Source organism: Helianthus annuus, chromosome 3 (assembly GCF_002127325.2).
Source record: "Helianthus annuus cultivar XRQ/B chromosome 3, HanXRQr2.0-SUNRISE, whole genome shotgun sequence".
Lineage (NCBI taxonomy): Eukaryota > Viridiplantae > Streptophyta > Magnoliopsida > Asterales > Asteraceae > Helianthus > Helianthus annuus.
This window is the reverse complement of record NC_035435.2, coordinates 157014233-157081904: the sequence shown is the minus strand read 5'-3', so window position 1 is coordinate 157081904 and position 67672 is coordinate 157014233. Positions and strand designations below refer to the sequence as shown.

General features: G+C 40.9%; 1 protein-coding gene and 1 pseudogene across 1 annotated transcript; one reads left to right on the top strand and one right to left on the bottom strand.

The window, feature by feature from the left end:
• Positions 1–26301: 26301 nt before the first annotated feature.
• LOC118490541 lies at positions 26302–53028 on the bottom strand (annotated as a pseudogene).
• Positions 53029–55097: 2069 nt separating this feature from the next.
• Positions 55098–55844, top strand: LOC110932349. The gene is made up of 2 exons (XM_022175691.1): positions 55098–55524; positions 55597–55844. Exons 1-2 carry the CDS (start codon positions 55098–55100, stop codon positions 55842–55844), a joined length of 675 nt encoding a protein of 224 aa, XP_022031383.1.
• Positions 55845–67672: the final 11828 nt, after the last annotated feature.

Below are 67672 nucleotides of genomic sequence, written 5' to 3'. Positions count from 1 at the left end.
GAACGACTAGGACTCACTTCCTTAGTCAACCGATCGAACAGACACTCGATCGGCTAGCATGTGCTAACCGATCGGCTAGCATTTAACTCGATCGGACAGCTTCCTTGGTTTGAATCGATCAGCTTATTGTGCCAACCGATCGGCTAGCAAAGTCTCACTCAATCAGCACATTGACTTACTCGATCGAACAGGAAGTCATTTGATTCGAGTAGCTACTCGATCGAATAGCAGGCCTTTGTGAGAAGATAGCATTTTATAACAACCACTAACCGATCGGCTAGCAATTGCTAACCGATCGGCCAGCAAATCTCATACCAACGAACAGTATCCTTTCCTAGTCGATCGAACAGAGACTTTTCCTACTCGATCGGTTAACATAATTTCCTACTCGATCGACTAGCATTCCCTTCTACCCGAACGACTAGCATTCCCTTCTACCCGAACGACTAGCATTCCTTTTCTACCCGAACGACTAGCATTTCATTCTACTCGATCGGTTAGCATACCTCCCACCCGATCGGCTAGTGTTCCTTCCCATTCGATCGGATAGCATTACTTACCAACCGATCGACTGGCAATACTCTACCACTCGATCGAACAATATTATCTTCCCACCAGATCGGTTAGAAAACCCCATCCGATCGGCTGACATTAATCAATTGAATAAATTTTTGAAAATTGATTTGGATCATATTTTTTAAATCATATCAAATCAATTAGTTTTCAAAATCAAGTTTGTTATAAGTCTTTGAACTAATCGGTTGTTTACATAATTCATTAAGGTGATTCAAGGTAATTGAAGAATTTCAAATCATGGCAGAGGAATTCTACAACACATTTTACAACGCATTTACTTCCGAATCGTCAGAAAGAAGAACTGAGATGAGAGAAGTTTCAAAAGAGATATCAGAAAATTTGAAGTTTGAAAATATGTATGGTAGTCAACAAAAACCACCGAAATTGATGAAAGTCGAAGATTACAATTGGTGGAAGAATAGGTTTGAAGGATGGGTGAAAGCTTTCGCTCCTGAAAGCTGGTTGAAGTTAGTAACTGAATATCAAGCACCAGAAAAAGCAGGAGGAGAGTTAATCGAGGAGAAAGATTATACAGAAAAAGATGTAAAGAATGTTGTTGCTGAATACAGAATGATAACTTTGATTAAACAGTCAGTAAGAGAGGATATTATTTCATTGCTTGAACAAGAAAAAACGTCAAAGAAATTATGGGAAGCATTGGAGAGAAAGTGTGTTGGAAGTAACGAGATTGTAAAAAATAAGAAAAAGTTGTTGCGCAAAGAGTTTGAAGTGTTCAATTGCATGAAAAATGAATCTGTTTGTAAGATGTTAGAAAGATTTGGACATCTGAAAATGGAGTTGGTTAGATACAACATAGACTATTCTGAAGAATTGATGGTGGATAAACTGTTTGATGCATTGCCCAATGATCAAGATTGGAAATATTTTGCTCTTATGCTGAAGAATACAATCAAGCCAGATGAGTTAAAGATTGATTTGCTGATTGAAAGGCTTGAAAGTCATGAATTGGAGTTGAAGAGATCTAAAGTCAACAGTCCAGGGTATCAGCAGAATGTGGAACTTTATTACAGAGGAAGTGTACCAAATGCTGGTTCTCCAAAAACAGCATTCTCTGCAGAAAGTTCGAACTCAGTCAACAATGAAAATCTTCACAGTGGTTTTCACAGTGGTGCTTCTTCAAACACTTCAGATCAAACTGCTTCAAAGAATGTATTTCAGTGTAATATTGCAATCGATTTGAAGAATGGGCAGAACTTCAGTGAAGAATCAGCGAAACAACAGATGGTTTTCTTAGCGTCTGTACTGGAAGCATATGAAGGCCTCGTCGCAGGGAAGATTGGAAATACCAATTTGACAAAAGAAGAGTATGATCAAATAGATCCAGAGGAGATGGAACTGATGGATATCAGATGGTGCATGGCCAGTGCAGTTCGTAGAGCACAACGGTTCATGGAAATTACGGGGAGGAAGTCAATTGGAGGACCATCTACTAAACTGGGTTTTGACAAATCCAAAGTGACATGTTTTAAATGCAAACAAAAAGGTCACTTCAAGCGCGAGTGCAGAAATTCATATGTTGCTGAAGCTTCTGAAAATCCGTTCAACGAAGACTATTACAAGAAAGCGATTTATCATCAAAATAAGTCTGAACCACCAAGGTTGAAACAGCAGGAAGAAAAATCAAGGGCTCTAGCAGTCATTTATGATGATGAAGGCTATGACTGGAGCAAAGAAGTTCTTCCAGAACAGGATGCGGTTGGTTATGCATTCGTGGCAAAAGATGATCATGATACATGGTGGAGAAAAGATAGTGCAAGATGGGAAATTGGCAAGCTGTATGAACCATTTCATGAAGCACAGAGAGCCAAGAGATGGAATGAAGAGTTAGAGTGTTACTTGGATCCACAGGGGAATCCGGTGGTAGATCCGTCAAAAGTTGATTTTGATGCAGTGACTAATGTGTTTCCAAGTGAGCGTGTTTTCAACACAAAAAGGCTTTCTGATAGCAGCTATTTGCCAGAGTTGATGAACAAGTTGAGAGAAGTCTTTGAAACAAGTCTACCGAAGGTGGTAGAGATGAAGAAGAGAAAAGAAGAAGAGTTGAAGAAGATGATTGAAGAAGTAAAGACTGTTGCAAAGCTTGCTGGTGAAGAGAATCAGAAAGATATGGAAGAAAATGTTGAGAAGATACAGGAGACACAGGCAGCTGATCATGTCAAGGTGCCAATTACTGAGGTAACAGAATCTTCTGAACTACCAGATGTTGATTTAGTTGAAGAAAAGGAAAACAAGTGCAGGAATTGCATTGAAAAGTGCAAAGCCTGTATTGAAAAAGAAGAAATAATCAAAACAAAAGATAATGAGATGAACAAACTTGAACATGTGTTAAAACTGAAATATAGAGAAAGGATTGACACAGAGCAAAGTCTAAAATTAAAAGTTGAGAAACTAACACAAAAGTGTCATGATTTTGAAAAAGAAAATACAGTTTTGAAAGAAAAATGTGATACAAAATGTGTTGATTGTATTGAGAAAGAATCTAATATTCTAGAGTTACAAAAACAGTATGATTCTTTAAAATGGTCAAGTCAGAAAGTACAAGAAGCTTATGATACTTTGAAGAGCCAAGTCAAAAGTTTTGATCAAAGATTGTCTGAAACTTTAACAACTAAAGAAATATATGAAAGACAATTTAAAGAAAAGCAAATTGAATTAAACAAACGTGTTGATGAAATTGCAAATCTTAAACAAGTCTTGGCTGAAAAAGAAAAGATTGTTACAAAACTTCAAAGTTATCATGACTCTTCGTACATTCTCGAACGTATTTTCAATATCACACCTGATAACAAAGTTACTAATGTTTGTAAAAAGGGTATTGGTTCAGAATATCATCAGGTACCACCACCATTGAGAGACAATTATACTTTTTATGATGAGGAAAAGGTGGCAAAGGGTTTGAACATAGCTGATCAATTACCTGACAGTATCGATGTTACTTACACCAAATCTGATGATGCTGATGATTCAGAGGTGGTGAGTAAGGTGGTTGATAGTGTTTTGAAAGATGAGTCTACAAAAGGTAAGTCTGAATCACAAGATGAAGATGAAGGAAATCTTTATGATGGATATCTGAAAGATACAAAATCTGAGAAAAATTTGAATGATGATTCAAAAGGATTGGTCTATACCATGATTGGATCGGACAAACTATTCTTGGATGTGGTTTTCCCGATTCAGAATGTGATTTCAGAGAAAATTGACAAAGTTTTCAAGATGGTTGAAATTGAGAAGTCTGAAATGTCGAAGTTTGCTGGTAAAGGTTTCAAAGGGTCTTATAACAAACCTGGTTTTAAGAAGAAAAACATGAAGTCTGGTTTGGGGTATAGGAAGAAACATAATCGAAACAGAACTGAAAGGTCAAATTTTCAGACAAAAATGAATTTTGTTCAAGGAAAAAGTTTCACTGAAGAAGAAAAACTCAAACTTGGAACACAATCTAATGCAGAGTTTGAGGCCATGAAAAAGAAACAACAACAGCCAAAAGATGTGTCAAAGAAAGTTTGTTTTAAATGTGATCAAATTGGACACGTTGCACGGAAATGTCAAATTCCAAAGTCTGTTGATGTTCAAAAACAGAAATCTGGTAATGAGAAACCAAGGTCAACCAGATTTGATTCGAGACAAACTTGGAGGTACACTACAAACAAGTTTGCATCAAATCAAATTTGGAAACCAAAATCGGACAGGTTCGATTCAAGACAGACCTGGAATTCTCATACATCCGGATCGACTACAACACAGATTTGGAGACCGATAGTTGTTGTGACAGAACCTCGAAAAATCTGGAAACCTAAAAATGTTGTTCAAAAGCAACAGGTTCAGAAAGAAACAAATTTTTATAAAAGAGGTGCTTCAGAAGGTCAAAAATGGTCGGTTAAGAAACGTGTCGATGAGATAAAAACTGAGAATGTTGAAAAGAAATCTGAAAAACAAACACAAATTTGGAAACCAAAAGCTGAAACGAAAGATTCAACTTCTGAGGTGAAAACGTCTGAGGATTCAGTTTTGGTTGCCTATGATGCAAATTTTCCTCCGCTCAAGGCTGAAAATTTTAAAATTCAGATTGCTAGAATCAAGGTTACACCTAAGGCTCCTGAGGCCTGGGTGGACACCATGTTTGATTAAGTGGTTGAAATGCCGGAGCTTCCTGGATTGCGAAGCATGAATCGGCATCTATCTTTATTGTTTGAAATTTTTATGACAAATTGTTTGTGTATTTGATAAAGTTTGAATGTGCAGGTACTAAATGCAGATGAAGATTGTGAGTGTGTTGCACGGGAAAGAGGTTGAAGATCCCTGGTTTTGGTCAGACAGGGAGTTTGTTGTTTGTTTTGTATGAATTTGTGTTGTGTTTGTTGATTGGTGTATGTTTGTTGGTTGTGTTGGTTTGGATTGATGTTTGGGATGTTTGATGTTAGTTTACTTAGAATAAGTGGTGATGGACTATGCCGAAACCCTCACGGCGGAACAAACATGATTACTCACAGGTTGAAGAATGGTTTTCTAATGGTCAAAATCCATGGGTTGTAAATCATGGGGGTACGTTATGTTTTCTGCGTAACAGAGCATGAGAAGCAGAAAATGGATGGCGAGACAAAGCTATCTGTATCGGTTTGTCAAATTTCTTTAATGGTTTTGCATTTTAGGGGGAGAAAAATTGTTAGAAAATCCAAAAACATTAGAAAATTAGAAAAAGCCAAAAACATGATAAAATCAAAAATTTGAGTTTTGCGTAAAAAGAGGAAATGATAGTACATCAGTAGACAGTTGCAGTATGCTAAAGAAATGTAATGATTAAATAGCATTAAACAGTCTCACTGATGATATGTCGATAGGTTTTTATACATTTAGTAAGCTTTTTCGGGATATAAACCTAAATTCAAAACTTGCTTATTTTGTGGGGAACACTACTTGGATATATAGGTAACCCCTGAAATCTCGTTTGACAGGTCTCGTATTCTGATATACTAGGTGTTTATACTCTATGATGTCTGGGGTATTATTCCGGGACTTCTGCTGAACGGTAGTTCTGACCTAGTCCTTGGCTAATACTTTATTCCAAAATGCTTGAAATATAGCATAAAGCCCTCAGCTGATTAGACAATAAAATTGATACTCAGTTGTTGTAGCTAAAAAGATTCTCTAAAGGGAACACACTGCAAAGTCGAAGCTGATATCTCTCTGCTGAACGGAAGTTCTGACCTGAGATCCCTCAGTTCTCGCATACCCTAATTTATGTACAGACATCATTGTAGTATTCTTACATGTAAGACTGAATATTGGGATTCTGGATACGGGAGTATATTCAAGAGGTGGGACACATGAATGAGTTTAAGTCTTAAAATATCTAAATCGTATCCTGAATTAGTTGAAATTTGTATGAAAATTTAAGTGGATCAGTATATTGACAATCTAAGTGAATTGTTTAATTCTGAGTATGATTTAAAGCTTAACGGTACTTGTGACTGTTCAAAGACTGATATGATCCTCTGATGCATACTCAAAACAAAAATATTGTTTGTAAATATTGTTTGTATATATTTCTTTGCAGCTTTATTCTTTTTAGAAAAACACAAAAAGATTTTGATTTCTGCATTATTTTCGATAAACCGATGTCTGAGTTGCTGAGTTTCAAAATCGAAGTATGCTGATTGTGTTTCTGAAAACAAAACAAGTTCATTAATTTGAAACTTGAAATTTCTTGAAAATCTTCAAAAACATGTATGATATCTTCAAGGTCATTAACTTGAACTTGAATGATAATGTGTGAGAAAATTGGATTCTTTATATTGCCATATCTGTTAAGTTTGTTGACAGGGGGAGTGTATTAGAGAACATGTTTAATGAATTTGAAAATATTGTTACTTATCATTTGTATGAGTTATTACAGGAAAAATCCAGACTACGATCCCAAAAGCCGAGTCTGAGGGGGAGTCTGAAGACAAGCTCAATTCTAAACGGAAGCGTGCAAGGAGCCAGATATCGTTCCTAAAAGAGCTTGTAACCGGAAAGCCAGGTGTCGATCCCAAAGCACGGAAGCTTGACGAAAGGGGGAGCCTGAAGAGTTTACCGAAAGGGGGAGCTGAAGCTGAAGACAGATCCACCGGGATTATATTCAAGCTAAAGAGAGAGAAAGAAAAGAAAAGAAGCTACGAGTCTGAATGTTTGAGATTGACTGCGGCAATATCCAAGGGGGAGTCTGTTAGTACATTTATGTCTATCGCCTCCGTCATCTCAGTTCGTAGCAGAAACAGAAGATCTTTAGTGATTATATTGTTATATCTTGTTACTAAAAGGCAAGGTGGCATGATTGTAAATAAGGAGAACTCTCCTTATACCTTGGCCTATAAATAGAAGCCTTAGGCTTTTAGTTAGAGACTTTTGCCATTTTACATCTTGGAGCTTAGAGGTTAGAGAGAGAAAGTAGAGAGAGAAAGGCAAAAGGTGATTCGTGTTGCTTGTATACTTTCATACATTTCTATAGAATCACAGATTGAGTACGTCTCGTGTGTTTCGGTCGTTCACGTTCACGGATTCCGCACGTCGAACGTGTCATACGCAATCGTTTCGGAGTCAAACCGGTCCTAACAGTATCAGTATTTCAAGTAGCAGTTATCCACAATTTCAAGTAAGCACAGTAATTAAGCAGTAATTAATTATTAATTAAGTCGTACGGATACTTGGTTTAGTGAGGGTTGTCACATTCTCCCCCCGTTAGAAAAATTTCGTCCCGAAATTTTAAGTTCTGCTTCTAGTTGCAGGGTTCTTGGGAAATAAGTGGGGGTATTTCTCTTTCATCCAGTCCTCACGCTCCCAGGTGTATTCAGGACCATGTCTGGCATTCCAACGAACCTTGACGAGCTTGACACTGCTCCGGCGGGTTTTGTTTACTTTCCAATCCGTAACCTCAACCGGTTCTTCCACAAAATGGAGCGTGTCGTCAACATGAATCTCGTCGGTGGGAATGACAACGGTATCTTGCGTTGGACTTTTCTTCAAATTTGATACATGAAATGTATCGTGAACACCATTCAGTTCAGCAGGTAAGTCCAACTTGTATGCTACTAACCCGATTCTTTCCAAGATTCTGAACGGACCAATATAACGCAGGTTCAACTTTCCACGCTTTCCGAAGCGTGCCACACCCTTCCAGGGTGATACCTTCAACAAAACCATATCACCTACCTCAAACTCCAGAGGTTTCCTTCTTCGGTCCGCATAACATTTCTGACGATCACGAGCCGCCTTGATGCGATCTCGGATCTGTGCAATCTTATCTGTGGTTTCCTGGACCATATCAGGACCAACCAATTGCCTGTCACCTGCATCAGACCAACAAAGCGGTGATCTGCACTTGCGACCATATAGAGCTTCAAATGGCGCGGCACCAATACTGGTGTGATAGCTGTTGTTGTATGAAAATTCGACCAATGGCAAATGCTTATCCCAACTACCGCCCAAATCCATAACACATGCTCTCAGCATATCTTCCAAAGTCTGAATAGTCCGTTCGCTTTGACCATCGGTCTGTGGGTGAAAAGCAGTGCTCAAATTCAATTGCGAGCCAAAAGCTTCTTGGAAGGATTGCCAAATCCTTGATACGAACCTTCCGTCTCTATCCGAGATGATTGAGAGAGGTACTCCATGGCGCGTAACGATTTCTCTCATGTAAATTTCAGCCAACTTGCTCGTATTATCCTTCTCCCTGATAGGTAAGAAGTGCGCTGACTTCGTTAATCGATCCACTATTACCCAAATAGTGTCATGGCCTCTTGGCGTTCTTGGTAACTTTGTAATAAAATCCATGGAGATTTGTTCCCATTTCCACTTGGGAATTTCTGGTTGTTGCAGAAGTCCTGAAGGCTTCTGGTATTCCACTTTCACTTTAGCGCACGTTGAACACTTGCTTACATAAACAGCAACATCGCCTTTCATCCTAGGCCACCAGTAGTAATCTTTAAGATCTTGGTACATCTTATCCGCTCCTGGATGGATAGAGTACCGTGATTCGTGTGCCTCATCAAAAATAACTTTCCTCAAGCCACCAAACAGAGGAACCCAATTCCTTTTCTCATAACATAATGTTCCTTCCTCGTTTGGCACCAATTGCTTCTCCATCCCATGGAGATATTCTTCTTCAAGGTTTCTTTCCTTAAGAGCTTCTTTCTGCGCGGCACAAATGCGCAAGGAAAGATCGGTTTGGATAATCATCTCTAAAGCCGTAACCCTTATGGGCTTGATCCTTTCTTTTCGACTTAGGGCGTCGGCGACCACATTCGCCTTCCCTGGATGATACTTAATCTCGCCGTCGTAGTCGTTCAACAACTCAACCCAACGTCTTTGTCTCATGTTCAACTCCTTTTAGTTGAATATGTTGTAGGCTCTTATGATCTGTAAAAATTGTACATTTCGTACCATATAGGTAGTGTCTCCAGATCTTTAATGCAAATACCACTGCGCCAAGTTCCAAGTCATGTGTGGTATAGTTCTTTTCGTGCACTTTCAGCTGACGTGATGCGTAAGCAATAACCTTTTGGCGTTGCATCAACACGCAACCCAATCCTCGACGCGAGGCGTCACAGTATACCACAAAATCGTCTGTACCTTCCGGTAGTGCTAAGATTGGCGCATTGCAGAGCTTATCCTTCAATATCTGGAACGCTTCTTCCTGTTTGATTCCCCAATCAAACTTCTTATCCTTCTGCGTGAGGAGTGTCAATGGTTGAGCGATTTTCGAAAAGTCCTCAATAAACCTTCGATAGTAGCCAGCCAAACCCAAGAATTGTCGAATTTCGGTTGGCGTCTTTGGCGTTTCCCAATTCTTGATCGCTTCGATCTTGGTTGGATCCACATGAATCCCATCTCCATTCACCACGTGTCCAAGGAATTGGACTTCGCGTATCCAAAACTCGCACTTAGAGAACTTGGCGTTCAACTGTTCTTTCTTCAGCAGCTCCAAAATAGCTCTTAGATGCTGTTCGTGCTCAGCCTTTGTCTTTGAATAAATCAAAATGTCGTCGATGAACACAATCACGAACTTATCCAAGTACGGCTTGCAAACTCTATTCATCAAATCCATAAAGACTGCAGGTGCGTTTGTCAACCCAAACGGCATAACTAGGAACTCGTAGTGTCCATAACGAGTTCTGAAAGCTGTCTTAGGGATACTCTCCTCTTGTATCCTTAGCTGATGGTACCCAGATCGTAAATCGATCTTCGAGTAAAAGCTTGAACCTTGCAGTTGGTCGAATAGATCATCGATCCTTGGCAGAGGGTATCTATTCTTGATTGTCAGCTTATTCAACTCCCGGTAGTCGATACACATTCGAAACTACCGTCCTTCTTTTTGACAAACAGGACCGGAGCTCCCTAAGGCGAGAAGCTTGGTCGGATAAATCCTTTGTCTAACAACTCTTGAAGTTGTGTCGACAGTTCTTGCATCCCAGACGGTGCAAGTCTATAAGGTGCCCTAGCTACAGGCGCGGTGCCTGGAACTAAGTCTATACGGAAATCCACTTGCCTCTGGGGTGGCAATCCTGGCAAGTCCTCAGGGAAGACTTCAGGATACTTCCTTACGACAGGAATGTCTTCGATTCTCGGCTCAGCAGCTCTCTTATCCACGATGTGTGCCAGGAAGGCAGCACATCCCTTTTGTAAACACTTTCGCGCTTTCAGGCAGCTGATGATTCTTAAAGGCGTATCACGCTTTTCACCATGAACCACAATTGTTTCACCATCTTCGGTTGGAATACGAACGACCTTTTCGTGACAAACTATTTCTGCCTTGTTGCCTGATAACCAATCCATTCCTACTACCACATTGAAGCTTCCCAGCTGGACTGGTAGTAAATATAGCGCAAACTCGTGCCCTCCTAATTCACTCACACATCCTTGGACAACTTCACTGGTCTCAACTAGTTTCCCATTTGCTAATTCGATCGAATATGGAACGTCTAACTTACTAGGCGTCAAACCAAGAATATTCTTAAATTCTAATGACACGAAGTTATAATCGGCACCAGTATCAAACAAAATAGATGCAAAAGTCTTGGTTGTTAGAGAACGTACCAGTAATCACGCCTGGATCCTGGCATGCTTCACAAACTCCGATGCTGGATGTTCTTTCACGGTCTTGTTTCAACTTCGGGCATTCCCTCTTAAGATGTCCAACGTCCCCACAATGGAAGCATCCTGGCACTCGGCCATTTCCTTTCCCATTTCAACCTTGAGCGTTGTTACTGTTTTCTCCTTGTCTGGGACTCTTCATCCCACAACCATCCTTGTTGTGTCCTTTCCTCCCGCACCTAGGCTTCCGACATCCACATTTGTCACAGCCCCCAATCCCTAGTTCCCGGGAACGGGCGGCCGTGAGCCAGTTTCGGTGGTATCACATTTATTTATCCAATTTGGCAGCGGAAATTTTCATCAGGACCGTAGTTAGGAAATATTTTAATCAGAGTAAACCACCATGTTTTATAACATTAAACATATGGGTAAAACCCAAGTTTTCAATACACACGTTTCATAGGAATAAATCCTATTTATTTAAATAAAAACATCCATTTTATTATTAGGTAACTTTATTGCCACTTTTCCAAGCCTCCAGTGCTGTCCAGCTGGCTTCTATTTGGCTTTCACATTTTGTTACCTGAAACGCGTTTTAAAAACATTTTGTCAGTGGGAAATACTGGTGAGTGGTTCCCAGTTTAATCAAGTTTAAGTAAAAACCAATTTGCAATATTGAGGGCACATCCGCAATTACATTTGTATCCAAGACATCACAATTAACATCAGTGGTACGGTCATACTCAACATATGGGATGTTACCACGCCAGTAACCAATTTTGTATACAAAACCCCAACATACCCACTATAATTGTATTCTTTACAAATACTCAATAACTGCTTTGTATATATTTAATTAAGTGAGGTTTTGTAAAAACAGTAAACAAAAAGGTTTACAAAAAGTGAATCAACTCACATTGCTGTTTTAGGTTTTTCGTAAGGGTTTCCTGGAGATAATCTATAAATTACACAAATGCACGTGTGTTAGTATAATAACCCATTTTAACATTAGTAATACCCTCCCCGAGACGGCATTCCAACGACTACGTCGGGCAGAACCACGACAGCCGTTACGGAACCCTAGATCAATCGGGCAGCGTATCTAATACGTCTCCAGGGGTTATAATACTTACATCGTAGCAGAATCTCGCTATTTTAGGTGGTATAATGCCCGGGTATAGTGTATACTATTCAGAAAATTAAGAAAGAAAGAAAGAAGTTGAGCGAACGGACTGAAGGCCCGTTGCCTTCTATTTATAGTGCTGAAATCGGACATCCTCGCGGCCCGCGTGAAGTTAAGGCCAGGCCTTACGCGGCCCGCATGGCATAGGGGTCTAGGCTAGCTGATCCGGGTCACCACCTAGGTTCAACGCGTGTTATGACACGTGGCCTCTCAGGGTCGTGCCACACTCCAGATCGCTCGCGGCCCGCATGGACTTAAGCAATCTTGCACGCGGCCCGCTTTATCTTTAAAACCCAAACAAATCCGGATCACATCCCCGCGCGGCCCGCGTTAAATGTTGGGGTGGGTCTATGCGGCCCGCCTCAACTTAATAGTTATTGTTTTTAATTTATTTTATATGTTATTTTGTATTTTGGGCTCGGTTTTCACATACGGGGCACATATAAAGACATATTGAGATATTTAAAGATATATTAGGGTGTTAAGAAATATTATGAGGGTGTCGGTTTTATCGAGGGTTGTTATATCCTCCCCACCTTGTTTTTGAGCTCGTCCTCGAGATCTACTGGAACAAGTGTGGATATTTCTTTTGCATTTCTGATTCCAGTTCCCACGTGTATTCAGGTCCTCTTTTGGAGTCCCATTTCACTTTGACCAGAACTAATCTCTTATGCTTGAGATTTTTAATTTTTCTATCTTCAATCTGTAGAGGCTTCTCTACAAATTTGAGTTGTTCATTAACCTCTATATCCTTGAGAGGTACTACGAGTGATTCATCAGCTAAACACTTTTTGAGATTAGATACATGAAATACATCATGTATTCCTGCCATTTCCTCTGGCAGTTGTAGCTGATAGGCTACAGGTCCTATTCTTTTAAGAATTTTGAAAGGTCCAATATACCTAGGACTTAGCTTTCCTCTCTTGATGAATCTTACCACTCCTTTCCAGGGAGAGACTTTCAATAATACTTTATCTCCTACTTGAAATTCTAATGGTTTGCGTCTGTTATCGGCATAACTCTTTTGTCGATCACGTGCTGCTTTCAGTCGTTCCTTGACTTGAATGATTTTGCCAGTTGTTTCTTGTACTACTTCAGGTCCAGATAATTGTTTTTCCCCAATTTCTGCCCAACAGACTGGGGTTCTGCACTTTTGTCCATAAAGTGCTTCGAATGGTGCAGCATTGATACTTGTGTGATAACTGTTATTATAAGAAAATTCTATTAAAGGTAAGTGTTCGTCCCAATTACCTCCAAAATCAATTACACAAGCTCTAAGCATGTCCTCCATTGTCTGAATTGTCCTTTCACTTTGTCCGTCGGTTTGAGGATGATAAGTTGTGCTTAGATTTAACCTGGTTCCCATTGCTTTTTGGAAACTTGACCAAAAATGAGAGGTAAAACGGCTATCCCTATCAGAAACAATTGATAAAGGAATGCCATGTAATGAAACAATTTCATTTACATACAATTTGGCTAATTGTTCCATACTAAAGGTTTCCTTCATTGGTAAGAAATGAGCTGACTTGGTTAATCTATCTACAATCACCCAGATTGTATCATTACCTTTCCTTGTTTTAGGCAATTTGGTAACAAAATCCATTGTTATCAATTCCCATTTCCAAACTGGTATTTCTAATTGTTGTAACAATCCTGAGGGTTTCTGATGTTGAGCTTTAACTTGTGAGCAAGTTAAACATTTAGAAACATAAGCTGCTACATCCTTTTTCATTCCTATCCACCAGAAATTTTTCCTTAAATCCTGGTACATTTTATCACTTCCTGGATGCATCGTATATTTAGACTTATGGGCTTCTTCTAATATACGGTGACGTAAATTTCCTAATTTAGGTATCCACATTCTCTTTTTATGGAACCTCCAAATTCCATCTGTTCCTTGTTCTAATTCCTTAATCATTCCTTTTAATTTTTCAGTATCCTCCTTGATTACTGATTTTTGTGCTTTTCTAATTTGATTGTTTAAATCTACTTGTAGATTTAATTTAAGAGAACGTACCCTTTTTGGCTTATCGTGATATTTTCGACTTAAGGCATCAGCCACCACATTGGCTTTTCCTGCATGATACTGGATATCACAATCATAATCACTAAGTAATTCCATCCAGCGTCTCTGTCTCATATTCAATTCTTTTTGCCCGAAGACATATCTTAAACTCTTATTATCCGTGAATATGGTAAACTTACTACCATAAAGATAATGTCTCCAAATCTTAAGGGCAAAAATTATGGCTCCTAATTCCAAATCATGGGTCGAATAATTTCATTCATGACTCTTAAGCTGTCTAGATGCATAAGCTATAACCTTTTGACGTTGCATCAATACGCACCCATAACCTAACTTAGAAGCATCACAAAAGACTACAAAGTCTTCAGTTCCTTCTGGTAACGCTAGTATGGGTGTATGGGTTAATCTTTGTTTAAGGATTCTAAAGGCTTCTTCTTGTTTTGGTCCCCATTCAAACTTAACAGATTTACAGGTTAACTTAGTCAAAGGAATGGCTATTCTAGAAAAATTTTGAATAAATCTTCTATAATAACCGGCTAATCCTAAGAAACTTCTAACTTCAGTTGGTGACTCTGGGGTTTTCCATTTGGTAATTGCCTCGATCTTTGTTGGATCTACATGAATTCCTTCATGGTTAACTAAATGTCCGAGGAATTGTACTTGTTCTAACCAAAACTCACACTTTGAAAATTTAGCATAAAGCTTTTCCTTTCTCAATAGACTTAAAAGTAAATGCAAGTGCTTTGCATGCTCTTCTTTACTTTTAGAGTAAATTAGAATATCATCTATGAAAACAATTATGAATTTATCCAAATATGACTTACATATTCGGTTCATCATGTCCATAAATGCGGCTGGGGCATTGGTTAAACCAAATGGCATGACAGTAAATTCATAATGACCATACCTTGTTCTGAATGCGGTTTTAGGAATATCCTCTTCCTGTACCTTTAATTGATGATATCCTGATCTTAAATCGATTTTAGAGAAAAATCGAGCTCCTTGAAGTTGATCAAACAAATCATCGATCCTCGGTAATGGATACCGATTCTTAATTGTGACTTTGTTCAATTCACGGTAGTCAATGAACATACGCATTGATCCGTCCTTCTTTTTAACAAATAAAATCGGTGCTCCCCATGGCGATGAACTTGGCTGTGTAAATCCTTTCTCCAACAATTCGTCTAATTGTTTCTTTAGTTCTTGCATTTCAGCGGGTGCCAAACGGTAAGGTGCTTTGGCAATCGGTGCTGTTCCTGGTAACAGGTGAATTCTGAATTCAACTTCCCTGTCTGGCGGTAGTCCTGGCAATTCTTCTGGAAAGACATCTGAAAATTGGGACACTACTGGAATGTCTTTTAATTCTTTTCCTTTAGTGTTAGTGATTATAGAAATCAAATACACTATAGATCCTTTCCTTATACAACTTGCAGTTTTCATTACAGAGATGAATTTAGTGGATCTAGATGGTTTATCTCCTTTAATTGTGATCTTTTCACCTCTTGGTGATTTTATATGTATTGACTTTTGATCACATAAGATATTGGCTTTATTGGCTATTAACCAATCCATTCCTAATACGACATCAAATCCTACCAGATTCATTGGGTAAAGGTTTGCAATAAATTTTTGATTAAAAATTTGTATTCTCGCTCCTTGCAAGATTTCAGAAATCTTAATGGTTTCTCCATTTGCTGTTTCTACTAGACATTCTTGTGGTAGTTTAGTTAATGATTGATTTAGGAGTTTGCAAAATGAAGGATTAATAAAACTTTGGTTGGCACCAGAGTCAAATAATACTTTAGCAAAAATATCATTAACTAAAAATGTACCAGCAATGACGTCCGGAATTAGTCTAGCTTCGTCTGTAGTTAGCACGAATGCTCTAGTATTTTTAGGATTTTTGTTGGTTGCGGCTGGAGCCAATTTCGGACAGTTTGTCCTAATGTGACCTTTTTCTCCACAATTGAAACACATTCCATTACTGGATTTCTTCTTGCAATTCTCTTCCTTGTGTCCTGGGGCCTTGCAAAAATTACAGTAAGTAGAGCATCTTCCAGAATGCTTCTTTCTGCAGGCTTTGCAGTAGGGTGCAGAGGTAGAACCTACATTCCTACGATTGGAATTCCCAGAACGGAATTCTTGGGTAAGCCTTTGGGTTAGGTTTCTCCTCTGGTCTTCTTCTCTAGTACGGATTAACTCATATGTCAAGGTATTGGCTAGTTCTACAGCTTCCTCTATGGTTTGGGGTCTAGCTGCCTTGACTACATGTCTAATCTCTCCAATTAATCCCCAGATATAACGGGAGATTAATACCGGTTCAGGTGATGCAAGGGTAGGTACTATCCTAGCATATTCAAAGAATGTGGTAGTGTAACCCTTACTGTCTACTCCGGTCATTCTTAGATTCAGAAACTTATTTGCTATTTGTTCCTTTTCATTGGGAGGGCAGAATTTCCTTTCTACCATATTCTTAAATTCCTCCCATTCCATGTTATAAATCCTATCACTTCCTCTTGACTGAAGGATAGTGTTCCACCATTCTAAGGCTGCGTTTTTAAACAGATTTGAAGCAAACATTATCTTATCTTCTTCAGCACATTTGCTTATTTTTAAAACGGCCTCAGTTTTCTCCATCCAGCGTAGAGCTGCAATGGGTCCTTCATTGCCCGAGAATTCTATTGGTTTACAAGACCAGAATTCCTTGTAAGAACAACCATATGACATGGTTCTTCTTCTTTTGGGAATGGGCGCTTGAAGTACGGGTCCGTTGTTCACGCTGTGTTCCGGTTCACTTGGTCGTTTACTGCTATGCTTACTTTTATTATTCGCTTCTTGAACCGTTTGAATAATAAATGGCATTGCATCTATAATTCCTTGTGCCACTATATGTTGAACGGCACTATTATCCATTTGGTTTCCATTGTTATTGTTGTCCGGATTCTCATTAACCACGTTAATGTTACTCTGGTTATCGTTATTCAGATTATCTTGATTTCCTTCGTCGGCCATCTGAATTTTAAACAATTTACCAAATATTAATATCACAATTAATATTTGAATATAGCCAATTACATGACACGCACGTTTAACCAAAAATGTCGAGCATTGCGACTTTTACTCTATTTATATAGTATGCATCATTACACACTAGTACTGAAATTTAAATTACAATACCGGCTGAAATGTAAAGCTACAATACTAATAATAAGCATCCGTAGTTTTTTTTTTCTAACACATACACACATATATTATTTTATTATTATTATTATTACTACTACCGTTTCTGCCATCACCTTCACTGATATGGATTCATCCAAAAATCCATATTACGCTCATCGTATTTCCATACGAGGCGTTCTCCCACCTGTCGCATACGATCACTGCTTTCTAAAATTTCTTCTCCAAAAGTCCTAAGTTCCTGGACATTTTCTGCACTCATTGGGGGTGCAGGTTCTAGGACTGGGTTTGGAAACTGAGGTACGGGTTCCTGATACGGAGGCATAGGGGCCTGGTACGGGTATGGATTCTCTAAAATTTCCCTAACGTATGCATCACTAATGTTGTAGGGATCTTGAGGATCTAACCCTGGATAAGCTCCTAAGTTGGGCATTGGCACATTTTCCTGTATTGGGTTTTGTTGCACGTAGTCCCTAACATCGTCCCACCAGGGGTCGTAATTGTTTGGGTCTAGAGGATCAGGTGCAGGTACCCTAGGTATCTCCTCCGGGTTGTAATCAGGCATTTCTATCTGGTCTTCTACCTCCATGGGTTGGTCAGGATTTTGTGGTTGTGGTGCTAGCATTTGTTCCAGGTTTGGGTCAGCAGCAGTGGTTGCTAAAATATGGATATTAGCGATACCTCTATTGAGCATATCCTGATTATAAGCATCAGTTTCTCTTTTTGCTGCGGCTAACACTCGCTGTTCCTGCAACTTTTTCATTCTTTTCCTACGCTCGTGCGCTCCCCTACTGAACCATCCCCTCTTTTTCTGAGGAAATGGCACTTCAGACTGAGCCTTAAACACAAAGATCCGTTCTTCTGTGTCAGCAGAATACCCTGAGAGGGCAGGCTGAGAAGAGGAGGTGCCTTCGCTCCTAGGCGAACCAGACAGTTGACGATAGGCGTCAGAAGGTCCTTGGTCACTCATACTGTAAACTAACAAATAGTCAGATAACACATAGCAAGAAATACAATCATACACGTATTTCCATAATTTATTTCCTAACACTTTGAATTTTGATGTCAGCAGAACACTTCTGTGGCTGAATCAGTGGCATAGCTCTGATACCACCTTCTGTCACAGCCCCCAATCCCTAGTTCCCGGGAACGGGCGGCCGTGAGCCAGTTTCGGTGGTATCACATTTATTTATCCAATTTGGCAGCGGAAATTTTCATCAGGACCGTAGTTAGGAAATATTTTAATCAGAGTAAACCACCATGTTTTATAACATTAAACATATGGGTAAAACCCAAGTTTTCAATACACACGTTTCATAGGAATAAATCCTATTTATTTAAATAAAAACATCCATTTTATTATTAGGTAACTTTATTGCCACTTTTCCAAGCCTCCAGTGCTGTCCAGCTGGCTTCTATTTGGCTTTCACATTTTGTTACCTGAAACGCGTTTTAAAAACATTTTGTCAGTGGGAAATACTGGTGAGTGGTTCCCAGTTTAATCAAGTTTAAGTAAAAACCAATTTGCAATATTGAGGGCACATCCGCAATTACATTTGTATCCAAGACATCACAATTAACATCAGTGGTACGGTCATACTCAACATATGGGATGTTACCACGCCAGTAACCAATTTTGTATACAAAACCCCAACATACCCACTATAATTGTATTCTTTACAAATACTCAATAACTGCTTTGTATATATTTAATTAAGTGAGGTTTTGTAAAAACAGTAAACAAAAAGGTTTACAAAAAGTGAATCAACTCACATTGCTGTTTTAGGTTTTTCGTAAGGGTTTCCTGGAGATAATCTATAAATTACACAAATGCACGTGTGTTAGTATAATAACCCATTTTAACATTAGTAATACCCTCCCCGAGACGGCATTCCAACGACTACGTCGGGCAGAACCACGACAGCCGTTACGGAACCCTAGATCAATCGGGCAGCGTATCTAATACGTCTCCAGGGGTTATAATACTTACATCGTAGCAGAATCTCGCTATTTTAGGTGGTATAATGACCGGGTATAGTGTATACTATTCAGAAAATTAAGAAAGAAAGAAAGAAGTTGAGCGAACGGACTGAAGGCCCGTTGCCTTCTATTTATAGTGCTGAAATCGGACATCCTCGCGGCCCGCGTGAAGTTAAGGCCAGGCCTTACGCGGCCCGCATGGCATAGGGGTCTAGGCTAGCTGATCCGGGTCACCACCTAGGTTCAACGCGTGTTATGACACGTGGCCTCTCAGGGTCGTGCCACACTCCAGATCGCTCGCGGCCCGCATGGACTTAAGCAATCTTGCACGCGGCCCGCTTTATCTTTAAAACCCAAACAAATCCGGATCACATCCCCGCGCGGCCCGCGTTAAATGTTGGGGTGGGTCTATGCGGCCCGCCTCAACTTAATAGTTATTGTTTTTAATTTATTTTATATGTTATTTTGTATTTTGGGCTCGGTTTTCACATACGGGGCACATATAAAGACATATTGAGATATTTAAAGATATATTAGGGTGTTTAGAAATATTATGAGGGTGTCGGTTTTATCGAGGGTTGTTATAACATTCATGGTGATACTTGCACCCAGCACGTCTTGGTTTAGTTTCTAAGTAAATCTTATCATTGGCCTGTTTGTTGTTAGGGCAATCTTTCTTGAAATGCCCTTTGTCTCCGCAGTCAAAACAACCTCGAATAGATCTTTGTTCATCATTATTCGTTCGGGTATCTTCGGTGAGCTTCCTTTTGTTCTTTCCGGATGACTCTACCTGAGTCTCCTTGTCAGGGTTTGCAAGTTTTCTAGTCTAATGGCTTCCGTAACGAGTGCCAAGCCCATCTTACTTGCAGCCATAGTTATTGGTGGCGTAGATGCTGTCATTAAGCTCAGGACTTGAGGTGCCAGTTCCCAAATGAAATGTCCTAATTTCCTCAATTCTAGTTCCACCAAGTACGGAACGACTCGTGCCAAATCATGAAGTCTTTGCATGTATTCCAATATTTTCGGACCTTCCATTATCAGGCTCTGGAATTCACCTTCTAACCTCTGGGTTTCTGTTTGGGTGCAATACTTCTTACGCATTATTCCTTTCAACTCATCCCAAGTTAACGCGTATGCTGTAGTTAGGCCCATTATTCGAACCTGAAGATTCCACCATAATCGAGCTCCATCTTGAAACAACTCAGAGACGTATGGGACTTGTTGTTCTGGCGTACAACCACTCAGTTGAAAGATGGATTCCATACTTTCAATCCATTTCACAAAAGCTATGGCACCCCCAGTGCCGTCGAACTTCGGAGGCTTGTAGTTGAGGAAGTGCCAGTAGGGACAACCGTTCTTTTCTGAGGTGCCTCTGCTAGGTTCGGAGCGTAGGGCCTCGTGCTGTGCTATAGCTGCAGCAATTATCTCTTGAAGTTCTACCTCCGAGGTGGGCATGCGCATTTCGCGTCTTGGTGGCATCTTCTAAAAGATGTTTCACGTAGGTTAGGTCATAGCAAGTCAAGTGCACGTATGTATTCATCAATATCAACAAATAACATCTCATGCTAAAAATAAATCAACCACATAACATCTCATGTCATAGAACATAAACAGTAGATCAAGCATCATAAGTGATGAGAATACTGCGATTGCATTGCCATAAATCGAGACCACAATGTAAAGTTTTCAAGTACACAATTGTATCATACAACCTCAATGACTTAGTAGGGGACGACCCTAGACAAGCCGTGAGATCGCTGGATGTATTCAGGAATCCTTGGTTCGTCCATTTTCAAATTCCAGAACTCCACCTCAAGCTTCTGGATTCCAGTCCTAGAACAACATTTCTTCTCAATCATTTCCTTGAGCTCGTCCCAACTCAGTGCATAAGCAGCATCTGTGCCAAGGGCCTGAACCTGATGGTCCCACCATGAGAGTGTGTGCCATCTAGAAATGACCCCGAGGTAAAGGTAATACTCTGTTGGGGCGAACAGTTAGTCATTCTTAGAATGGAGTCAATCTTTTCGGACCAACGAACAAATGCATCGGCGCCTCCTGTTCCGTCGAAGTTCAAAGGCTTGCAGTTCAGGAACTGCTTATAGGTGCAGTCAATTGGAGGGTTATTTCCAGTAGTGCCATCGCTGTGCTTAAAGCGGAGGGCTTCATGTCGTGCAATTGCCTGTGAGATGCGTTTTTGCAGCTCGTCTTCTATCCTTGGCAACGTACTGGTGTTTGTGTCACGCCTGGGTGGCATTCTCCTCTGCCGAAGTGGCATGAAGCGGGTTAGACAACATTTCAATTGTCTATGAGATACATAGCACCATAAGCCACCATGTAATCACCCAATTTCACACGTAAATATACTCAATGTATGAGTGAGGAAATAAATTCTGAGCCTTCACATAGGTTTGCCAATTTGGCTCGTTGCTTGAAATAGAATGAACTCGAGGCTACATCGCCTTGGTCATTCGTGTTTGAGTTATTTCCTGCTACATTGGTTTTCATTAGCTTGACCCGCAGAGTCCACCAGGATCTCCGTGCACTACAAGTCGTTATTACGTGGGCCCCCGTAATAATGAATTGTCTTGCACAGTTACCCCAAATTTTCTCTCGTCCAAGCAGATGATCAATCAAGCAGCAACAGCAGGTGCATCGGCATGAACAGGGTCATACTCCAATGCGGGGTCAAGAGCAACGCCTGGCTCAGGGGCCACGGCTGGCTCCGGATCAACAAACTCCATCTCAAAATCAGCTGGATCAACAAACACAGGGGTTATAGGATCCTCCAAGGGCTGGTCTAAGTGTATGAGCTCAATGTCATGGTCTGGATCAAAACCAGGTGAAAAAACAGGATCATCCTCAATATCGTGATCAAACTCAAAGCTGTGTGCGGGGACTGGTGCAGTTGATGACGCCATATCAGGGTCGGCGTTGTGTGAATGGTGTTGCACTCCCTGTATATGCGAAGATGCGGACGTCAGAAACTCAAATGAGTCTGGGACAGGGGAATGGGCTTGAGCTTCCTCTGCAGGAGCGTCCGCAAGCAGTAGGCTATTACCAGCAGCAATAGGGCCTCGCCCTCAAGTGGGTCCTCCTCTAATAGTTCGGCATCGTCGTTGGAGACAACGTCAGGGGGCATATCAACAATGGGATAAGTGGCAAGGGGCACAGGAGCAGGGATCACCTCGAGTGGCAATCCCCAACAAGATGTCCATCAGCAGGCTCTGCTACGATATCGGGCAGCGCAAAGGGATGAAAGTCGTCATCGTCTGTGCTGGTAGTATCGGAAACGTACACCTCGTGCTTTGATGAAACTATGTCGCTTGATACTATGGCCATGGAATCTGTAGTGTCCGATTCTCTAGTATCTGATGAAGGCATGACGTATTGTAATACAAACACACATATGCACAAATAATCAATCATATAGTCAAATAAACATATTAGTCACCAATAAGCAATCATATAGTTCTCCTAGTTCCACTAGCCTCCCAGTCTTCCAGACTGAATCTCCTAGTCTCTCAAACTACCATCCCAGCCTTTCGGATTGTTCTTCCTAGTCCCACTAGCCTACTTCCTCAGCCTTCCAGACCGAGCCTCAGCCTCTCAGACTGAGTCTAAGCCTCCCAGACTGAGCCTATAAATAATAAATAAAATGTGCTCAACACTTGTTTGTAAAAACGTTTTGGATCTGGACTTAAGTGGTATGCAGTGTAAAAATGTTTTCGTGAGAGCCCTAGTAATCATAGTCTAGACTCGAGAAGGAATCCTAGTTCGCTATGATCAGAGCTCTGATACTAAGCTGTCACACCCTGGCTTTGCGGAAGCGTGGTTAATTCTGGTGTGACTTCTTAATACCATAGCTTAACCATAACAAGCTATATGAAATAAAACCATGCAAGATCATCCATTAAATTAAGTTTTAAAAACCAAATACAACAACATTGTTTTAGGACGTTGACTCAAGCAACTGAAACTACAACCTGATAACATATATCATTGTTTAGAAAACACAAACATCGACATAAAACAAACACAGTTTAAGGACTGTGACTCGTCCAGGAAAAAGTCACATCCCCTAAACCCGGATGACCTAGTAACTCCTATGCAGCGGGAAAACATAACATACCGCGCCAGATCTTTAGTTCCCTGAAATACATGTAAGTTGGAAAAATCAACAATAATGTTGAGCGAGTTCATGTGTAAGTGAGTAATAAAACCTTTGTATGTATAAAATCCTGGTATGTAGCAAATAAGGAAAAAGAGATCACCAATGGTTTGCAAGGCCATTGATATGTGTGAAGTGCAAGTAGGAAGACTCAAACCTAGCGGATTTATGCGTTGGGCACAAAGTCACCCCGAGGTCCGTACTGTTGGGCCTTGGGCTGGGCTCGCTACACCCAGATAGATCTACCGCTCCTGTCCCTCGGTCCTACCCTGAGGATTAATGGCCTCAAGTTTCCACCTACCCACTCACATGATCTAAGTAGTAAACCTCCTTACGCTAACCATACCATGTATAAAGTTCTCATAAATATAGTAACATGTATTTCACCCCCGCAGTTTAGAAAACTGAAAACAGTTAAGAGAAAAGGGGGACATGAACTCACAGTGGTGCGTCTCTAATAAGAAGATCTCCTGATCAAACCGCTGAGCGACGACCTACACGTACTAAATCTATTAGATGGACGGCCGTGCCTTAAGGTTTAAGTTTTTGGGAAATAGTTAGACAACTATTTCGTAATTACACTTGTCAATTATTTGGTAGATATTTTCCTTCCCAAGGATGGGGGATTCAATACATGTGCGTTCGTAAAATTCGAAATATATTATTAAGTCTCACTTAAAATATATTTTATTTCTAACTCCAAAATATAAATATTTTTCCCAAAAATATTATATTTTAATACATATGATTTTCTCAAAATAATACCTTGACCAAATACGCGTTCATAAATATTTTCTTAAAATGCGTAAGTTACGTTTTAAAGGTCGGGTGGTATTAACTATACCATTGTAACTTAAATATTTATCGTAAAGGCGTTCGTATTATTTTGGAATCGTTAACATTTGGTAATATTATTTTTACCCTAAAAATAATATTTGCATAGTTCACAAAATAATCATAAACATTTATACAAGTGATGTTACGGAAAATACATATACTAAATATATATTTTAGCAAGTTTTATTTTGTGAAAATCCCACCTCCGACACTTAGTAATTTTGTAATAAAGATCGTGGCGAAATTTATATTTTTGAAAACAAGTTAGAAATATTTTATAATACTTGTAGTGAAAATATTTCTAAGTGTTAGGTTTTTGGAAAAATTTCGCCAGAGTTTCCCCCTGGAGGTGGCCACGCTTTCAAGCGTATCATTTTCCTTTAAAATTCAAATCAACAATTTTCTTATTCAACCAAAACAATATCCAAAGCATCAAACTAGCCATAATATATATAAATCGCAAAAATTACATGAACTTGTGGTTTATCCAAAAATATGTAGTAAATCCCATTACTTTTAGTGGATCTTTGTATAAATCAACTTGGTTTCTTGAAAGTCTCGTTTTTAAAGGAATTTCATCTTTACAACTTCTTGTAAAATTTTACAAAAATAGTTCTTTGTCGAAACTTAGTGTCACACAAGTGTTTACACACTTGTGTACTTTCAAAAATCACTTTTGTTTATGTAAGATCCAGTTTTAACATATGTTTTCTTTTGACACTTGTTTCTTTGAAAATACCACTTGTAGATCCGTAGATCTACTAGTTTTGAACACTATTTCATAAGTAAAATCGTTTTTACACAAGTTCATGCTTCGTGTGTAGTAGTGTTTCATCATTTAACCCTTTTTACACTTAAACATACTCTATGTCATGATTCATGAACGTGACTAATACGGGTTAGATGATGATCCGAGCTACCACAACATAGATCGGCACTAAATAATCACCACAAGACAAGTTTTACAAGATTTACACAACATCATAGCTTTTATCCAACATTTTTAACATTTTAGTAGACTTTTAACATATCATCTTGTAAGTTCATGAGTTTTAACCGTCATATTTCATTTTAACCACTTTAAAATAGATCGAGAGGGCGTTTATAGCAACTTACTACTAGCTCGAGGCTAGGGAATAAACTAGTCGAAAAACGCGTGGATAAAAGCAATGGGGTGAGGTTCTTCACGATCCGAATGCACCAAGCTTCTTTGTATGAGATCCTTAACACTTGTATGCCCTTGGAAATGCAAGATCAAAATCGAAAAATGGATGGGTGGATGTGGGGGTGTTCGGCCGTGAGTTTAGCAAGGAGAGGGAGAGAGAGTTTTGGTGAGATGAACATGATGGTCTAAGCTTCATTCTTATAGGCAAATCTCACTTAATTACCCAATGGTCCTAATGTCAACTAGATATTAAGCACATGAGATTATTTTAATCACATAAAGGACATGGGTGTCCCCCTAGGGGACGAGTTCGGTTAGGGGGGGGGGGGTTATCCGGTTAGTTTCCAACTAATAGTTAGGCATTAGATAAGTTAAGTTGAAGGTTAACTCGGTTACTAGTGTGTTATGCATTATAGCGGGTGTTAGGGTATTCGGAGATCCTAACTGGCTCAGAAAAAAAAAAGAAACAATGTAAATGGCAATATTTTTATGTTCCGGGTAAAGTCCGGTTGTTCGGTTGGATAGTGATCCGTTAAAGTGCTTAACAAAGCTTTAAAGTGCCGTTATTACTATTTTTAGTGACACAACTTATTCCCGACACTTTGGAAAGTGTCTAGTAATATTTTTCTCATGTTTTGGCACTTTATTAGTTAGCTAGATGCTGAATTTTTAATTAAAGTGCTGAATTTTGTACTTAAAGTACGTTTTAGGCACATCCGGTCACTGTAACTTATACCTAGTGACGCAGTTCTACAACCTTCTTGTCCCTACACTCTCTACTAGTGTAGCAAACTATCTCTGGCTCAAACAGGCCTTAGAGGCAGTGTCTGCCTGATGCTGGCTATATCAGCATGTTTAATAGGTTATCCGTTCATAGTGCTAGTGTGCTTTCGTGCATCAAGGTTGTCACTAGAGTTCAGTATGTAAATAATAGAGTGACAGCAAATAGAGTATGATGCAAGCATGTACATGTATCAGTATTTCAAGTAGCAGTTATCCACAATTTCAAGTAAGCACAGTAATTAAGCATTAATTAATTATTAATTAAGTCGTACGGATACCTGGTTTAGAGAGGGTTGTCACAGGGGGCATGCAGGAGATTACGGTGGAGGTGCAGGAGGTGGTAGCGGTGGTGGATATGGAGCAGGGGGTGAGAATGGTGGTGGGTATGGAGGTGGAGGTGGTGGAGGGAGTGGAGGTGGTAGTGGTGGAAACTATGGCGGTGGTGGGGAGCATGGGGGAGCTTATGGTGGAGGTGCAGGAGGTGGTAGCGGTGGTGGTAGCGGTGGATACAATGGAGGTGGTGGGGAGCATGCAGGAGGTTATGGTGGAGGAGGTGGCAGCGGTGGTGGTAGTGGTGGATACTATGGAGGTGGTGGGGAGCATGTAGGAGGTTACGGTGGAGGTGCAGGAGGTGGTAGCGGTGGTGGATATGGAGCAGGGGGTGAGAATGGTGGTGGGTATGGTGGCGGGAGTGGGGGTGGACATGGTGGTGGAGGCGGTGGAGGAAATGGAGGAGAAGGTGGATATGGAAGTGGTGGTGGAGAAGGCGGTGGTGCAGGTGGGGCATATGGCGGTGGTGCTTATGGTGGAGGAGGTGGTGGTGGGTCGGGAGGCGGTGGCGGTGGTGAACATGGAGGCGGTGGATATGGTAATGGTGGCGCAAATGGGGCCGGTGGCGGTCATGGTGGCTATATTCCATGAGATTCGAGTTCTATCTTATGCATCTTGTATTTTCATCATCCTAAAAATAATTGGTATTGTGGAATCTTGTATGCTTTTGAATTGATTCAAACTAGTAAATGATAAAAATATTTTCATCATTAATTCCTGTTTTACGTGTTAATTAATTGGGTAAATTACTTTTTGAGTCTCTGCGTTTTATGAGTTTTAACCACTTGAGTCCAAAAGCAAAAAGTTTAACGCCCTGAGTCCCTGTAAACATTTTCTTTTACAATTTGAGTCAAAATTTCTAACACTGTTAGATGTTTTTGGTTAAGTATTGTTAAATGACCAACATACCCTTATAATTAAAAAAATAAATTTTTATTAAATTTCTCTCTGTCTCTTCTATCTTGTATCTCCCCTTATCTCTTTCTCACCCTTCATCTCTCTCATCTTTCTTTCTTTTTTAAGTTTCTGATAGTCTAAAGCTCCATTAGGAAGGCTTGCATCTCATTTGTCAGCTGTGGCTCCATTTTTACTTGTCCTCAGCATAATAACAACCAACAACAACAAACCTTCTTACCACAAGAACCAGCAAACGCAACCAACAACAAATGAAGGAACCAATCGAAATGACGAAACAAACAACGGTCGCAATTTGGGCAAAACCTCCTTCATAGCCACCATAGCCGTGCCCTAAAAGAAAAACGGCGAAACCAGTAGCGTCCATTCCCCGGTTGATTTCGGATGATTCTCGTGGAGAATTGGTGTCTGATTTGGAAACCCTCTAATCATTTATATCCGAAAATAATGGCCCCACAAGTGGTATCAAGGTCAGATCTAATTGATCTAAACAATCGAATTAGATCACTGAGCTTGTAATTTTTTTTTTATTTAGGGAAACTTGATGAAATTGTGATAACCGTGGCTTTTGTTCATCACGAGCTGGTTTTTGGTATCAATATGGGTCAAAATGCTTTATAATGTTAGAAATGATTAGTTAGGGTTATTAGATTTGTAATTTATAGTCGCTTGTTCCAATCTGTGTCAAATTCTATCCGGTTTTAAGTGTTTTAGCGACTTTCCGGCGGGTGTCTGTCTGGAAAAAGGATAATTGTCACCGGAATGATTATAGGGTCTCAATTGCTACAACTCCTTAGCGAATGAACTCAATTAGATCTGACTGTGGTAGTAGTTGTTTAGGGAAGTGATGGTGACGGTGACGGTGACGGAGGTAGGTGGCGCGTGTGAAAGGGAGATAAGAGGAAAGAGCGGAGGGAGAGGTAGTGGTGGGGATGGTGGTGCGGTGGTAAGGATGATGGTGGTGTGGTGGTGGATGATGGTGGTGTGGTGGTGGAGATGGAGGAAAATACAACAGCTTTACATACTTCTTTGAATTCTATACTAGCATTGGGTAAGGGTTTTGATGTTAAATTTGATACTTCTTTGAATTTTGTATAAGATGATAGTGAGGTTGTTATGGAAATTGAAATTTGAGTTGAATATGGTTGAAAAGATATTGGGTTTGTTGATCCATTTGGTGAAGATGATGATATGATTTTTAAATAATAATAATAATAATAACAATAATAATAATAATAATAATAATAATAATAATAATAATAATAATAATAATAATAATTCTTTTTCTTTTTAAGTCCCTGTGTTTTATTACTTTATATGTTTTCTAGGGGTAATTTGGTTATTTAACAAAAGTTAACAACAAAATTCTAACTGGGTTAGAAATTTCGACTTAGATGGTTAAAGAAAATGCTTATGGGGACTCAGGTCGTTAAACTTTTTGCTTTAGAGGGAGTGGAGGTGGTAGTGGTGGAGGGAGTGGAGGTGGTAGTGGTGGATACTATGGCGGTGGTGGGGAGCATGGGGGAGGTTATGGTGGAGGTGCAGGAGGTGGTAGCGGTGGTGGTAGTGGTGGATACAATGGAGGTGGTGGGGAGCATGCAGGAGGTTATGGTGGAGGAGGTGGAAGCGGTGGTGGTAGTGGTGGATACTATGGAGGTGGTGGGGAGCATGCAGGAGGTGGTAGCGGTGGTGGATATGGAGCAGGGGGTGAGAATGGTGGTGGGTATGGTGGTGGGGGTGGGGGTTGACACGGTGGGTGGAGGCGGTGGAGGAGCTGGAGGAGAAGGTGGATATGGAAGTGGTGGTGGAGAAGGCGGTGGTGCAGGTGGGGTATATGGCGGTGGTGCTTATGGTGGAGGAGGTGGTGGTGGGTCGGGAGGCGGTGGCGGTGGCGGTGGTGAACATGGAAGCGGTGGATATGGTGGAGGTGGCGGAAATGGGGCCGGTGGCGGTCATGGTGGCTATATTCCATGAGATTCGAATTCTATCCTATGCATCTTGTGTTTTGAAATAATCATGTGTTAAGATACTTGAGGGTCTCATATCTCGCTAGTGTTGGGTAGTAATACGTCAAGGAATTGGTTATGCTAAATTAAGTTTACGAATCCGAAAATATCGGGTCAAACAATAGGAATAAGTTGTAAGTGTCACTTGAAGAGGAAATACTTAAATTTTTGAGAAACAAGCATTAGGTCCTAATGGGAGGGTAAAGCCATGGAATGGCGTAAATACGCCAAGATTTATAAGCCCGGGGAATTGGGTAATTACATCTAAAAGGTTTTATAATGTCAGATCTAATTGATCTAAACAATCGAATTAGATCACTGAGCTTGTGATTTTTTTTTATTTGGGAAAACTTGATGAAATTGTGGTAACCGTGGCTTTTGTTCATCACGAGCTGGTTTTTGGTATCAATATGGGTCAAAATGCTTTATAATGTCAGAAATGATTAGTTAGGGTTATTCGACTTGTAATTTAGAGTCGCCTGTTCCAATCTGTGTCAAATTCTATCCGGTTTTAAGTGTTTTAGCGACTTTCCAGCGGGTGTCTGTCCGGAAAAAGGATAATTGTCACCGGAATGATTATCAGGTCTCAATTGCTACAACTCCTTAGCGAATGAACTCAATTAGATCTGACTGTGGTAGTAGTTGTTTAGGGAAGTGATGGTGACGGTGACAGAGGTAGGTGGCGCGTGTGAAAGGGAGATAAGAGGAAAGAGCGGAGGGAGAGGGAGAGGTAGTGGTGGGGATGGTGGTGCGGTGGTAAGGATGATGGTGGTGTGGTGGTGGATGATGGTGGTGTGGTGGTGGAGATGGAGGAAAATACAACAGCTTTACATACTTCTTTGAATTCTATACTAGCATTGGGTAAGGGTTTTGATGTTAAATTTGATACTTATTTGAATTTTGTACAAGATGATAGTGAGGTTGTTATGGAAATTGAAATTTGAGTTGAATATGGTTGAAAAGATGTTGGGTTCGTTGATCCATTTGGTGAAGATGATGATATGATTTTTAAATAATAATAATAATAACAATAATAATAATAATAATAATAATAATAATAATTCTTTTTCTTTTTAAGTCCCTGTGTTTTATTTCTTTATATGTTTTATAGGGGTAATTTGGTTATTTAACAAAAGTTAACAACAAAATTCTAACTGGGTTAGAAATTTGGACTTAGATGGTTAAAGAAAATGCTTATGGGGACTCAGGTCGTTAAACTTTTTGCTTTAGAGGGAGTGGAGGTGGTAGTGGTGGAGGGAGTGGAGGTGGTAGTGGTGGATACTATGGCGGTGGTGGGGAGCATGGGGGAGGTTATGGTGGAGGTGCAGGAGGTGGTAGCGGTGGTGGTAGTGGTGGATACAATGGAGGTGGTGGGGAGCATGCAAGAGGTTATGGTGGAGGAGGTGGCAGCGGTGGTGGTAGGGGTGGATACTATGGAGGTGGTGGGGAGCATGCAGGAGGTTACGGTGGAGGTGCAGGAGGTGGTAGCGGTGGTGGATATGGAGCAGGGGGTGAGAATGGTGGTGGGTATGGTGGCGGGAGTAGGGGTGGACACGGTGGTGGAGGAGCTGGAGGAGAAGGTGGATATGGAAGTGGTGGTGGAGAAGGCGGTGGTGCAGGTGGGGCATATGGCGGTCGTGCTTATGGTGGAGGAGGAGGTGGTGGGTCGGGAGGCGGTGGCGGTGGTGAACATGGAAGCGGTGGATATGGTGGAGGTGGCGGAAATGGGGCCGGTGGCGGTCATGGTGGCTATATTCCATGAGATTCGAGTTCTATCCTATGCATCTTGTGTTTTCATCAATTGGTATTGTGGAATCTTGTATTTTTAAGCTTAATTTGTGCTTTTGAATTGATTCAAATTATGATGCAAAACAGTCTTGGTAGTTATTGGTATTTCATAAGGCAAAGCCTTTAAAACACGTAGGTTGGGAAGGAGAAGTTATTGGGTTCAAGTCCCACAGACGACCGAGGATTAAAGAAATTAGCCGTTCAAAAAAAAAGTTATTGGTATTTCATCAAATTTAAAACACGTGAATCATGATCAAATTAACCGTGTAAACATGTTTGAAAAGAAAAAAAATGGGTAATTTACTCTAAATGAAATCAACAAGCCTTGTAAACGTATGTAAAAAAATAACATGAGAAAGATGGAACATGATGTAATGTTATCAAAGGCTTCATAAATCCTTTTTTACTATTGTGCAAATAAAGCATACAATGAGTTAATAAGGAACAGGGTCTAAATCCAAACATAAAGGAGGCTGGAAAACATGATCGATGATCGAGTCAGGCTTCTTGGTCATACTGCTGACATAATAATATAAGCCCGTTACTCTTAATTTCTTGTGTTTTAGGCGGCTTCTTCTTGGGGACAGTAGTTAAGTGATAATATGTTGGCTTCCTCTTCTTATGAAGCTCATGTGGTGATCTTTGGAAAACGTATGGCTGCTGCATTGAATCATCCACAGTTACATGCGCATGCTGCCTGCAGCTGCGTCGTGATCTTTGGAAAATGTCAAGCTGCTGTTTGTCTTCTTCTTCAAGCGGTAACGGCTGCAAGGCTTCAAGCATTGAATCCACACGTAGATGCGCACGCCTTGACTTCATGGACTTGAGTTCATCGAGCGCAGAAAGGATCTCCGTTTGTCTTTTCGAGGTCTCCATGGCATCTCCCACTTCATCTTGTGCTGCTGCTGCTGCATGAGGCTCGAAATTTCTTCGAGCTCCAGCCTCAACAACATAATCAGACTGTTGAGGATCCGTCTTGATAGCAATTTCAGCGCAACAGTGGGGGCACTTAATATAAAATCTAAATATGGGGATGATTCCAAGATATGTGGTCTCATCCCCAATCAGTTTTTCTTGGCGTGAATTGAATTTAGTACCCTTGTAGATATAGCTGCCGCATGTGCCACATCTGATGCTCATAGGGAGCATATATCGAACTTTAATCTGCTGCTGTTGTTGGCTTCTTCGAGGAATTTTAGCGGGATCGAAATCGGGTGGATAGTACTTATTCACCACCTTTCTCTCAGACATCTTGTTGTATCAATCGCACGCACGAAATTTTTTATATATGGTGATCTGAAAAACGCAATACACACCCTTCTTGTTGTGGAATAAGGCAATGAATAGTAGTAATCCTCGTACCTGTACTACGTGTTTATGTCCCTTCTTCAATCGACGATCAGTGATCCAGAACCCTAATCATAGTTAGTTATATATATGGGAACCCCCAACTTGTTCATCACGAAAACTTTAAATATCCCAAACCCACTATTTTTACATTATAGGCCCGGCACTTTCTTCTTCTAAATTCTAATAAGGTTAAATCCTAAAGGTTTGTTTATATTAGTGGAAAAGTTTTTTTATATAATTATTTAAAGTTTGTTTATATTAGTGTAAAAGTTTATTTATATAACTATATTTGAGTTCATACTGAATTTAAATAATAAGTGTCGAGGAGGGCCCCTGATTGGGCTCCTCGTCTGAGCTTCCAACGTAAAGGACTACAAAGCCCATTAAGCTTTACACAAAGTCTGGGCCTCGAGAGATCAAGTATTATAAGATGATCAGAGAAATCATCACCTCAAGACACTGTTCCGGTCATGGAAACCACTAATAGAACCTGTCAATGGTATTTAATGCATGAGGAGGAGAGAGAGTTTTTTCGGTGATAGTACGAGGAAAGGACAACCCCCATTGAATGCGAGGATTCTCTCATATCTCAGCAGTGGGCAGAAAGCTTAAAGGGGGAGAGATCTCCTCTGACTAATGGAAGACCGTTAGATCTCTGTAGAAAGCAAGCCATCCGATAAACACAAGACTTTATATAAGTCAAGGAAACAATCAAGGGAAGGTAAGCAATCTCATATCTCATAACTACAACATACACACACTTAAGAAGCATTTACTGAGAGACATTCTCTAATAAACTCATTGAATACTCACAATTCAGAATCCACACCATTTACTCCGGCCAGAACACTGTGCCGGAATCTTGTTCATTCTCCGGCAAGCTTTCTTGCTCTCACGCCGGAGCTTGGTCACGGATTCCCCTCCGGGGTCCTCCGTGGCGAGGCTAACAGTATTCTTTTTGTAGATCACTTCGAAGATCCTCTTCGGACGCAGACGAATCTCTGCAACCAGACTCTGAACTTTGGGGATTCGACAATAAGGTTAAATCCAAAAGATTTAAAGTTTGATCATATTAGTGTTAAAGTTTATTTACATAATTATATTTGAGTTTAAATTCAAATTTAAAAATTTTAAAAATTCTAATTTGAATTTTCCTAGAGATTGATAAGTTTATTTATATTAGTGTTAAAGTTTATTTATATAATTATACTAGATTTTTGCCCTAGGCCACACGTTGTGGCGGCGACACCTTAGTTGTTTGTGGTTGCCGACATGTTATGTGATCATTAGTTATATGAAAATGTGTGTTTCGATGTATCCAATCTAACTCAATGTAACCTACATAAGCATTGCGGTTACAAAAAGAAACGGAATCGAACCCAGGGTGGTTCATTTAGTGAGGGTTCCACTTAACCACTACATCACCCTTATATTTGTATCAAGACCTAGCGCCTTCAAAATGTACACTAACTCAAATTTATACCGTCGAATGAAAATGTATTTTATTTGACCTCGCTCGTTTCCGAGAACAATTTAAGTAAAAAAAGTAGACCAAACGAAAGGTACACAAAAATAAGTACGAAAAACGTATTATATTTGACCATACTCGTTTCAAAAAAATTATGTCGAAACTTGAATTTATGCCGTTTGCGTTGAAACGTGTATTTACACCTACACATAATAATAAACATGAGAACACATTATATTTGATTCGACTTGTTTGCGTAAAAAAATAATGGCGAAACGTGAAATTTTAACGACATGTACGTAATAATAACCATATCATAAAATAGGTTTACGGCGTATACAAGAAATAAAAGAAACCAAAAAGGGAAAAAACACGAAAAAAAGGAAAGGAAAAATCAAATAAGAGAAAACAAAAAGGGGCGAAAGACGAAAAAAATAGAAAAAGAAAAAACAAATTACCAATATATTACCTATATATTAAAATTACAAGTTAATGAATAGTAAAATAACCTACGCATGAACAAATGGTACCGGGTACCGGGTACTGAATTTACTAAACCTGATATATTTTCGGTAAAATTACAAGTTAATGAATAGTAAAATCACCTACGATTGAGCAAATGGTACCGATACTGAATTTACCAAACCGGGTATATTTTCAGTACTACCTATATATTAAAATTACAAGTTAATGAATAGTAAAATAACCTACGCATGAGCAAATGGTACCGGGTACTGGTACTGAATTTACCAAACCGGATATATTTTCGGTAAAATTACAAGTTAATGAATAGTAAAATCACCTACGATTGAGCAAATGGTACCGGGTACCGGTACTGAATTTACCAAACCGGGTATATTTTCAGTACCAATTTGGTACTGACTTTTGACATTATCGGTACCGGTTCAATAGCTGTATTTACCGGTTTTTCCCTCGAATACAGGTACCGTATCGTACCGGGTATATTCGGTACCGGTACCCAATTTTGGGGTTTTCGGTACCGGTTTTCGGCAGCAGTTGGTACCGATCTCATCCCTAACATCACTTTTGAGCTTATACCACGTACCAACGCATTAAAAATAGAACTTAATAAATAGTAACATCACCTAGGGATGAGCAAATGGTACCGGGTACCGGTAATTACCAAAACGGGTACATTTTTGGTACTGATTCGGTACTGACTTTTGACATTGTCGGTACCGGTTTGGTACATGTATTTACCGGTTTTTATCCTCAAATACAGGTACCGTATCGTACCGGGTATATTCGGTACCGATACCCACTTTTGGGGATTTTCGGTAGCGGTTGGTACCGAGCTAATCCCTAACATCACCTTTGAGCTTATGTCACGTACCGACGCAAATAATTGCACCGTTTAGATTTCTTTTCATACACGTGGTAAGTAAAATAGAACTTATTAATAGTAACATCACCTAGGGATGAGCAAATAGTACTGGGTACCGATATCGATATCGGTACCGAATTTACAAAACCGGGTATATTTTCGGTACCGACTTTTGACATTTTCGATACCTGTTCCGTACTGGTATTTACCGGTTTTTACTCTAAAATACAGGTACCGTACCGAGTATATCCGGTGTCGGTACCCACTTTTGGGGATTTTCGGTAGCGGCTGTTATCAAGCTCATCCCAAACATCACCTTTGAGCTTATGTCACATACCAACGCAAGTAATTGCACTGTTTAGATTGCTTTTCATACACGTGGTAAGTAAATTGTATTTCGTTTGAATGAGGTTTTATATACGCAACAACTTCTTTTGCTTTCTTTTTTGTCTTTTTCTTTTAATGAATGAATTGTATCATTTAAAATTAACTTGGATATTTAGATTATTGATGACCAAATGATATCAAATCCTGTAATCAAACCAATATTGTATCGGTACCAAATTTACTATACCATATCATTTCCCGTACCAATTTGGTACCCACCTTTTGGCGTTTTCAGAATCGTTACTTTCGGTCGACACAGGTCTGGCACCATACCGGTATTTACTGATTTTTACCTTCAAATACCATACCGTATTGAATCGAACATTTTTGGTGCCGGTACCTAATTTCGATGATTTTCGGGATCGCTACTTTCGATGCCGTTACCGGTACCGAGCTCATCCATATTTTAACGTGTTAGTACCGTAATAACTGAACTAAAAAGAATCGAATTTCCAACGTGTAGGATGTGTGGGTCCTACTATTATATATTAGGTTGTTTAAAATCGCTGTTTTTAGAACACCATGATGACATCATCCAAGAACACTTAGATCTTGGTGATTTCACGGTTAGAAATCAAGATTTGAAAGATAGAAGGGTGTAGAATCATGCATTGATCAAAAACGTACAAGATCTAGAGTGAATACTTACCGGAGTTGAGAGAAATCTGAGAAAGGTGAAGAACAGGAGCCGGTTGGTCAGAGCTTTCCAAAAGTGGTAAAGATGACAATGACAACCCTATTTATAGACTCCAAAAGAGGAAAGTGTTAACCGATCGGACAGACATCCTGATCGGCTGGCCTGCTCGATCAAACAGCTGGTTCGATCGGCTGGCCTGTTTGATCAGTGTCTCCTGTTCGATCAGTGACCCCCTTTTGAGTGTTTTGCGACGGTTTTTGATATTTCGATTTCGATTGAAGACGATACGAGTACGATAGAGTTTCCTATTCAAATTACTTTCAGTCCCAACTACTATATCTAACATACAATCATCTATAGTTCATGTTTCGATGTCATTTTCGATTGAGTTTGATTGCTTTTCGAGTTTCGATTCGATTCGATGGATCACCACATATCACAACATAAAGTAAACACGCACAAGTAACACATAAGGCACACACACACGTATAACCACACCAAATTCGCATAATTCGAGTTTCGAGTTCGATGATTGATTCGATTAGCTTGATTATTGATTGATTAACTTTATCGCATTGTTACTTCCTACTATTCACAGTCGAAAATCGGTTCGCGTTGATTAAACATTTGATTACTTCGATTCATTCTGATTAACAACACTTACTCCACATAATACAAATCCGACAACCTAGCTTTTAGGTGAGTTTCTAGACTTCCTAGCTTGATTTGATGTAGACTTCGACTAAACCTGCAACATACGTTAAAATATTATCAATACAAAAGTATCGGCGAGTATACAGGTTTGATATGTAATAGTATAGTAGATTAAAAGTGTTGCGAATTTCCACATGCATAAACGTAATACACGACACATATACTCACAAAACTGATACTACCAGCTAAGTCCTCGATGCTCGATTTCGCGATGGCATAACTAGACCCCGTCGGGCGCAATAGTACTATACTACTCGTGGTGGGACGTCACGAGTATAAGTCCTAGCATACATGCAACTAGCATCACGTATATCTATGAAAACAGTTATTCGCAAGTGAAAAGTTTACTAATTAAATCATTCGTTTGATAGGTTCGATTTATAAGGAACGTATGTTACACCCAAAATTCGATAAAAAGGGGTCAAGTATACTCACAGTGCGTATTTGGTTGGATTGACGGGATAATGCCTGAGAATGCCCTGATTTCAAACCGATTACACGAGTATTGGATTACACGTTAAATGGTATCAGAATACATGAAATTGGACGAAAATCAGATCGAAGGTTAGCCCGTTCGGATGGGCTGTCCGATCGAATAGGCTGTTCGATCAGATGGGCAGCCCGATCGGTTGGGCTGTCCGATCGGCCAGCCTGTCAGATCGGCTAGCCTATCCGATCGGTTGGGCCGCCCGATCGGCCAGATTGTCCGATTGGTTAGCGTGTCCGATCGGTTGGGCTATTCGATCGGCTGGCCCGTCCAGCTGTTTTCGACAATCCTGCACGTTTTTCGGTGGTTTTGGTCGAGACGTTGTTGTAACGCGTTGAACAACGGAATTCCCATCCATTCCGACTTGTTCTAACGGCCGAGAATCACCCCGTTCCATCAGAACCGGCCGTTCGGCTGGCCCGTCCGATCGACCGGCCCAGCCGATTGGCTGGCCCGTCCGTACGGAGGCCTTTCGATCCTCGTTTTTGGTGCGTTGCGGTAGTTTGGGCCATATTTTCATATATTTATATTATTATTTATTTAATTATTATAAATTTATAATTAATCACAAAAGGGTCGTATATATGTATCTATATATCCAATATTTGGTGCGATGGTCGAGTTACGCGTGCCTTCGAGTGCATTCTTCGACGTGATGTACCACAATGATTATCGGGGTACTACTTGCTCGTATTTCCGTCATCGTCACGATGGCTGGAGACATGGTACTCTCCCGATAGTCTTTGTTAGCCTTGTTTGTTTACGTTTTGACTCCTCACGGTTATCGAGGAGGGTAGATTGAGCCCTCACTCAACACAATCGTGAGTGTTATAATTTATGAAAATAGATTTGTAATAGCGATAGAATATGCATAGTTATTCGATTATACTTCGATTTAGCGATATATCTGATATAGTTACATTATGATCCGAATCTCTGGTGCTAGGCGTAATGAGTGTATCGAGTAGTAACAACGCACGAAGGTGCGGGTTGTTACAGTTGCCGGCAAGCGTTTTGCAGACATTGGATCCCCGTCGCAACTCGCGGGCGGAAAATCAACTAGTAAGTATTAAAATGGAAAAAAACTTTGAAGGGGTGCATCTGACGGGATTCGAACCAGAGCAATGAAGTGAAATCACCAAAGCCTTATCCATTCCGTCAAACCTTTGTTTAGATAATTACTTTGTAGCCAGTATAATATATATCAAAGAACAGGTCGGTGGCTTTTAATGTCACAGCCACCGACATTTATCTTTAATATTATATAAATTGGAGTTTATATAAAATTTAAATTTGATTTTTCTTAGGAGATTGATTTCTAAATTTCATGTGGGTCATTTTCATACATTTTATACTATTAACGTAGATCACAATTGTTTGGATTTATACATATTGATTGATCCAAAACATACTATTTATAGGTACCCGACTGTTATACTTTTTACTCTAAAATACAGGTACCGTACCGGGTATATCCGGTGTCGGTACCCACTTTTGGGGATTTTCGGTAGCGGCTGTTATCAAGCTCATCCCAAACATCACCTTTGAGCTTATGTCACATACCAACGCAAGTAATTGCACTGTTTAGATTGCTTTTCATACACGTGGTAAGTAAATTGTATTTCGTTTGAATGAGGTTTTATATACGCAACAACTTCTTTTGCTTTCTTTTTTGTCTTTTTCTTTTAATGAATGAATTGTATCATTTAAAATTAACTTGGATATTTAGATTATTGATGACCAAATGGTATCAAATCCTGTAATCAAACCAATATTGTATCGGTACCAAATTTACTATACCATATCATTTCCCGTACCAATTTGGTACCCACCTTTTGGCGTTTTCAGAATCGTTACTTTCGGTCGACACAGGTCTGGCACCATACCGGTATTTACTGATTTTTACCTTCAAATACCATACCGTATTGAATCGAGCATTTTTGGTGCCGGTACCTAATTTCGATTATTTTCGGGATCGCTACTTTCGATGCCGTTACCGATACCGAGCTCATCCATATTTTAACGTGTTAGTACCGTAATAACTGAACTAAAAAGAATCGAATTTCCAACGTGTAGGATGTGTGGGTCCTACTATTATATATCAGGTTGTTTAAAATCGCTGTTTTTAGAACACCATGATGACATCATCCAAGAACACTTAGATCTTGGTGATTTCACGGTTAGAAATCAAGATTTGAAAGATAGAAGGGTGTAGAATCATGCATTGATCAAAAACGTACAAGATCTAGAGTGAATACTTACCGGAGTTGAGAGAAATCTGAGAAAGGTGAAGAACAGGAGCCGGTCGGTCAGAGCTTTCCAAAAGTGGTAAAGATGACAATGACAACCCTATTTATAGACTCTAAAAGAGGAAAGTGTTAACCGATCGGACAGACATCCTGATCGGCTGGCCTGCTCGATCGAACAGCTGGTTCGATCGGCTGGCCTGTTTGATCAGTGTCTCCTGTTCGATCAGTGACCCCCTTTTGAGTGTTTTGCGACGGTTTTTGATATTTCGATTTCGATTGAAGACGATACGAGTACGATAGAGTTTCCTATTCAAATTACTTTCAGTCCCAACTACTATATCTAACATACAATCATCTATAGTTCATGTTTCGATGTCGGTTTCGATTGAGTTTGATTGCTTTTCTAGTTTCGATTCGATTCGATGGATTACCACATATCACAACATAAAGTAAACACGCACAAGTAACACATAAGGCACACACACACGTATAACCACACCAAATTCGCATAATTCGAGTTTCGAGTTCGATGATTGATTCGATTAGCTTGATTATTAATTGATTAACTTTATCGCATTGTTACTTCCTACTATTCACAGTCGAAAATCGGTTCGCGTTGATTAAACATTTGATTACTTCGATTCATTCTGATTAACAACACTTACTCCACATAATACAAATCCGACAACCTAGCTTTTAGGTGAGTTTCTAGACTTCCTAGCTTGATTTGATGTAGACTTCAACTAAACCTGCAATATACGTTAAAATATTGTCAATACAAAAGTATTGGCGAGTATACAGGTTTGATATGTAATAGTATAGTAGATTAAAAGTGTTGCGAATTTCCACATGCATAAACGTAATACACGACACATATACTCACAAAACTGATACTACCAGCTAAGTCCTCGATGCTCGATTCTTCGATGGCATAACTAGACACCGTCAGGCGCAATAGTACTATACTAGTCGTGGTGGGACGTCACGAGTATAAGTCCTAGCATACATGCAACTAGCATCGCGTATATCTATGAAAACAGTTATTCGCAAGTGAAAAGTTTACTAATTAAATCATTCGTTTGATAGGTTCGATTTATAAGGAACGTATGTTACACCCAAAATTCGATAAAAAGGGGTCAAGTATACTCACAGTGCGTATTTGGTTGGATTGACGGGATAATGCCTGAGAATGCCCTGATTTCAAACTGATTACACGAGTATTGGATTACGCGTTAAATGGTATCAGAATACACGAAATTGGACGAAAATCAGATCGAAGGTTAGCCCGTTCGGATGGGCTGTCCGATCGAATAGGCTGTTCGATCAGATGGGCAGCCCGATCGGTTGGGCTATCCGATCGGCCAGCCTGTCAGATCGGCTAGCCTATCCGATCGGTTGGGCCGCCCGATCGGACAGATTGTCCGATCGGTTAGCGTGTCCGATCGGTTGGGCTGTTCGATCGGCTGGCCCGTCCAGCTGTTTTCGACAATCCTGCACGTTTTTCGGTGGTTTTGGTCGAGACGTTGTTGTAACGCGTTGAACAACGGAATTCCCATCCATTCCGACTTGTTCTAACGGCTGAGAATCACCCCGTTCCATCAGAACCGGCCATTTGGCTGGCCCGTCCGATCGACCGGCCCAGCCGATTGGCTGGCCCGTCCGTACGGAGGCCTTTCGATCCTCGTTTTTGGTGCGTTGCGGTAGTTTGGGCCATATTTTCATATATTTATATTATTATTTATTTATTTATTATAATTAATCACAAAAGGGTCGTATATATGTATCTATATATCCAATATTTGGTGCGATGGTCGAGTTACGCGTGCCTTCGAGTGCGTTCTTCGACGTGATGTACCACAATGATTATCGGGGTACTACTTGCTCGTATTGCCGTCATCGTCACGATGGCTGGAGACATGGTACTCTCCCGATAGTCTTTGTTAGCGTTGTTTGTTTACGTTTTGACTCCTCACGGTTATCGAGGAGGGTAGATTTAGCCCTCACTCAACACAATCGTGAGTGTTATAATTTATGAAAATAGATTTGTAATAGCGATAGAATATGCGTAGTTATTCGATTATACTTCGATTTAGCGATATATCTGATATAGTTACATTATGATCCGAATCTCTGGTGCTAGGCGTAACGAGTGTATCGAGTAGTAACAACGCACGAAGGTGCGGGTTGTTACAGTTGCCGGCAAGCGTTTTGCAGACATTGGATCCCCGTCGCAACGCGCGGGCGGAAAATCAACTAGTAAGTATTAAAATGGAAAAAAACTTTGAAGGGGTGCATCTGACGGGATTCGAACCAGAGCAATGAAGTGAAATCACCAAAGCCTTATCCATTCCGTCAAACCTTTGTTTAGCTAATTACTTTGTAGCCAGTATAATATATATCAAAGAACAGGTCGGTGGCTTTTAATGTCACAGCCACCGACATTTATCTTTAATATTATATAAATTGGAGTTTATATAAAATTTAAATTTGATTTTTCTTAGGAGATTGATTTCTAAATTTCATGTGGGTCATTTTCATACATTTTATACTATTAACGTAGATCACACTTGTTTGGATTTATACATATTGATTGATCCAAAACATACTATTTATAGGTACCCGACTGTTATACTTTTGGAAAAAAAATTGAGAACGCAGTTGCGTAAAACATAATGGACATAACGTAAAACAAAATGGAAAATAGACTAAAATCACAACTGACATCAAATAAAAAAAAACAATGGACAGTAAACTAAAACATAATAGACAACAAACTAAAAACACAATAAACAACAACTAAAACACAATAGACAGTAGATTAAACACTATGCACAACGTAACAAAAAACACTATGGACAAACAAACTAAAACACAATGGATAACAAATTAAAAGAATGACCATAACCAATAACACAATGTATAGAAAACCCACCCAGTTGAAAACACAATAATCAAAGCTAAGAACACAATGCATAGAATACTCAAATATAACACCATCTTCATTGTGTTATAGGTTCTGTCTCATATAACCCAAAACAATATTGTGCTATAAGTTATGATAATATCTAAATGAATAGTAACTTTTGTCTTGTATGGGTTTTTTTTATTTTGTCTTTTCGTGTTTGTTTTTATCTGGTTTGTGTTTTTTTGGTAACCTCAATGAACAACGATTTTTTATATATATTTTTTTGTAAAAGTACGGTGACGAACTGAACACAGCCGGCTGTAAAACATCCCCATATAAAAATCGTGTTGGGCATTTGGGTTTTATTTTTTTCGATTGTTATAGTGAGTGTCGGAACCGTAACAAACCAAACCGATAATGTCCGAATTCCAATAACGTTACATGCCGAACCAATACCGATCAAATTCCAGCCGTGAAGCGCGGGGGATACCACTAGTTTTATTTTAAAATATGAAACATGTCCAAACAAGTGTTTATTTGATGTGGTTTTGATCCAAGAGTTGCTTTATGTAACTAACTAGTATGAAGCACTAGTTTGTTGCGTCGCAGGCACCATGGTGACTGAACATATATACTCAACACCTATTAAATATCCGATTGATTTGTATAACCACTTTATACAAAATTTACAATCAATTTAACGTACGATTACTACTTAATAACATATCAGTTTACAATAATAGCTAATCTAAACATTGGTCTTCAATTTCACTGCATGACGCGCGTATAGCGCATCCACTTCATCTTGTAGTAGTTGTTGTTTTGCACGAATATTAGTGATCCTCTGAGTAAGATCGTCTAGATTATTCGTTATGTGTGGATCGCACACAATAACCTTATCGACCAAATGTTTGTAGTCGACGTATAAACATGCCAAAAATTTTCTTAATTAAAGGTTATGGAAAATCTTTATTATTATTATAAGTTTCATTTGGTTTGCATAATATTATGACTCATATGAAATAAATGTTTCCGATAGGCTTGTAGAAATCTCTTCCTAGCTGCAACAGGTAGCCATGTCAGGTAGCGATATTGCAGTGTATTGTTTTATGTAATTTAAACATGAGGCTTAGACAAGACAAGACGGGTTATTGTAGCTACAAATAACGTAATCGCCAAGCCATTACACGAACGTCGATTATGTATAATCACCATTTCTGCAAAAAATAGAAACACCACCTTCGTAACACACAATAGGCTTTGTAAGCATACAATTATATAGGCATTTTCCTACATATCAACACAATGAGGAATCCACCGATCAAATAAGCGTGTTAGAATAAAAACCCTCCAAATAACACGTGTCGGTCTAGGTCAAAGCCCAAACACGAAACCAAACAAATAATAATGAAAATCATACAATAACCTATTGTATACAACAACAACATTGCATAATGTACGGACAAACAAAGTCCACAAAGGTTGATAATTGATATCATATTAACGAGTATAGCATATTGCTAAGAAAACTAAGTCCTCCAACGTTTAGTTTATATTGTAACAACCCGCACGTTCGTGCGTTGTTACTACTCGTTATACTCGTTATGCCTAGCACCAGAGATTCGGATCATAATGTAGCTATATCGCATATATCGCTAGGTCGCAGTATTTTCGCATATCACGCATACTTTATCGCTATAACACATCACATCGCACGTACTAACACTCACGATGATGTTGAGTGAGGACCTATTCTACCCTCCTCGATAGCCATGATGTGTCGTAACACAACGCATATTCGAAACGCGCAACACGATTATGGCAACGCAGACTTTGAAATGCGGATATTTATACGACCCTTTGTGACTAATTATAATAAATATATGAATGTGGGTATGAAAATGTGTAACCAACTATCGCAAAGCTTAATGAACAAAACGAAACATCGAAACGCAACATGCCGGAGACCACCGATCAAGTGACTGATCGATCGAGTGGCCACCCGATCGGATTGCCACCCGACCCATGGCACCCCATCTCCTTCACTCCACTTCACCTATAAATAGCACTTGTCACATCACTTGAACAGTGATGTGACAGCTCTCGTTCGACCAGCGCACTTTTGGACCTTTTCCTCTCGATTCCTCGCGATTCTTGTAAGTTTCTACCTCAAATCTTGTACTTTCATGATCTACACACACTTCTTCACCTTTCTATCTTTCGAATCTTAACTTTTAACCATGAAATCACTAGATTCAAGGTGTTCTAGGATGATGTCATCATGGAGTTCTTATGAACTTCATGTTTTGGCTTCAATCCACCAAGAACAACTTAGATCTGAATGATTTCCACATGAATAAATAGAGATCTTGCGTAGATCTCAACATATTCAAGGTGAAAAGGATTGAAAGGTGGATTCTAACTTTCTTTCAACCCTTTTACACTCAATGCACGCAAAATCGATAGAACCGGAGCTTGTTCTGATCTTCTACTCCTTCTTGTTGATGTGTTGGTTCAAGATCTGGAATCTATCCAAGAGATTGCTGATTTCGGGTTAAACATGAAACACCGTCTCGAACAGCTGACTGGTCGGACTAGGGTGGTACCTGTCCGAATGGGTCACTTGAGAGTTGACGAGTTTCTGTTGTTTAGCACGTTATCACATTATCTCGATCAAAACCGCAAAACCTCCAAACAATCAAGTGTCAAGACGATCAAGGCCGTTGGAACGGGTTGCCGCCCGATCGAATTGCCACCCGATCGGATTGCCACCCGATCGGACAGCCGTCCGATCGGCTTGCACTTGGCCCCACACTTAAACCATTTCTCAGACAATCCAAAGGACCTGAACGTTGAAACGGATTACCACCCGATCGGATTGCCATCCGATCGAGCGACCGTCCGATCGTGTGACGTTGGGACTTGAACAATTTTCAACATGTTCAGTACGGATTGTCACCCGATCGGATTGCAAACCGATCGAGTGACAAACTGCTGTGAATTTGTTCTCACTAAAGTGTCCTACCAATCGGATTGTCGCCCGATCGCACCGCCGTTCGATCGATCGACCTGAAGGGTAGAGATACTTCTCTGTTTTCAAAATGCTACAACGAAAACTTCAAAAGGCAAATACATCTTTGCCAGACGAGGTAGCAATCCAATCGAATGGTCACCCGATCGGATGACCACCCGAACGGATTGTCACCCGATCGACCGGCCACCCGATCGGATTGCCACCCGATCGGATTGCCATCCGATCGGATTACCGTCCGAACCATTGACACTTCGCACCGTTTTACGCGCTGCTTATCGCTTACGTTATCAATCTGTAATCAGGCTAACCTCAGACGCGCTCCCTTCAATCCAACCAAGTGGTGTTTGCTTGCTGAGCACCAACTGAGTATACTCGAACCCCTTTTTATCGCATTTTGGGTGTAACATACGTTCCTATCAATCAAATTTATCAAAACGAATTATTCAATCAAACTGTTTATCACTTGTGAATAACTGTTATGCATATTTACACGTGATGCTAGTTACATATGTGTTAGGACTTATACTCGCGAGGTCCCGCCTTAACTAGTATAGTACTATAGAACCCGACGGGGTCTAGTTAGGATGAATAGCAATCGCAATCACAGCTCGAGCGACTTAGCTGGTAGTATCTGTCTTGTATGCATGTATGTTGAGGTATCTCGTTTATGTATTTAGTAATTCGCAGCACCTTTAACTATTTACGCTAATCTATCAAAACTTGTATACTCGCCAATACTTTTGTATTGACGTTGTTTTAACGTATGTTGCAGGTTTAGTCGCAGTCTACATCAAATCAAGCTAGGAAGTCTAGAAACTCACCTAATTTCTATGTTGTCGGATTTGTATTGTTCGAGAGGACAAGAAATATGTGATTACTTATGTGAATGTATTGTTTATTAGTATGGGATAATGAACGCATTAAATACTGTCGCAATATAGTTGTTATGGATTCTCTTGAGCAATCTGATTCTCCTAGTACCGCGCCCCGATGATTCCGCCATCGGTTGGGGTGTGACATATATTTCATGTGATCTCAAACCTAACTAAATATCACTTGTCCAAAAGGTTGGTAATTTATATAGTATCAATTATCACCCATTGTACACTACAAGTAAGCATAGGATCAGATAAAAGTTGGCGTGGTTGCTTGTTAAAAGCCATCACAGTCGCCACCAAAATATGGTTATCATCATAGCCTAATATTAGTAGACCCGAGTCCGATAAAACCGACAAACAACAATAAAAAGGCTTAACAAAGCCTCATTGCCAAAATATCGAGCATATACGAATAAAATGTGTCGCTTAACCATAAATTATGCATCTTTTAAGTCGAGGAGGGCAATCTAAGTAACCCATGCTATCAAAGCTATTGACCAAAGACATCATTAAAATCTCCTCACAACAAAACATTAGCAACCTTGGTTCTAAAACACAACAATCATAAACCCTAATGAATAGTTAACGTATACATGTTAACACATCATAACCGTGGCTCACCAAAAGTTCATCGCCATTAAGAAATCCAAAAAAATCCCGTTTACGTACAGCACAAATAGAGTTCTAAAGATCTGGCTAAACCTTTTTTTGGAAGACAACATACAAATGGCTCAAGTACATATCGACATCCTTGCATTAATCAAAAAATATTCAATCAACAACAAAATCATGTTTAGCTACAACACAAACACAGATCCAAAGACCCGGCTAAACCTTTTTTGGGAACGCAACATACACAGGGCTCAACTAATTATCATTGCCGCTGCATTCAACAACAGAAACAGGTTAAGCTATAACAAAAACACAGATCGAAAGACCCGGCTAAACCATTTTTGGAAACACAACATAAACAAGGCTCAGGTTCATATCATCGCCGCTTTATTCCTTAAAAAGGTCGATTAAAGCCAAAAACAAAACAAAAATGTAAAGGTAAGACAGTGCTCACCAACAGACCATCGCCTCCAAGGCTCACAAACACATCATCAATTCTGCATTTGGAATGTTAAACCTTAAAAGAGTCATATTGTAAACACTTCCAAGATAACACTAAATCAACCATACCTGATAACAATCGAAACAACAACTAAAGCACAAATAAGCGAGCAAGTTCTAGAGGGAGAGAGAGTAAAGATGTGGGTAGAATAAGAATGATACAAAACAAGTGCGATATAAATAAAATGAGGAATCAACCGAACAAAAGGATTGCGTATATTAAATATGTGTGGTGGGCTAAAAGCCTCCAGCTAACACATAACGGTCCAAGGCAAAGCCCAAAGACAACCAAACCTAACACACAATATTGCATATCATACATAACCAAATGCAAACAACAACAACATTGCATAACATACATATTATATAAATTTTGAGAATTGCATAACGTAAATATTATATAAATTTTGAGAAGTGGGATGACTATAAAAGGAAGCCAATTCAAAACAAGGAAGCACAAGTTGGCTCAAGCCTTTTTAAGGCGGGCCAAGCCTTAGGCTTGTTTTTTCCGGTTCAAACCAGGGATGGGCAAATGGTAATATGGTATTCAATACTGAAACCAAACCAGTATTGTTGTACTGGTACCCGTACTGAAATGTATTGGGCCATTTTTGTTATCAATTCAGTACCCATTTTTTTTGCCATTTTTACTATATAAAGGATATGTTTGTCCTGAATAGTAATTTCACAAAAAAATTAAGACACCAAACACAAGTTTTAATGTCTAAGGTACAATTTATCAATACATGAAAATGATTTCTTCTTATTTAATCCTTATTAATAACATAGAACCTTATTAATTTCAGTTATTTATATCATGTAAGTCTTTCATTTTTAATTAAACAAACTAAAATAACATCAAATAATAAATAAACTAAGCGATGGAATATAGTATTTTAAAATACTAAGTAAATAAATCAATAATAATAATTATAATATAAGAAAATATATGAATTAAGTTTAATTTTATAATTTGTATTTTACCACTTAATAAACGTCTAAGTGAAAAGAAATCAAACCAAGAGTGTTCAATTTGTATTTTAACTATTAATATAAGACTCTAAGTGAAAAAATCCACCAAAGGATCAGGGGATATGTTGGATATGTTCCCAAACCAGGTAAATTTGATTTAACAAAATAAAAAACTATGCAAAGTGTGTGTTACGTTTTGCTTTTTCTTATATAACGTTTTCTTTGAGAGGTGCTTCTAACAAAATAAAAACGTTACGCAACATGCATGTTAGGTTTTCGTTAAGAATTGTATAAATGATTTTGTTAACAAAAAAAAACGCTTAAATTTATTGAGACCAAAATGAGACTTGTTGTAAAGCACAATTTAATAAAGGATTGATATTTCTAAATACGGTTTTTGTATCTCTTCCTAAAACTTTAAACGATTATTAAAAATAAATTTCAATTTAAATGTTAACAAAAAAAATAGTGTTGTTTAAGAGCAAATGGCTTGAAAGTGGATCGGTCAGTGGCGGAGTTTGACCAAAAGTTTCGAGGGGGCGTAAAGTGATGGGACCCAAAATTTTTTTCCTATTGTTATGTCTCGGGTCGGGTCAGGTCGGCTATTCGATTCAAGTCAGGTCAAATAATAATAGTTTCAAATAAAACAAAAAAAAATCATTCATTCAAAGGACCTGTTCTTGCACATAGAAAAACTAAATATTGTATAACAAACAAAAGACCTATATATACATAATGATACGAGATAAATGGAACCTGGACGAAAAATTACAACTCAGCCCGGCGACCTTTAAGATTTTTGAATTCATCAAATATGTCTTCCGAATCAAACTTATCAGCAATTTCCTTTTCTATGTAAATCATGAAGCTTTTTGTGAGATATTAATTTTATTGTGTGGTCGGTAATCAAGGGTTAAACAAATAAAATAAGAGTTAAAATATATTTACCAAACTACCCATTATTTAGGAAAAATAATCGGGGGGCGATCCTATATAATTTTAAAAATTTTCGGACGAAAAATCGGACCATATACACTTCTAACTGAAACATTGGGGTGGGCGGGTGCATCCCCGGGCACCCATTATCCTTCGCCACTGGGATCGGTTGTAAACCTCTCGAAATTGAACCAACTCTAGGCATGGTGTCGTCCTAGATTTCCACAAAACTAAATTATTTTAATTGAGTAAAATGCCAAAATCGTCCCTGAGGTTTGGACGTATTTGCTTATCCCTCTAAAATGTTTTTTTCTTCATCTGGGTCCATGAGGTTTGTGTTTTATTGACATTTCAATCCAAACTATCTATGAACACAAATGGAAACAAACGAACACAAACAAACGTTTATAACCAAAATATTTAATACCTTGACACTTATTGAATATTTTGTTTGTCGGAATTTTTGAAGTGATTAAATAAAATATAAAAACTAAAAACACTAATGAACTATCGAACACAATCAAACAAAAACCGACACGTTATTGAACTTGTAATCGTATAAAGTATACCTCCATGTATAATGTTAATTGCACCTCTATGTATAATGTTAATTGCACAAAATACAAGTATTATTTTACATGATTTGGTTGTATACAACATATCTACATTTGAATATAATAATTTAGTTAAATAGTTGGTAAATTGTCTAAAGGGAGTGGTTGTTCCTAGGCCTGTAAACGAACCGAACGAACACGAACATAGGCATGTTCGTATTCGTTCATTTAACTTTAATCGAACACGAACACGAACATATAATCGAACACATTTTTGTGTTCGTGTTTGTTTATTAAGAAGTCGGGCATGTTCGTGTTCGTTTATGTTCGTTCGTTTAAAGCCTAAACGAACAGTTCACGAACATAAAAAAAATTAACTTAACATGATTGAAGAAACAAGTCTAATATATTACATTTCATCCAAAAACACATCTAAATAAGGGTTCATAGATATACTAATTAGTTATACTTATATAACTAGTTAGAAAACCTAATATTTATATAAATATAACTATTATGTGTTTATTAAAATTTAAACGAACATAAACGAACATTCACGAACATAAATGAACGAACATAAAAGAATGTTCACGAACATAAATGAACGAACGCAAGGTGTGTTCATGTTCGTTCATTTAATTAAACATTAAACGAACAAATTTTTCTTGTTCGTGTTCGTTCGTTTATTAAATAAACGAACATAAACGAACTTCCCGCCGAACAAGTTCATGAACAGTTCATGAACGTTCGGTTCGTTTACAGGCCTACTTGTTCCCATCTCGGTGAAGGCTTGGCCTGGGGTTTTACCCGGGTTCGAGTCGGGGGGGGGGGGGCAGTTTTAACTATTCCACGGGGTTTCTGCGCATCAGGGGTGTGCTACGCTTTCTAGCAGTGGTCGAGTAGTCGGCCTTTGGACATAACTCCGAAAGTGTCTGTTTACACGTGGAAAGCAGTTAGCCGTTCAAAAAAAAAAAAAAAAAAAAAAAAAACACACACCCTCAAAAACTTTTTATTTGAAATGATTAAATGTTGAACATGAGTTTTATTAATGCATTAATTAATTATGAATTATGATTAAAAAAGTTTATCTTTTTAGATTATATAAGATGATATAATTAAATGACTTTAATCGAATGTAATCATGTTATCCGATTGATTTACCATGATACAAAAGGAAACCAAGTTTATATTCAAAGTTGTGAGATGTGTTAGTTTTTGAATGGTTGAAGATGTGGTGACAGAAAAATGCACCATGCGTAGGTATTGGATACATAGCAACGGGATATGGTGCACTCTTGATACGCCGGCGGCAGGCTCAGTGCGTTAGACCAAATATACATATGGGGTTCATTTTGTCAAACCCAACTAACGTTTTGCCATGTGCACACTCACCATTGCCCAATACTCATGGTTTTAGACCCAATGGAAATGCCTATAAATTGCATTCGACTTCTTTGTTGTTACTCCATCAACTTTCCATAAATGGGTAATCGGAAAGTTGTTGTTAGTGTTTTCCTCGTCTTCTTTTGCATTGGCATTTGTTCAGCCGCTAGATCACTTTTTAATTATGAAAGTGGTGGTGGTGGAGGTGAACATGTAATGCCAGGGTATGGTTCGTATGGAGGTGGTGGAGTTGGATTTGCCGGTGGATATGAATATGTTCCTAGTCATGGAGGAGGTGGTGTTGGCTATGGAGAAAATGGTGGTGGGTATGGAGGCGGTAGAGGGAGTGGAGGTGGTAGTGGTGGTTACTATGGAGGTGGTGGGGAGCATGGAGGAGGTTATGGTGGAGGTGTAGGAGGTGGTAGCGGTGGTGGTGGGGAGCATGAAGGAGGTTATGGTAGAGGTGCAGGAGGTGGTAGCGGTGGTGGGGAGCATGCAGGTGGTTATGGTGGAGGTGCACGAGGTGGTAGCGGTGGTGGTAATGGCAGTGGGGAGCATGCAGGAGGTTATGGCGGAGGCGCAGGAGGTGGTAGCGGTGGTGGTGGTGGTGGTGGTGGTGGGGAGCATGGAGGAGGTTATGGCGGAGGTGCAGGAAGTGGTAGCGGTTTTGGTAGTGGTGGATACCATGGAGGTGGTGGGGAACACGCAGGAGGTTATGGTAGAGGGGAAGGAGGTGGAGGTGGAAGTGGTGGCAGTGGCGACGGTGGTAGTGTTGGATGCCATGGCGGTGGTGCAGATTTTGCAAGAGGTTATGGTGGAGGGGCAGGGGGTGGTAGTAGTGGTGGGGAGCATGCTGGAGGTTACGGTGGAGGCGTAGGAGGTGGTAACGGTCATGGGTATGGAGCTGGGGGTGAGAACGGTGGTGGGTATGGTGGTGGCGGTGGAGGTGGACACGGCGGTGGAGTTGGGGGAGCTGGAGGAGGTGGGTATGGAAGTGGTGGTGGAGAAGGCGGTGGTGCAGGCGGGGCATACGGCGGTGGTGCATACGGGGGAGGTGGTGGTGGTGGGTCGGGAGGTGGAGGTGGAGGAGGGAGTGGAGGTGGTAGTGGTGTATACTATGGCGGTGGTGGGGAGCATGGGGGAGGTTATGGTGGAGGTGCAGGAGGTGGTAGCGGTGGTGGTAGCGGTGGATACAATGGAGGTGGTGGGGAGCATGCAGGAGGTTATGGTGGAGGAGGTGGCAGCGGTGGTGGTAGTGGTGGATACTATGAAGGTGGTGGGGAGCATGCAGGAGGTTACGGTGGAGGTGCAGGAGGTGGTAGAGGTGGTGGATATGGAGCAGGGGGTGAGAATGGTGGTGGGTATGGTGGTGGAGGTGGGGGAGGGAGTGGAGGTGGTAGTGGTGGATACTATGGCGGTGGTGGAGAGCATGGGGGAGGCTATGGTGGAGGTGCAGGAAGTGGTAGCGGTGGTGGTAGCGGTGGATACAATGAAGGTGGTGGGGAGCATGCAGGAGGTTACGGTGGAGGAGGTGGCAGCGGTGGTGGTAGTGGTGGATACTATGGAGGTGGTGGGGAGCATGTAGGAGGTCATGGTGGAGGTGCAGGAGGTGGTAGCGGTGGTGGATATGGAGCAGGGGGTGAGAATGGTGGTGGGTATGGTGGCGGGAGTGGGGGTGGGGGTGGACACGGTAGTGGAGGCGGTGGAGGAGATGGAGGAAAAGGTGGATATGGAAGTGGTGGTGGAGAAGGTGGTGGTGCAGGTGGGGCATATGGCCATGGTGCTTATGGTGGAGGAGGTGGTGGTAGGTCGGGAGGCGGTGGCGGTGGTGAACATGGAGGCGGTGGATATGGTGGTGGTGGCGGAAATGGGGCCGGTGGTGGTCATGGTGGCTATATTCCATGAGATTCGAGTACTATCCTATGCATCTTGTATTTTCATCGTCCTAAAAATAATTGGTGTTGTAGAATCTTGTATTTTTAAGCTCTGTGCTTTTGAATTGATTCAAACTAGTAAACGATAATTATATTTTCATCGGTAATTACTCTTTGACGAGATAATTTTTTTTTTTTTTGAACAACTAATTTCTTTAATCCCTGTTGTCTATGGGACTTGAACCTAAGACCTTCCCCTTCCCAATCTTAGTGTTTTAAAGGCTTTGCCTTTGCCAATGGACCACCACCCTATTGGTCCATTGACGAGATAATTAATTTGATATATTTTCGGCTCTTCGGTTTAAAAAAAAAAAGTAATAATTGACTTTTTTTTGGCTATTTAATTTCCAAAAAAACATCATATCCTTTAATGTTTTTTTATTACATTGTTTCCCTCCCAAATCATTAAATATGTATGTTTTTTAATATATTAGGTGTATCTATTAAATGTTAAATAGACACACCTATGTAATAAATTTGGAGTTTTGCTTAGTTAGAAATTAACTTGTATTGCCTATAAGTACACCATTCTAAGACTATCTATAGTGGGTGTCATTTTTTTTTTTCAAAATTGCCCCTCAAAAACGCCCCTAAAAAACGCCCCATTCCGCCCCTCACCCGCCCCCACGGCGTTATTGGCGTGTTTTGGCCTGAAAATCGTTTTGGCGTTTTTTGAATAACCCTGAACGGAGACGAGGGGTAACGGCTAGTTGGCAACGGCTAGCTTTTATTTTTTATTATTTTTTTTCTTTTTTAACCTCTCACCCATATATATATACACACACTTCTACAATTTTTCAAACCAAAACTCTCATACACTCTCATACAATACTACCATTTTATAAAAAAAAACAAGGATTCCCCTAGTTCCTCCTCCATCGTGAATTGTTACTGTAGAGAGTTTTTTTGCGGATGGCGGTGAATCCACCGATGAGGAGGTCGAGCAAGAGGCGGTTACCAGTGCTTGTCAACTAGCGGTGAGATATGTGAAGCATCGTCGCCGACTCGCCGGCCCGAACGTGAAATTAAAACAAGAGATTATATTGAACGAGACCGACGCGCGGCACACGATCGATTGATGAAAGATTATTTTGATGAGGCACAAACATTTTCGAACCCCGAAGCTTTTAGGCGTCGTTTCCGAATGAGTAAGCGTTTGTTTCTACGCATCATCGACGACTTGGAAACCAACTACGATTATTCTAAACAAAAAGCGGATGCGAAAGGGACACTTGGATTTACCGGTATTCAAAAGTGTACGTCGACGCTACGAGTCCTTGCTTACGGAAACATGACCGACATAAATGACGAGTATTTTAATACTCGTCATTTATGTCGGTCATGTTTCCGTAAGCAAGGACTCGTAGCGTCGACGTACACTTTTGAATACCGGTAAATCCAAGTGTCCCTTTCGCATCCGCTTTTTGTTTAGAATAATCGTAGTTGGTTTCCAAGTCGTCGATGATGCGTAGAAACAAACGCTTACTCATTCGGAAACAATGCGAGACACCTTGGAGCATTTTTGTCGGGGTACATTCCTATACCTTACAGTAAACATTACAAGTATTTTTTTAAGCTTATGTTTGTATACGTATGTTTTTATAAAGGTATTGTAGATTTGTATGGTGCGCGTTATCTTAGAACTCCCACATGGGACGACCTTTAAAAGATTTACGAGGTACATTCGTCTGAGCATGGTTTGCCTGGTATGATCGGGAGCTTGGATGCATGCATTGGCGTTGGGATAACTGCCCGACCGCATGGCGAGGTCAACACACATGGGGTGACCAAAAGGGACCTACGGTTATTCTTCAGGCGGTTGCCTCACAGGACTTTTGGGTTTGGTCGGCATACTTTGGCGTGGTCGGGTCATGCAATGATATAAATGTTTTTGAACAATCTCCGTGGTTAGAGGACTGGATTTCTGGAAGAGCTCCAAAAGCGTCTTTTTACGCAAACGGAAACTACTACCCTCATGGATATTATTTGTGCGACGGAATTTATCCTAGGTATTCGATTGTCGTGAAGACGTTTAGTGATCCTATCGATGAAAAAAGAGCACACTTTAAAAAGGTCCAAGAGTCTTCACGAAAAGACATTGAGAGATGCTTTGGGGTTCTTAAACAACAATGGCAGTATTTGAGAAATCCTTGTCGTACATGGACCAATCAAAAAATGAGAGATGCTATGTATGCTTGTATAATCATGCACAACATGATTTTGGAAGATGAAGGAAAGGCGATATGCCAAAATTATGTACCGGAAGCCGTTCAGGAGGAGCATCCGCAGGCGTCAATGGAAGAAAGAGTGAATAATGCACGAGAATTGCGTTACAAACCGTACCATTCCGCGTTAACGGTTGATTTGGTACAACACGCATGGTCGGTTCGGTATGTCCCACCTGAGGGTGAAGAGGAAACGGAGGACGAGGAATACGAAGTTGGCGAGGATGAAGAAAGCGAAGACGAAAACTAATGTATTTTTTTTTTTAAATTTAGTCGGTTTTTATTCTTTTATTTCTAGTATTGTATTTTTTTTAATTTAATGAAGCATTTTAAGTTTTTAATTTAAAAAAATTAATAATTGTGTAATGATTGGAAGGGGCGTTATTGGGCATTATTCCCACTACACCACTTTTGCAAAAACGCCCAATAATGCCCCCATACTGACTGGACTGCCACATGGCAGAAAACGCCCCAGGGTGGGGGCATTATTCAACAAACGACTGCGCATGGTCTAATAATAGTTTCCAGTATTTACAGATTAAACTCACAAAATCATTCACATAATACAATGCCATCAAGCTCTACACAAGCAGGTGAATCGAAAGAGAAATTTGTTAAAGAGATTGAAATACAATATTATGCCGATAAGGTTACTGCACAAGAGATGAAAAGATGTTTTGATGGTTTGCAAATCGGTTTGCTAACACGAGATCACGTGTCAAGGCATTTGCTTGCAATGCCTACCCCTTCAGTTCGTGATTTGGCGTTGATAAGGAACATCGAAGTAGCAGATAAAGATGTGGAGTTTATGAAACTACTAAAAGATCAACGTCAACAAGTTTAGGCTTCAATGGAGTTAAAATTGAAGTTTCTTAATTCAGTTTATTAATCTTCAATGTTGTGTTGTTATGTTTTTTTTCTTATCATGTATTAATCCATTGTTTTTTCACAATCGATTGATGCAAATTATGTGTTTTGTTTATGTTAATCAACAAGTATCTGTTTTGATATGTGAATGTTAGAAAATTTATATTATGCAAATACAATGTTTGAAATTTAAAATCCTTAATACATATTTTTAGTGTTATAAATGTTTTATTTTTTGGGTGTACCTATTGACACACCAATGTGCCTATTGGCACACCAAACCCTAGATGAATCAGGGTTTACCTACGTTGCGTATAGAGCTATACGCAGCGTAGGTAAAGCATGGATCTGAGAGCCTGATCAACAATCATTGCACAGAAAACAAGGGTTTATATATGAAGAAACACTAACCTTTGCGGTAGTATCCGACGAGGACTTCAACTCTTGGCGACCTGAACAGTTAGCTGCAAAATAGAACACCGTTAGGACTCGTTACAGGAATGGGTTTATTCCTGTAACCACCCTCCGGCGTGAGAATAAGTCTCGGTTTTGGGAGAAAAGAATACGTGTATAGAAGAAGGTTATACCAGAATAAGATGATCCATACCTTAGATGTTTACCTCTATTTATAGTTTACCATTAAGGTTTCCCTTAACTTAGGAAGGGCTCCGATAAGTTAGGGATTTGCGTGATCTTCCTAAAAAGTTTGGAGATTTGGTTGCGTGACTTATCCATGCAAAATGGAATGTTCTAGAATAAATGTTTATGATTATTTATTTATAATAAAATAATATGTAATGAGCGGGTCGGTTGGCCGATTCGGGTCATACCTCGTCATGTCCCCCCAGTCCGAAGTTATGAAATGAAATTCATGAGATCGGACTAGAAGGAGGAAAAGTCATCATACCCTGTTTAGGGCAAATTTTATCGATTGAAGTACCGTTGTGTGTTATGAAAAAATGGCGGCGATGGGATAGGACGTGACAGTTAGGTCATCTTTGGGATGACAACCGTATTTACCCTGTTTTGACGCGTGTTCCCGTCCATTTGTCTTTTCGAATTTGAAAAGTTGCCTTTTTGTATAAATAGTACTCCCGTTTGTGAGTTTTAAATTCCATTTCCCTTTTTCTCACAACCATTTCTTTCACTTTCCTATTTCGAACAAATGGCCTCTAAGACCGGCGAATCCTCTTCCTCTGCCTCAGCTAGTTCTGATGCCCTGTTCTTCAAATGGGGAGTTGTGTCGTACAACAACCTTGTGCAAGATTATGGTATCAGGGCTGAGTGGAATCCGGTGTTACCATAAAAAACAGACTTGGCATTTCCGTTGAAGGAGGGTAAAATCACGTTGTTTAGTGATTTCTTCAAATTTTGCAATTTCCGACTACCCATTACCAAGTTTTGCAAATTGGTTCTTGACCATTATCGTATCCACATTTCCCAACTGCATCCACTGGGATTGGTGAAACTCTGACAGTTCGAATTTGCTTGTGCGGCCCTAGGGTACATTCCTGAACTTATCGTTTTTAGGGCTTTCTTTGTTCTTGTGTGGAAATCCCCCTTTTTTACCTTCGACCGGAGAGATACCAATGTGTCTTGCTTGAGGGACATTTCTACCAGTTACAAAGACAAAGATTGGAAGAAGAAATTTTTCTATATCGATGCCTGTGTGATTCCTGGCGAGATGCACTAGAGAGATATGGGGCCGAAAGACAAGGTTAAAGATGATAGTCCTTTAGAAAATGCTTATATTTCAAACGCCCTGTATACAAGGTTTTGTGGCCGCCCTTTTGAGTGCACAGTAATCCCAGAAGGGGCCCTGGTAATGGCGGGGATGAGTCTAGTGTGGCGCGACATCAAGCAGTATCCTTCGTTTCGAAGGAATGATGAAGGTATGCATATTTTTTGCCAGTCATATATGTTGCTATCCCAAAAATAACATGTATGTACGTTGCAGGGGAATGGAGCTTGTTTGACTTTGTTGACCCTCCGCGGCATCTTGCGTTAAGGGTCGCGGACCGCGTGCTCGATGAACAAGAGCCAGATGTTTTGAGAGTTCACCTCGAGTAGTTTTTGTTACCCGTTGTGTCGGTTGACCCCGCTGTGTATGTATCCCCCCTTTCCCTCAGTGGGGGAAGTAGTGTTGCCGTTCTAGAGAAGAAACCAACCCGGATAAAGGTTACCGGGAGGAAATACATGGCAGATGGTGCGGCCACGTCTTCCGCTGGTGGGACGACGTTCACCAGGGGTGATACTTCTACCACTGCTGAAATGACAAGCCCCACCCATGTGGCGAAGAAACGAAAAACGTTTGTTGCTCCTACTCTAACCGCGTTCGAAGCTGTGCAAGCCGCCTATGCCCTGTCGCTTGGTATGTACTTTTTGCTTTCAAATGTTATTATGAATTATGAGCTTCGTGTTACTGAAGCTTGTCTTTGATACAGGTACTACTGGCGGGGCTCAAGCTGAAAATGTGACACCCACCCCCTTGTCATCTGTGGGGGTAGTGCTTCCCATTGTTGGCGACAGCAGCCTTTCAGAGCTTATATCTCAGGCGAGTGTTACTGCCGCTGTTAGATGTGCCATGCCGCCTCCTATGCTTACCGCTGTTGTGACTGTAATAGCTAGTCCAATTTCCGCGTCACTGACCTCCAGTGTCGCTCCTTCCTCTTTGTTTGATTCTCCAGTGAGCATATTTTCTGCTACTGAGAAAGAGATACCAGCCGTGTCCCTTACTCACGAGGCGACTAGTGCTGGAGGTCCTGCTGCTAACGATGCTGGGGGTCCAGCAGTGGCATTGCTGATGATGGGGCCCGCTTGGGTGATTACCTTTATTTGCCTACTATCAACTGGGATCCCAGTGCTCGAGATAAACGCTACCAGCCCTAGTGGAAAATTGCAGAGTCTTCTAGGCTGATCTTCCCTCAAGTGGTTCAGCACTGGGTTGAGCGGGCTTATCCCCCGGCCGAAGCAGCATATGTTGAAGGCTTGAACAACGAGAATTTAATGAATTCCGCAATTATGGATTCTGTTAGTCAGCCTCGGAGGCTTATAGAGATCCGGCGCAGGTGGATGCATGACAACAATGAGCTCCGCCAAGCGCGGGCTATTATTGAAGAACTTAAGGATGAGAAGTACCGCTTGGAGAGTCAACTCCAAGTTGTTGGGTTGAGGGAGAGCCGGTTTTTGTCGGAGAAAAACAAGGCTGAGGATGACTTGAAAAGGGTGACTACCCACCTTGCTGAGGAGTGACTTATATGGGCTCGTGACATAGCAGAGAAGGACCGGGTCCTTGCTCACGCTAAGAGCGTGCAGGAGGAGCTAGAGCGTAAAGCTATTACTGAAGCCCAAAAGGTGAGACCTGAAATGTCTGCTCAGGTGGAAAGATTCCAAATTGACACTTAATTTGTGTCTCAGGTGCATGAGCGCTATCAGGTTTTGACTGTTGAGGTAGAAGCATCAAATGCTAAAGCCCAGGCGAAACAAGCGGAGTTGGAGGAACGGGAAGAGCAGCTTAGGAAACTTCAGCACCATTGTGATTCCCTTGTCTTTGAAAGGAATACGCTTGCCCAATCCTCTGTCGCACGCCTGAAGGAAGTGGAAAGTGCCCTGGAGCAAGCGAACGCTGAAGTGGATAGCTTAACTAGCCAACTGGCTGCCTTGCGGGGTGATAGGAATTGGCTGATAACAAACGGACTAGTAGGGGCGTTTGAATATCTTCGTCAATCGGCGCCTTTTACGGCGCTAATAGATCGCCTTTCTGCTGCCGCGTATCAATCTGGTCACCATGATGGTGTTTACAAAGGATACTTTGATTGTAAACAGTCGAAGAAGATTGCTTCCGATTTCCATGCGGCGAAGGGCAAATTCTAAGGTGACATGGCTGATGCACTTGAGGCGGTGTACAACGACCCATTGCCTGCGTATGCAGACCTGATGGACAAGGTGAATGAGGATGGCATAGATTCCTTGCGTCTGATGCTGGACCCCGGGGAAGAGTCAGAGGAGGAATAAGTAGCTTATTTTGTTTATCATGTATTTTACTTCCTCAAAACATTTGTAATGACACTGTTTGACTTGGTTTTTGTGAATATCTGATTGGTTTGTCAGACATTTAATGCTAATGTCATGATTGATAACGCCGCCGTTCTTCTGAAATGTGGCGACTTGACGTGTGATGATTATTTTTCATTAATATTGTTGTCGTCATCACTGTCAAAACTGTTTGTCCTTCTATAAATTGGGCTTCTTTTTCCTGATTTGGTAACTTAAAAAGATGAGTCGGAGGAGTTATAAACAGAGACTTTCTGACATTTTCCGGCGTTTAGATGTCGCCGATGGTTTAGTCCGTCTACAAATTCCGGTGACGGAGACGATGATCAGGGAAGAAGGGTCGCCTTCTGATGCTGTCTTGCCCCGGGTGAGCCGGTCGTGCAAGAGTATCATTTATGAGGACCCTTTGCCAGCTGACACGAATGTGACTCCACTATCAGCTGATACTTTGATGAAAATCATCCCAGCTGATCATGTTCAACGTTGCCACTTGGTGTATGAACGTCGTCGTGGTGGTCGTTCTTTTAAGAATCCTGTTGATGATCCGGGGATGATAGCTCTAACGGTGGTTGGAGGACACACCGATGACTTGGCCGTTGATCCCTGTTTGCTGGGATATGGTGGTGAGGTGTTGCATACCCCTGCAGAGGTGATGGCAACCCGTTCCAAGGAGTAGGTATTAGAACATGTTCATTTTTGGTTCCCCTATGTTGGTTTTTAACAACAGGGACAAGTACTTGGTTTTTGTAAGATAGTCAGTATGTATTTATTACCAAAATACATATCTTTTTGCAGCGGTTATCGTATCTATTACCAAGATACCCACTTTTAGCGCTATATATTTTGACCCTTTAACTTATATGTATGGAAAATATTTCGTGTTAAGGGCACTTTTGCTTTTTACCGTTATGTGCTGTTAAGGTGCGATGGTAATTACTTGTACCATATAGTGCAGTGTAAATGCGATGGTAGATTTGTATTGTATGTTTAAGTAATGAGAAAAACAAAAAGGAATAACTTTTATTAAACTCAAAACTTAGATAAAAGGAAGCGACATCGCTATGGATGAATTACACTTGTTTGCCAGAAAAAGAAAAGTCCAACCCCGTTGTTAGGAGCAAGGCATTACAGATAACATTTTTTTAATTGGGCCATGTTCCAGCTACGCGGTACAATGGTACCATCTAGTCTGGATAAGCGGTAGGCCCCTTTGCCCAGATCTTCTTTAATGACGTAGGGGCCCTCCCAGTTGGGTCCCAGTTGGCCTGAGGGTTCCGCTCTACTGGCTTCATTATCACGCATGACGTAGTCGCCTTCCTTGAAAGTATGCTGAGCCACGCGTTTGTTGTAGTATTTTTCTAATGTCTTCTTGTATTTTGCTTCGCTGATAGCGGCGGCTTCACGCCTTTCGTCGAGTAGATCCAGGCCTTCCCTTAGTAGCATATCATTATCATCGCCGGTAGTGAGGCGACGTAACGATGGCAATCCCACTTCCGCGGGTATCATTACTTCCGCACCGTAGGTTAGGCTGAAGAGGGTTTCATTATTACTTGTCTTAGGCATTGTTCGGTGTGCCCAGAGGACATTTGGCAGTTCTTCCACCCAGGAGCTTCTCTCATAACCTAACCTTCTTTTTATGCCATCCAGCAAACTCCTATTCGCCCGCTCTACCTGGCCATTTCCTTGGGGATGCGCCACCGATGTGAAGATTTGTTGAACCTGAAGTTCTGCGCACCATTCTTGCAAAACCTTGTCGGTGAACTGCGTTCCATTGTCGCTTACCAAATACAGCGGTAATCCGAATCGACATACTATGTGTTCCCAAAGGAATTTTTTTGGCGTTCTCTGCGGTGATTTAAGCTAAAGGGTTGGCTTCAACCCACTTGGTAAAGTAATCAATTGCCACAATTAGGTATTTTAGCTTTCCGGGAGCTAGCGGGAATGGCCCCACAATATCAACTGCCCATTTATGGAAAGGCCAAGCAGCCGTGACTGGGATTAAGTTATTTTTTGGACGAAACGTCTGGGGGGGCAAACTTCTGGCAACTATGGCACCTTTTGAGTTCTGCTACCGCGTCCTCATGCATACCGGGCCAATAGTACCCGGCGTTATGGATTTTGGAGACCACTGCCCGAGGTCCAGCGTGAATGCCACATATACCCGCATGTATCTCTTGAATTAGATACTTAGCTTCTGTTGGGGATATACATCGCAACAGTGGTCCCAAATATGATTTTCGATATAGGATGCCACCGTTCACTTCGTACTGCAACGCTTTAGTTTGTATCTTTTGAGCTTCGCCCCTGGCGGAAGGTAATTCTCCCTTTATGAGGAACTTTAACATGGGAGTATACCAACAGGGTTCTTCCGCTGTAACGGCGGAGACATCCTGAGGTTTAATGGAAGGCGTTTGCAATGTTTCTATCTTTACTTCTTTTTCCATGCCGGAAGTGGCGAGTTTGCTCAAAGCGTCTGCTATTTGATTTTTTCCTCTATGAACGTGATTGAGTGTGACGCTGTCAAAAGAAGCTATGAGTTCTTTCGTTTTAGCTAGATACTTCGCCATTGATTCGTCCTTGGCCTCATACGTTTCGTTTACCTGGTTATTAACCATTAGGGAATCAACATACGCATCCACTCTTGTAGCTCCCATGGATTGGGCCATCCTTAAACCCGCGAGTAGCGCCTCGTATTCTGCTTCATTGTTGGAGCATTCAAAGCCGAATCATAAAGCGTACATTAGTCTTATTTCATCCGGGCTTATCAACATTAGTCCTGCTCCAGAGCCTTTCCCGCTGGATGATCCATCGGTATAAAGCTTCCATGTTTGTCTAGCTGTGCTGGATTCTGGGATGTCCCGGATAGAGGGGTCCTGTATAGCTTCTCCCTCAGGAATTTCGGCCAGGAAGTCGGCGATTACCTGCCCTTTAACTGTTGTTCATTTTCGGTATTCGATATCCAATGCTCCTAACTCAATTGCCCACTTAGCCAATCTTCCAGAGATCTCAGGCTTGTGCAAGATTTGCTGTAACGGGTAGTTTGTTAAAACCTGTACGTGGTGTCCTTGAAAGTATCTTCGTAGCCGCCGGATAACGTGAACTAGAGCAAGCACCAATTTTTCATGAGTTGGATATCTCGTTTCGGGTCCTGCCAGGACCCGACTGATGTAGTAAATGGGTGTTTGTTTCCCATCCCTTTTCCACCATGAGTACCGCGCTTACCATGTTATGAGCCGCTGCCAGGTACATTTTGAGTAGTTCTTCAGGATATGGCGTGGTTAACATGGGTAGTTTCTCGATGAAACGTTTCATGTCTTGTAAGGCTTCTTCTGCTTCGCTGGTCCATTTGAAATTCTTTTTGTTAAGGCAGTCCTTCAGCGTTTTTATGAATGGCAAAGACCTTTCGGCGTGTCTTGCCAAAAATCTGTTGATGGCCACCAGACGCCCGTTTAACGCTTGCGCCTCTTTCAGAGTCCTGGGGGAGGGCATTCGCGTTATGGCGGCTACCTTTTCTGAGTTGGCTTTGAAACCGGCCCGGGTAACTACTACTCCCAAGAACTTGCCTTCCTCGACCCCAAATGAGCACTTCTTGGGGTTGAGCTTAATGTTATACTCCCTGAGCATTTGGAAAGTTTTTCCAATGTCTGCCATCATTTGTTTCTCTTCCCTGCTCTTGATTACTAAATCATCGACATATACTTCTAAGTTCCTGCCGATCTGCTTCTCAAAAGCTTTGTCCATGAGACGCTGGTAGGTGGCTCCGGCGTTCCGCAGGCCAAAAGGCATCTTGGTATAATAAAAGATACCCACATCAGTATGAAACGTTGTTTTCTCTCATCGTCTCTAGACATTTTGATTTGGTGGTAACCCTTATAGGCGTCTAAGAAGCACTTGTACCAATATGGGACCAGGGAATCAACTTTGAAATCCATCTCAGGCAGCGGGTAAGCATCTTTGGGGCATGCTTTATTCAGGTCTTTGAAATCTATGCATATCCGCCACGTGTCGTCTGTTTTTTTGACCATCACTGGGCTTGACACCCATGTATGGTACTTTGTTTCTTTGAGTATTCTCGCTTCAACCAGCTTTCGAACTTCTTTGACTACCGCCGCTTTTTGATCTGGAGCCATACTTCGCTTGCCCTGTGCAACAGGTTTAATGCCCGAGAGTGTCGCTAGCCTATGCTCTGCCTTCTCCCGGGGTATCCCGGTTATGTCGGAATGTTCGAAAGCGAAAATGTCGGCGTTTCTTCTTAGTAGTTGTTTTAGGTTATTTTTTACTTCTGGGGAAAGACTATCCCCTATTGTTACTGTCTGATCCGGATGGCGTGTGCTTAATACCCACCTTTCCAGACCGATGGCGCCAGTAGGCCCCTGTCGGCATCTTTTGGTGTCCAATACCTCTCCCACCTTATCTCGACATACAGTAGCAATACCCCGCAGAGTGGGAAATTTCATGAACCCTCGCGCCGTAGATACGATAGCGTCCAATTTGTCCCAGGGTGAACCTTCCGATAATTACGCTGTGGTAAGACTCAGCGCGGACCACAAGGAATGTAAGGAGTATGGTTCTTTCCCGGGGGGCTTGTCCGAAGGTGACTGGGAAAGTAATCTGGTCGATAGGATCAACCTTTTCCCCCGTGAAGCCTTTAATAGGGGCGTGCACTGACTCAAGCAGCCTCTTATCTTTTGGTTGCATTCTGTTAAAACAATGCTCGTAGATGATATCCTCTGAACTCCCGGTATCTACCAGGATTCTTCTCATGTGATAATCACCTACCGCGGCAGATATGATTAAGGCGTCAGTGGTGAGGTGCAAATCTTCCACGCGGGGCTCTATTGTCATGGTAGCCAGCATCCAAGGTTCGAGCATGGAGAAACTCCGCTTGGCTCCTTTTCCCTTATCCGCGTGTACCATGTTTAACTCCCGCGGCCTCTTACCCGCTGCCTTATCATTCTTCTTTAACAGGCAGCAGGCCCTGTTTGATATCTCGCACTAGGTGTGCCAATTTACCCGCCTTTACAAAGTATTCAATCTGCTTCTTTAGCTGAAAACAATCATTAGTATCGTGGCCACTCCCTTTGTGATATTCACAATACTTGCTTGTGTCTTTGTTAGGGTTGTCCTTTAACGGCTTTGGAGGGTTGAACTTGAGGTTCTCGGAGGCTAGGATCTCTGTTGGCGTCTTGCTTAAGTTAGGATAATCGGATCGCGGCTTAGAGGGTTCACTCCTTGAGTGGGTGCTTCTAGACCTGTCATACCGCGAGTCCGTTCTGTCACTTCTTTGGTATCGGTCTCCTCTGCCTTTATTTTTAGAACCCCGTTGTTCCCTCTCCTCTTGGCTTTTCTGAGCCTCCTTTTTCTATTAGCCGCATGACTGGCAGCTACCGCCTTTTCTTGTATCACGTACACCTTAGCTATTCTCAAGATTTCATCGATGGTGGGAGGCACATCATCTCTTCCATGAAGTGTTCTTAATAGCTCATCATCATTTACTCCTTGTAGGAAAGCTCCACACGCTAGATCATTCGTGACACCCGGGATTGCCAGGCTTTCTTTATTGAATCTAACAATGAAATTTTCCACCGTTTCATTATCTCGCCGGCGGATGTGGAGGAGCTCGTTTCGATCCTTCGTGTGCCTGCGCTGTTGGCTGAATTGCAAGATGAATTTGGACTCTAGATCCTCGAAACTGTCAATTTCCCCAATGAGGAGACTGTCCCACCAGACCCGAGCCACGCCCACCAGAGTTTGCACAAACATTTTGTACCAGAGGGGCATAGGCCAACAGGCTACCTCCCCTGTGCTTTTGAATAGGTTAAGATGGTCGTCAGGGTCACCTAGGCCATCGTATTTGCCTATGGTTTGAGGCATCTTGGGTTTTTCCTTGATAGGAGCTTCCGCTATTCTTCTGGTGAACTTGGATTTGAAAGTTGCATCCACTGGTTTGTAAGGTCTGGTGAGTTCATCTTCTTCTACATTGATGGGTTGTACTTGAGGGATGACCCCGCTCTGGCTTATACCCTGAGTGACAGGGAGTTGAGACGAAGTGACGTTTAGCATGGAGCTGGGGCCTGCGCATGGAGAAAATCGAGGTCTGGATGTGTTCCCTCTGTCATAAGCAGGTTCCGCTGTCGGCAGGGTTTGAGCATAAACCGGTTGTGACGTTGGAAAGGTCCACCAAGGCGGCATGTAAGCCGCGTATGGCGATTGCTGCGTATGACTTTGCGTGGCTCCTTGGGGAGTGTACATTGAATTGCCGTATGGGGGCAAATACCCATATGGAGGTGCGTAATAGTACCCTGGGAAATAAGCTTGATTTCCCGGTGTGACTGGAGCGCTCATAATTCCTGCTGGCATGACCACTGGTTGGTGAGGCGGCGTGGATAGTGCCGTTGTTAACGTTGCGGAATACAAAGGTGGCATGGCGTATGTAACCGAAGGTTGATAATACTGAGACATGCTCTTCTGTGGCGTCACAGTGCTTGGGCTTGCCGATGTAATAACTGGCATAGGGTTAAGACGTGTTATCTGTGCACCAGAGGTTGCTACTGGGGTGAACACGTTAACACCCGTTGTACCTGGTTCAACTGACTGGAACTGCAGAGAAGTGTAGGAAAACAAGTCTGCCATCGCGGTTCCAGAAGAACCGGTGGTAGTGCCCATAAAACCTGGTGGAGGTCCTTCCGCTTCGAACTCCAGGTCGAGCGACCTGGTTACAGCCGGTGAGGCCGGCACGATGGTAATAGGGCCTGTTCCTACCACCGGATTATTATCTACCATCGCTTGGCTTGGGGTAACTGCTACGTTCTGATCGCTTGCCATGGGGTTCAGGCTGATTGCTACCGAAAAGGTCCCACGGATGGCGCCAATGAAGAAACACTAACCTTTGCGGTAGTATCCGAAGAGGACTTCAACTCTTGGCGACCCGAACGGTTAGCTGCAAAACAGAACACCGTTAGGACTCGTTACAGGAATGGGGTTATTCCTGTAACCACCCTCCGGCGTGAGAATAAGTCTCGGTTTTGGGAGAAAAGAATACGTGTATAGAAGAAGGTTATACCAGAATAAGATGATCTATACCTTAGATGTTTACCTCTATTTATAGTTTGCCATTAGGGTTTCCTTTAACTTAGGAAGGGCTGCGATAAGTTAGGG

What these genes read in the sequence shown, in the direction of transcription:
- LOC110932349 (XM_022175691.1), top strand. Translation starts at nt 55,098, where the DNA reads ATGCATTGGCGTTGGGATAACTGCCCGACCGCATGGCGAGGTCAACAC. An exon ending in GTATTTGAGAAATCCTTGTC is followed by an intron (nt 55,525 to 55,596) that starts GTACATGGACCA and finishes TGATTTTGGAAG; the next exon opens with ATGAAGGAAAGGCGATATGC.